The sequence below is a fragment of the Mustelus asterias genome, chromosome 15 (assembly GCF_964213995.1).
Source record: "Mustelus asterias chromosome 15, sMusAst1.hap1.1, whole genome shotgun sequence".
Lineage (NCBI taxonomy): Eukaryota > Metazoa > Chordata > Chondrichthyes > Carcharhiniformes > Triakidae > Mustelus > Mustelus asterias.
The window spans coordinates 101,863,345-101,925,311 of NC_135815.1; the positions used below are offsets into that span (position 1 = coordinate 101,863,345).

Here is a 61,967-nt window from a genome sequence, read left to right on the forward strand (position 1 = left end):
TCAGAGTCTGTACCAAAACAACATGATAAAGAACACTGGTTATATTCAGTTCATCTGTTGGAGCAACTGTGTGGTGTAAACACAGGCATCTATCTAACTGCTGTTCCATCATGTAACTTTACCTAAAGTGCTAAATTGCTGTTTTTTAGGCCTTTAAGTTGTTTGCAACGTATTTTAATGTACAATAAATTTCAGAAATGTTCCTGACCATATTGACAGCTCCAGCAATTTGACTGTTGAGATCTCAGGCTGCTGAGCAGTTCCATCCCACCCAGTTCACCCCCTCCCAGCTCTCTGTGCTGGCGGACACATCATTCCTCAATATGAGGCAAGTGAGGGGCGATGTGTGACCCACTGGAACACTCCCAATTCCGTTTCACAACCGGACACGCAGCGATCTGCATTCACCTCCATTCTTTTCCAAATACCGCTTCATTTCATTGATTCTCAGCTTTTCCACTGAAAATCTGACTGATTTCCAGCTCAGGATGGAGAATTTGGAGTTTGCTCCCCTTTTCCAAGGTGCCACATGCTGACACATTGACGCCTGAATCTGTCTCCAGCACCCTTTCAGGGCAAGTCATTAAACTGTGTGGAGCCTGGGCTAATCTCAGACTTGGCTCAGTTTCAGCATCTCAACTCTGGCTCAGGGATTTTGGGTTTAATCTCACTCCAGAGATTTGAGCCCGAGAGGCTAGTATTTCAGTGCTGCATTAAGCAAGTGCCTTCCTTTGATTGGGATGTTAAACCGAGGCCTGAGTGCATCCTCAGATGTATCCTCAGATGCACTTTCAAAAGACAGAGGCATCATCCCAGTCACCAGATATCCCTCAGCGAGTGCCCCCAAAATCAGATGCTGCTGTTTTTGATCTGGTTATTCTGAGCCAATAGGCTGTCACCTTCTCCTACATCACAACAGTGGCAACAACTGGCGTCACGGCGGCACAGTGGTTAGCGCTGCTGCCTCACAGCTCCAGGGACCCAGGTTCGATTCCCGGCTTGGGCCACTGTCTGTGTGGAGTCTGCACGTTCTCCCCATGTCTTCATGGGTTTCCTCCGAGTGCTCCGGTTTCCTCCTACAGTCCAAAGATGTGTGGATTAGATTGATTGGCCATGTTAAATTGCACCTTAGTGTCAGGGTATTAATGGGGTAAATTTGTGGGATTACAGGGACAGGACCTGGGTGGGATTGTTGTTGGTGCAGGCTCGATGGGCCGAATGGCCTCCTTCTGCACTGTAGGGATTCTTTGAACTCAAAAGTATTTCATTGGTGGTAATGCACTTTCTGGAAGTCCAAAGGTTGTGAAAGGCGGTACAGAAATGCACATTCTTTCTTGCTTCCTGGGACTGTGTTCTCTGCAGGCCCATTAATGAATAACATTGATGGTGAAAAATTCATTCACAGAACTTAGGTGTTGCCAGAGAGTTAAAGTGGTGCATAATATGGAGGGGAAATTGTAGGTGGGGATGTTCCCATATATCTGTTGCCATTATTCTTCTAGAAGTCATGGGTTTGGAAGGTACTGTTGAAGGAGCTTTGGTGAGTTATTTCCGTGCATCTTGTAGATGGCACATACTGCGTCCACTGTGCGCCAGCGATGAAGGGAGTGAATGTTTAAGATGATGAATGGGGTACCAATCAAGCAGCTGCTTTGTCCTGGATGGTGTTGAGCTTCTTGAGTGTTGCTGGAGCTACACTCATCCAGGCAGGCGCAGAGTATTCAATCACACTCCTGACTTGGGTCTTGTAGATGATGGACAGACTTTGGGAGTCAGGAGATGAGTTACTCAACACAGAAATCCAAGCCCCTGACCTGCTCTGATAGCCACAATATTTATATGGCTGAGTCCAGTTCAGTTTTTGTTCAGTGATAACCCCAGGATGTTGATAGTGGTGGATTCAGCGATGGTAATGCCAGTGAATGTCAAAGGGCAATGGTTAGATCCTCTCTTGTTGGAGATGGTCATTGCCTTGTGTGGCGCAAATGTTACTTGTTACTTGTCAGCCCAAGCCTGGATATTGTCCAGGTCTTGCTGCGTTTGAACATGGACTGCTTCAGTATCTGAGGAGTTGTGAATGGTGCTGAAAATTGTGCAATCATCCGCGAACATCCCCACTCCTGACCTTATGATGGAGGGAAGGTCATTGATGAAGCAGCTGAAGATGATTGGGTCTAGGACACTCCCCTGAGGGACTCCTGCAGTGATGTCCTGGAGCTGAGATGATAGATCTCCAACCACCACAACGACCTTCCTCTGTGCCGGGTATGACTCCAACCAGCGGAGAGTTTTACCGCGATTCCCATTGACTCCAGTTTTGCTAGGGTTCCTTGATGCCACACTCGGTCGAATGGTGCCTTGATATCAAGGACAGTCACCCTCACCTCACCTCTGGAGTTCGGCTCTTTTGTTCATCTTTGAACCAAGGCTGTAATGAGGTCCGGAGCTGAGTGACCCTGGCGAAACCCAAACTGGGCGTCACTGAGCAGGTTATTGCTGAGTAAGCACTGCTTGGGTAGCACTGTTGATGACCCCTCCATTAGTTTGCTGGTGATTGAGAGTAGACTGATGGGGCGGTAATTGGCCAGATAGGATTTGTTCTTTTTTTTATGGGCAGGACGTACCTGGGCAATTATCCAATGTCAGTAAATGTCAGTGTTCTGGCTGTGCTGGAAGAAAAGCAGCAACATGAATGATCACCCTCCTTGTTAAAGTATAGTGCTGAGGACAAGGTGAACCTATAAAGAAGAATCGGTAAAAGAGGAACGATTGTTATCTTAACTGCAACTCTAATCTTACTGTGGAGTTAGCTGGTGTCACAGTTGGAAAATAGAATTTATATACAAAACTTTTGGAATTACAGTTACAAAGAAATTAAACTGTTGAATATTATTTTTAAATGAATTTTAATAGGCTGATATTTTGCTGATTATATTGAAAACAGCCAAACCATCAAGCTGAAGGTAATTCAATTGCTTTAGCCTGTAGATAGGAGCAAGCTGGGTTTATACAAAAATAAACAATTCTTGCACCATCTGTTGTGAAAATATTTAACTGTTTGCAGCAGGAATGGCGAGCTGTACAGTAACTTTGTATTCTCACACATCCTCCCACAGATAATGTGACTGAGATTTACAAACTCCCAGGGGAAGACAACTGCTAATCTCATTTGAGACTGTAATTAGAACGCTGGTCTGTTTCGGATTGCCAAATACTAGAAATACATGTCGATCTTTCTGATCAGTAAAACCAAAAGGAGAAATACGTTTGTCAGAGAAATGAGGTGCACATGAAATTATTGTCTTTTATTTTGAAATAAATCATTGTGATGTAGGTTTAAAGTTTAACGTTTATTTATTAGTGTCACAGGTAGGCTTACATTAACACTGCAATGAAGTTACTGTGAAAGGCCTGCCTCGAATGGGGACACGTTAAATGGATTTATATTTTGCCTTTTTAACTATTCAGCAATCTTCACCAATAGAAAACGTTAATTTAAAATATTAAAATTCTGAACTACTTTGTCAAATGTTGAAGACAAAAGTTGCCATAAAACTGAACTGGAACACTTTAGTTACCCCAAACTTCCTGTGGCTTGTTGAGTCAATTCTCCACCTTGCTGCTCTCATGCTCACATGTCCATCTTCATCCTACTGTAATGTTCCAGGGGAGCCCAACGCAAACTGGAAGGATAACCCTTCATCTCCCCATTCGGCACTTTACAGCCTTCTGGACTTGATATTAGGTTCAACAATTTCAGACCATGAACCCTGTCCCCATTTTGATTCTGTTTTTTGCCACGTGCTGGTCTGCATTTTGTTCTTCAGATTTTTGCTTTCAGACAGAGCGAGTGTTACGATGCGGAGGTTGATCCCCTCTTGAGACGTAACGCCGAATCTCCCAAAGAGGAATACCTCACCTGGTAATCTTTACAAGTGTTTGGGAAGGTGTGAACTGTCCTTCAGTAACGTTTAATGGGTAACTAACAGAAATACCCCACACTCACTCTAAAATAAACACTGAACAATTTATTTAACTAACGGGGAACTTTAACTAAACAAGTAACACACTGAATAAAATAAGATTCTACTGGAATGCTGTTCAAAAAATACAATATCCATTCAATAACCAAAAAAAAATAGAATTTAGTCCCTCTCAAAAAAATATACAACCAGGATTTGTGTCTTTCGGAATCTTCTGGAGTTTCTCGGTTGATTTCTCTGTCTGTAAGTTATTTTTGATTTGGTTCGATGGTGCGTTCTCTTAGATATATAAAGCTGGCAGTGTGGAGAGCTGCTCTCTCCCTCTCGAGACTTGAGAGGTGGCAGTTGCTATCTCATGTTTTTCCCTCTTGTATTCTCTTTTATACCTGTGATGACCTATCTATTTTCCTACAGTAGGATTGGTCTGCTGTTGTCAATAACATCAAATTTAAATCTTATAGGTTCTTGGTTACTGAGTGCCTGCTTTAAATTGATTGGGCAAAATTCAAACAACAGCAGGTTGACTTTGTCAAGACGACTGCTTGACTTTTTGATACAAATGTTTCAGTCTGGGACTCTGGATGTAATTTGCATTTTAAACTTCCAAGCATTGAAACAAAACACCAGCTTTTAAAGGGACCACGCAGTGTTTTTTCTCTTTAGCATTTTTACAAGTTTTTACATCTTTACCAACATTAAATTCCAACTTCACAAACTCAATTTTGCAACAGTGGGTGATAGGAGACAGTTCTGTCTTATCCCACAATATATCAAGCTTAATAATTATTGACTGGATCCCATTCTTGGGAATACTGGGAAGATGTAGCGTTCGATGTTGCCCTAGCATCATTTATAATGTGAGCCTAGAATCTCAGCCTATAATGTGAATTGATCAACACTATAATCTCCGGGATGTCACCTGGGGCTTTCTGTAAATAGTCATTGGAATCTCGTTGGTACCAAGGACACAAAAGAATCTTGCTAATGATAATGATGATAAACTTCAACAACACTCGTCACCAACTGCATGGAAATGTGACTGTTTCATAGAATAGAATTAGCCAATGGTACAGTATGGAAGGAGGCCATCCGGCCCATCTGGCGCATTCCAAAAGCAGCCTCGTCTCACTCCCCTGAGCTTTCCGCATATTTTTGCATTTTTTCTTCTTCACATGTTTATCCAGAATCACATAATTGTTACAGCACCGGAGAAGGCCATTCAGTCCATCATGTCTGCACTGGCTCTCTGAATGAATGATTTATCTCGTCCTAATTCCCAAGTCTTCTCTTCACAACCTTGCATTCTACCTTTTCAGATATCAATCTAATTCCCTTCTGATTATCTCGATGAAACTGTCTCCACCACATTCTCAGACAGTGAACTTCAGACCCCTAACCACTCAGTCTGTGAAAAAGCTTTTTCTCATGTTGCTTTCGCTCCTTTTGCTAATTACTTTAACTCTGTGTCCTCACATTCTCGATCCTTACACGAGTGGGAACAATTTCTCTCTATCTACTCTGTCCAGACCCCTCATGATTTTGAATATTTCCATCGAATCTCCTCTCAGTCTTCTCTTCTCCAAGGGAAACAATCCCGATGTCTCCAATCTATCTACGTAATTAAAGTTCCTCATCCTGGAAACATCCTTGTGAATCTTTTCTGCACTCTCTCCAATGCCTTCACATCCTTCCTAAAGATGCTGCCCAGAGCTGGGGACAATTCTCCAGCTGAGGCTGAACTGGTGTCTTATACTCGCTCAACATAACCTCCTTGCTCTTGTACTCTGTGCCCTGATCAATAAAGCCCAGGATACTCTGTGCTTTATTAACCGCCCTCTCAAACTATCCTTCCACCTTCAATGATTTATGTACATATATACCCAGGGCCCTTTACTCCTGGTACAATTTCTTGTAGAATTGTACCCTTCATTTTATATTGTCTCTCCATGTTCTTCCTACCAAAAGGAATCTCTTCACATTTCTCTGAATTGAACTTCATCTGCCAGCTGTCTGTCCACCTAACTATGTCTTTTTGAAGTTCTACACTGTCCTCCTCACAGTGCTTCCAACTTTCATATCATCTGAAAATTCTGAAATTGTGTCCTGCTCACCAAGATCATTAATATACATCAGGAAAAGCAAGGGTCCCAACACTGACCCCTGGGGAACTCCAATACTAGTTTAACTTTATAGGTTTATTTATTAGCGTCACAAGTAGGCTTACATTAACACTGCAATGAAGTGAACAAACCTTCTTCCAGCCGGAAAAACATCCATTAATCATTCCCCCGGCTTCCAGTCACTGAGCTTATTCCGTACCCATGTTGCTAAAGTCCCGTTTATTCCGTGAGCTATAACATTTTTCAAGTTTGTTGTGCGGCAACATCCAATTCTCTTTTGAAAGCTCTGACTGACGGCCCCTGAGGCAGAACCTTCCAGATCTCACACTGTTGTATTAAAGGTTTATCCTCATCTCGCCTCTGGTTCTTTTCCCAATAAATCTGTGGCCTTTGGTCAATAACCTATCAGTCATTTGAAACACTTCCTTTTTATTTACTCAATTTAACCCTTCGTGATTTGAAATATTTCTATCAAATCTCCTCCAGGCCATCTCTGCTTGAAGAAGAACAGCCGCAGCTTGTTCAGTGCACCCATACAACAGTATTAAGCTCATCCCTTCAACCGTTGTGGCAAATTTATTCTGCATTCTTTAAAAAAATTATTTATTAGTATCACAAGTAGGCTTACATTAACACTGCAATGAAGTTACTGTGAAAATCCCCTAGTCGCTACACTCCGCCGCCTGTTCGGGTACACTGAGGGAGAATTTAGCATGGCCAATCCACCTAACCAGCACATCTTTGGACTGTGGGAGGAAACTGGAGCAAACCCATGCAGACACGGAGAGAACATGCAAACTCTTCACAGGCAGTGGCCCAAGCTGGGAATCGAACCCTGGCGCTGTGAGGCAGCAGTGCTAAGCACTGTGCCACTGTGCCACACCTTCTATCTTTCCTAGTGCACTGTCCAGACTTACTCCAGCTGCAGCTGAGCTTGTGTTTTTTACAGGTTTCACACAACTTCCTGGTTTTTGTACTCTGCCTTTATTTATAAACCTAAAGATCACAAATGCTTTCTGAACTGTTCAGTTTATCTGTCCTGCTATCGTTAGAGATTTCTGCTCGGGTTTCTGAACTTGCACCCTTTTAAAATTGTGCCCACATTTGCACCTATTGTTTAATCTTATTCTTCCTGTCAAGAAGTATCAGACTTTCTGCGTTGAATTTCACCTCCCATGTGTTTGGCCTTTATGATGTGGAGATGCCGGTGTTGGACTGGGGTGCTTCTTACTGTGTTTGGTCTTTACAGCAGCTTGTACAGATCCTGCTGAAGTCTGTTACTAACTTGCTCTGTGTTTACTCTCCTCCCAATGAGCGTTTGCAGCAAATTTTAAAAGTGTGCACTGTTCCTCCAAGTTCAAGAATGAATGTATATCAGAAACAAGGGAACCTTGGGGAACTCTGCTGTAGACCGCTGTCTGGTTTGAAAAATCCGTCGTTAGCACAACTCTCTGTTTTCTATCTCTTAGCTGCTCCTGCCCTGTGTATCCCATAGAATTGTAGACTCATAAGTGCACTGAAGAGGGCCCTTTGGCTCTTGTGTCTGTGCTGGCTCTCCTCAGAACCCTGCACATTCGTCCTTATCAGATGAATTTTAATTTTGTTAAGAAACCTAACATTTAGCGCAGTGGGGATATCTGAAAGGATTATCCCTATTTTATATGGGAGTGGGATTAATGGGATCTACCAAAGAGATAGCACATACATAATGGGCTGAACAGCCTTTTCCTGTGCTGTACCATTTTCTGATTCTATTTCAAACAGTTTATCCAGGTTTTTGCAGTAAACAGAATTGTAAATGCTCTTCCTAATTGAAGTTCACTCATAACATTAGCATAAAATACAACTGAAAGATATGATATGTAACATCACACAAACATATCTCTGATCATTTCAATTGTCTGTTTTTATCATTGGGCCTGAGGGATATTTTATACCACTTCATGATACAAAGCAGGGATGATGGGAGAAGCTCTTGTGAATCGGCCAAATTCTCCTAAGGTTGCTTTCTTTCCAGGGTCTGGGAATGAAGGATTAATCTCTGGGACACTGCGACAAAACAACACCCAGGGGAAATCACAGAGATATCAAACAGATTGTTTGGGAGATTTTTGAGATAAGAATCGCTCTGATTGGCAATCAGAGTCTGTCCAATCAGTGTGAGACAACAAGGCTTTGAGAGGATGACCATGTCAGGTGACCAATAGCCGGAGCATGGGGCTGGGAGTTTGGGTTAGGCAAGAATGATAACATCCCTGGAATATGTCCAACCAGAGTTGTCTGCTGAGCCCGGTTATATCATTCTGGTGACAAAGAGTCATCGAGATCGAAACATTGGCCCTGTTCCCTCCCATTTCCACTCCATCTGACGAAGGAGCAGCGCTCCAAAAGCTAATGGTATTTGCTACCAAATAAACCTGTTGGACTTTAACCTGGTGTTGTTAAAACTCTTACTGTGTTCTCTCCCCACAGATGCTGTCAGATCTGCTGAGGTTTTTCAGCATTTTCTGTTTTTGTTTTAGATTCCAGCGTCCGCAGTGTTTTGCTTTTATATCATTCTGGGAGTAGGAGGACAGGATAGAGAGACATTGAACTGAAATAAATATCGACAAGTCAGGGAGATACACCAAGAAATGCCGGAAAACTTCGGCAAAGGGTTAGTGTCAGGGGGCATTGTTAGTATTGGGGGATCGGGGTTAGTGTTGGGGGAATGGGGTTAGTGTCGGGGGACGGGGTTAGTGTTGGGGGCGGGGTTAGTGTTGGGGGGACAGGGTTAGTGTCGGGGACAGGGTTAGTGTTGGGGGGACAGGGTTCGTGTTGGAGGGACAGGGTTAGTGTTGGGGGATCGAGGTTAGTGTTGGGGGGACAGGGTTAGTGTTGGGGGATCGGGGTTAGTGTTGGGGGGACGGGGTTAGTGTTGGGGGGACGGGCTTAGTGTTGGGGGGACGGGATTAGTGTTGGGGGAGCAGGGTTAGTGTTGGGGGATCGGTGTTAGTGTTGGGGGGACAGGGTTAGTGTTGGGGGCACAGGGTTAGTGTTGGGTGCACGGGGTTAGTGTTGGGGGCACGGGGTTAGTGTTGGGGGGACAGGGTTAGTGTTGGGGGGCATTGTTAGTGTTGGGGGGCAGGGTTAGTGTTGGGGGATCGGGGTTAGTGTTGGGGGGACAGGGTTAGTGTTGGGGGACGGGGTTAGTGTTGGGGGGACAGGGTTAGTGTTGGGGGATCGGGGTTAGTGTTGGGGGCACGGGGTTAGTGTTGGGGGACGGGGTTAGTGTTGGGGAGACAGGGTTAGTGTTGGGGAGACAGGGTTAGTGTTGGGGGGGTCGGGGTTAGTGTCGGGGGGACAGGGTTAGTGTTGGGTGGACAGGGTTAGTGTTGGAGGGTTAGTGTTGGGGGAATGGGGTTAGTGTTGGGTGGACAGGGTTAGTGTTGGGGGGTTAGTGTTGGGGGGACGGGGTTAATGTTGGGGGGACAGGGTTAGTGTTGGGGGGACAGGGTTAGTGTTGGGGGTTAGTGTTGGGGAGAGGAGGGTTAGAGTTGGTGGTCAGGGTTAATGTTGGAGGGACAGGGTTAGTGTTGAGGGGTTGGTGTGAGGGGGACAGGGTTAGTGTTGGGAGGACAGGGTTAGTGTTGGGGGGACGGGGTTAGTGTTTGAGGGACGGGGTTAGTGTTGGGGTTAGTGTCGGGGGGTGTTGGGGGTGGGGTGTAAGATGCTGGGGGGGTGGGGTGTGGGGAGAGAGGGACAGTGTCAGTGAGGAGTGTCCAGAGCTGGTGTGTGGACTACACCTCCCAGGATGCTGCGTTATGTTGGCTCGGGCAGAGCGAGGAGGAGTTAGACTGAGAGACTGACTGAGTGTGTTTGGAGGGGGGGAGAGGATTGCTTTCTCCTCCCGGTGGAGCTGCCTGTATTTGGCGAGCGGTGGGAGCTGGATGTTGGTGCCGAGCGTCTCTGGATTTGCGCATTAAAGCCCCAAATCCTGTGAGAGAAGCGAAGCGGGTGAGTGCTGGGGAAGGAGGAGAGATTGCAGAGAGGACTGGAGAGATTGCAGAGATTGTCTAGCTTTGTGTTTGCTATACCGGCTGCATTTCCCCCGGAGCTGTTCCTGGGAAGCTCTCATCCCCCCAGGGTTGGGGTATTTGCTCGGGGTTATTGCTGTTTGGTTGTTTGGGATGGTTTGAGTGATTGCAGCAGAAGCTTTAGCTCACAGAGCGGAGAGAGCAGCTCCGGCTGAGTGGGAGAGGACTGCAGCTTAACAAAGAGAGACCAGAGAGAGAGACACAGAGAGAGACACACAGAGAGACAGAGAGGGAGACAGAGAGACAGACAGAGAGAGAGAGACAGAGACACACAGAGAGAGACAGAGAGAGATAGGGAAAGAGAGAGATAGGGAAAGAGAGAGACAAAGAGAGAAGAGATAGGGAGAGAGACAGAGACAGAGAGGGAGCCAGCACAGTGACAGGCTGCATTAGAAAGGTGATCGATGTGATCCCAGGGCAGTGCTAGCGGCTCACACTTTGTGTTGGGGAATCATTAACAGTCTGTTGGGCAAATTTAAAAATACAATACATGGCCAGACCTGATTAAAATACTGCTGATTCAGGGGGGAGAACCTGGAAGCCATGGAGTTACATTTACATAGCGCCTGGCACAACCAGCCAGTGTCTCAGTTTTACAGCCGCTGGGGAATTGTGGAGTGGAGTCACTCTTGTAGCGTCCGGTTTGTGCACAGTAAGCTCCCACAAGCAACAGTGTGAGAACCACCAGGTAATTAGTCTTGGTAATGTTGAGATGAATGTTGGCAAAAGCTGGTCGCTGTTCTTCTTTGGAATAGTGCCATGGGATCTTTCACATCCGCCAGAACAATCAAGCCTCAGTTTAACATCTCACCTGGAAACGGGCATCTCCAGCAATGCAGCACTTCCTCAGAGCTGCCCTCCAGTCAGCCTGGATTTCTCTACTCAGGCCTGGGAGTGGAAGTTGAACCGGGAACTCTGTGAGTCAGAGACAAGAATGCTGCCAAATCAGCCACATCTGACAGACTAATTTGTTTTAATTCCAATTATTGTTACATGTACTTGAGTCACTGGAATGGGGCCATGAGGCATATCCCCTTGTCTCACACATCATAGCCTGGGAGAGATAACAGAGAGAGACTATTTGCTGCTGACACAAGCTTTGTGTAACAAACCCCATCTTTCAGAACAAACCGTGCCACAGGGTAACCTGGAGACAGCCAAGATCAGGGCATTGGCACCACCCGGGTCTAATCTCTGAACAACATTCTCAACACCCACACTGTCACAGTCCTGACTGTGATACAGAGGAGTGAGCAGTAGGGTGGGGAGGCGGGGGGAGCAACCCTTGAAGTTTACTCATTCAAAGCAGTAATACCAACATCAACCATGCTGCCTATCCAACTAAAAGTTTCTTCACTCGATTGAACAGGCGCCCTCTGGCATTCCTACACAGAGTGCAGAGCAAAATGGAACATATTTTGAGACACCATTTACAATCCTCCATTCTCAACATATGGGAAGCAAGAGGGAAAGTGCTGACTGGTTTGAGGCTAGCATCAATGTGATAGTACCTGTCACGGAAGTCAAGCAGCTCATTTTCATTAATTACATGAGAGATCTGAGCGAGAAGATTCTGAATACACAAAGAGTTGCTCAAAATAAAGTCCAAAATGCAGCTAGGGATTTTGCTTGTGACTACTGGCTACGTCCCTGCCAAAATATCCAGATATTCTGCGCCACCGAGAATGTATGAAGGGATCAAAAAGGCAACACATCAGTCAGCAAAGAAAACAGCCCCATTGGAAACAAAGGGTGTGGAGATCATTACCGACTGCGATAAAGAGTGGGAGAGATGGTGGAAGAGTGGGTTTTAAAGCTGAATCATAGAAACCCTACAGTGCAGAAGGAGGCCATTTGGCCCATCGAGTCTGCACCGACCACAATCCCACCCAGACCCTACCCCCACATATTTACCCACTAATCCCTCTAACCTACGCATCCCAGGACTCTAAGGGGCAATTTTTAACCTGGCCAATCAACCTAACCCGCACATCTTTGGACTGTGGGAGGAAACCGGAGCACCCGGAGGAAACCCACGCAGACACAAGGAGAATGTGCAAACTCCACACAGACAGTGACCCGAGCATCGAACCCGGGACCCTGGAGCTGTGAAGCAGCAGTGCTAACCACTGTGCTACCGTGCCGCCCTTTCATGTTTCTGGAAAATATTTGATATTGATAATTTTACTTAATATCGACACCAGATGGTGGAACACTAACTCGAGTTGTACCCTCGGGAGAACACAGTCACTGAGAAAGCTGGAAACACCAGAGAGAGCCTGCCTGTCATTGCAGAGCAAAGCTATTGACTCACTCACTCCAGCTGCTGATACAACACTGTCTGAACTCAGTAAGCACAGGAAACTGGCACTTCTGAGATTGTCTGCTTGAACTTCTGTGTCTCTGCTGGAGAGAGAGTGCAGAACCCCAGGATGCAAAGACTGTGACCCTGTACAGGAACACAGCTGGCCACAGTGATTGCAACAACTGTAGAGGAATCCCCCTGTTGAGAATTGTAGGAAAAGTATTTGGCCATGTTGTCCTTGCCAGACTGCAGATCCTGACTGCACCGCATCTATCCCGAATCCCAGAGTGGTGCCAGAATTGGAAAATCTATAAACATGATCTTCTCAGCTCAGCAGCTGCAAGGGCAATCCCATGGACAAAGGAGACCACTGTGCATATTCCCTTCATCGAGCTTACTAAGACCATGTGAGCTGAGGCAGTCTATTTAAGCTGCTGGAGAAAATCTACTGCCCACCAAAGCTGTCCAAGCCCTGGTCAGGGGGTTACTTGATATGCCAACGCCACACTGAGGAGCAAATGGACAGACAAACTCATGCCTGTAAAGAGTTTGCTTTGCCCATCAGCATCAGGAGGACAAATGTCATGGTCCAAGATGTTGCCATTCTGCCATCCACCAGCTGGGCTCAAGATGTAACATCATTAGACAACGAACCAAGAACTGTCCTTTGGGCTGAGCACACGTCACACTCTCACACATATATTACCATTGGCTGAATGGTCTGCTGTGCTCGATAGATTGTCTCAATAGTGCTGTTGTAATGCGAGATCCTATATGAGCTGAGGTGCTGCTCACTGTCCTTCATTTATTGATGTGGAAACTCAATGCCCAGAGGTTTTAAAGCTGCTTTCATGTTTCTGGAAAATATTTGATATTGATAATTTTACTTAATATTGACACTTTTAAGGATCCCTAAGGGTGAACCAGCTTCCTAGACATAAAGAGTAGATGCTGGAAGGATCTGACAAAATGTCCATGACCTGAAACATCCACAAAACCAGAAAATCCAGCCCAAAATCAAAATCAATTGGTTGATCCGTCAAATTTTCTGTCCTGCTTGCAACATTCCTGCTATGGGTGGGACTGGAAAATCCTGGCCATTAACTCTGCTTCTCTCTCCACAGATGCTTGCAGATCTGCTGAGTATTTGTGACATTTCCTTTTTATCAGGTAGATTGGTTGGAGACCCAAATAACCTTTCTGCTGCCTTTTCCCATTGGACTGTTGGTGATGTGATAGTGAACACATGTCCATTTCTGTGCATTTCAGGGAAATATAAAATGCAACATTATACAATACAAAGATGGATCTGGGGTAATCTGGCTATGTCTGCTAATTGTATTTGGGTGAATTTATTACAGTGCATACTGTTAAAGAAACAGCAGCATTAGTACTTGATATTCTGGTTATTTTGCGGCAGAAGCAGTGCTGGATTGAGACTTGGTGAGGCCCTAAGCTATATAAAGCTTGGAGGCCCCTTGTTAAAAAGTTACACCAAAAGGTCTCACAAAGGTGCGTACCAAAACAGGACCTTGGGTCGCCACAAAAATATTGGAAACATAATTATGCCTTTTAATTATTTAATAGCAAGGTATTTAAAGTGAAAAATACAAATTATTTTCAAATGAATGCATTTACTGATTACATATTTATCATTTGGCTGGCTTGATCTCTCTCATAGATTTTGGTAATTTTGGTAATTATTTGAGTTGCTCTTCAAGCTGGTGCTTTTTCTGGTATCCGCTCTGAAATGTTCTCTTCATTGTAAACCTTCTGAAATTTTGTGAGGCCCTAAGCTGTAGCTTGTTTAGTTTATGCCTAAATCCGGCACTGGGCAGAAGGGATAATTTGGTTGAAAAGCGGGATGCAGAGTTTGCAGGGACGAGTTGCAACTTGCAGAGGAGGGGGGCGTGGTCTTGAACGTCCTGACGTCTGGGATAGGTGGGCGGGGCTAACGTCATGAGGTCAGACTCCCGATCAGATGGGTGGGGCCAGAACGCTGACGTCATACGCCGACTGATTGGGACGTGACGGAGAAGTGGGCGGGGCCGGCGTCCTGATGTCATACGTCGCCCTGTCTGAACGTGAGGGAGAAGTGGGCGGGATTGATGTCAGACGCCCCATCAGACGGGCGGGGCCAGCGTGCTGACGTCATGCGCCTGCCGTCTTGGGGGTGGCTTTAAACAAAATGGCGGCTCGGGCTGAGGTCGGTGCGGAGCGGTTTTAAATTGAATTTTAATATTGAAGCGTCGAGTGTGGAGACCGCGGGTAAGGATCGGCTTCTCCATTGTTCCGTTTAGCGTCCACGCGTGGAAATGTAATTTTCACCTTAAAACAATCGCCCATTGATCGATCCTGAGGTCCCGCTTTGTGTGAGGAGGGGGCGCCCGCCGCCCATCCCCCCCACCCGCGGGGCCCCCTCAGCCCGGCCCCGAGAGCCGGACCTAACACTGCGGGCCTCGCCTCCGCGACAGGTCCCTGCACGGCCCGACCTGCAGAATCCCGGTTTCTCCTCCTCACTGCTTTACCTCTGGCGGTCTGAGGCCCCAGTGAGTTCGATGCCCCAGTTCTCTCTCTGCAGATTTTTTTTTATTTTATTATTGTCACATGTATTGGTATACAGTGTAAAGTATTGTTTTTTGTGTGCTTTACAGACAAAGCAAATCATTCATAGAGTACATAGGGGAAGGGGAAAGGAGAGGGTGCAGAATATAGTGTTACAGTCATACAAAGATTAATATATGGTAGATCTCTCATGAGGTAGCACAGTGGTTAGTACTGCGGCCTCAGTGTCAGGGATCCGGTTCGATTCCCGGCTTGGGTCATTGTCTGTGTGGAGTCTGCACATTCTCCTGTGACTGCGGGTTTTCTCCGGATGCTCCGGTTTCCTCCCACAGTCCGAAAGACGTGTTGGTTAGATGCATTGGCCATGCTAAATTCTCCCTCAGTGTACCCGAACAGGCGCCAGAGTGTGGTGACGAGGGGATTTTCACAGTAACTTCATTGCAGTGTTAATGTAAGCTTACTGTGACTAATAAATAAATTTTAACTTTACTTCGTGCAGTTGTGGTACTGAGCGTAAGATCTTTGCAAAGGAAAGCAAGATAAAGTATTTCTCATTGGATATCAGCCCCCTCAATCAATCTGCCCTTTGTGTCTTTGGAGTTGTCATATCAAAAGTAACTTGAGGTCATCTAATCTAAAAAATTCAGCCAGCAAGCATTACCTGGTCTGAATTCTGAAAGATGCTAGGTATTTCTCGGATTTATCACATGGACGTAACTACCCTTATTCATTTGGACCTTTTCCCTGACAGAACATGTCTGTAATTCATGAATTTGTGTAATGCATATCATTTTTTTGATTTTATTATTGTCACATGTATTGGTATACAGTGGAAAGTATTGTTTTTTGCGCGCTATACAGATAAAGCAAATCATTCATAGAATACGTAGGGGAAGGGGAAAGGAGAGGGTGCAGAATATAGTGTTACAGTCATACAAAGATCAACTTAATATATGGTAGATCTCTCATGAGGTGGCACGGTGGTTAGTACTGCTGCCTCACTCAACCTTCTCATCTCCAGTGGAAAAATCGGTAATTTGAGAGCTAATGGCACACCAGAAATGAGGAGTAGAAGCAATCTTCATACAAAGGAAAGTGTTTGAATGTAGAAGTCATGTTTTAATTACAAGGATGTATGTGGAATGATGTGAATAATCTGGATTGTTGTTATGACCTAACTGCATCTCTTGTATTAGTCATTAACCATGGAATGTTACAGCACAAGAAACAGTGATTACACACCACATTTTTCATGTTCTTCCCCCACTTGAGGCAGCTTGTCTATTCCCATTTGTCTGCTCAGTCCTCAACCTTTCATATTTTTCCAGGAATTATCTAATTCCTTAGCAAAATTTATTAATTCTGTTTTCATTGAAGTTTATGGCAGGACATTTCAATCTAACCACCTTCCATGAAAGTAAATATTTTTCTAGTTTGATTTTTTGCCCTCTTGTCCACAACTCTTTGACACAATGGAAGCTGTTATTATTTACTTTATCACAGCCATTCACAATCTTCAATGCCTCGCTCAACCTTCTCATCTCCAGTGGAAAAATATCCTAATTTTAATTAATTCTAATTAATAACTAACTCCTAATGCTAGGTGACATCCCAGTGAATCTATGGCGTATCTTTTCCCCTAACATAGCTCAAACTACACTAACAACCCCCAACTCAGGTCTTTGAATCCTTTGAAATGTAGAAAATAGGAACAGGAGTAGGCTATTCGGTCCTCCAAGCCTGCTCTGTCATTCAATATGATCATGGCTGATCCTCTTATCTCAACACCATAGTCTCGCACTCTTCCCATACCCTTTGTTACCTTCTAGAAATCTATCTATGTCCTTCTAACTATATTCAATGACTTGGCCCCCACAGTCTTCTGTGGTTGAGAATTCCACAGGTTCACCACCCTCTGAGTGAAGAAGTTTCTCCCAATCTCAAATTTAAATGGCCGGATGGTATCCGGAGACTGTGACCCCTAGATGCACCCCCTGCCAGAGGAAACAACACCTCTGTATCCAGGCAGTCCAGCCCTGTCAGGATGTTTCAATGAGACCCTCTCTCATTCTTCTAAATTCCAGTGATTTCGGTCCACTTGGCCCAACCTCTCCTCACATAACAATTCTGCCATCCTGGGAATTAGTCCGGTGAATCTTTGCTGCACTCCCTCTATGGCAAATGTATCCTTTCTTGGGTAAGGAGACTGAAACCGCACACACTATTCCAGGTGTGATCGCATCAAGGTCCTGTAAGACATCCTTGCTCCTGTACTCCGGTCCTCTTGCAATGAAGGCCAATATACCATTTGCCGTCACTAACTGCTTGCTGCACCTAGAAATCATAGAAACCTTACAGTGCAGAAGGAGGCCATTCGGCCCATCGAGTCTGCACCGACCACAATCCCACCCAGGCCCTACCCCCACATATTTTACCCGCTAATCCCTCTAACCTACACATCCCAGGACTCTAAGGGGCAATTTTTTTAACCTGGCCAATCAACCTAACCCGCACACCTTTGGACCGTGGGAGGAAACCGGAGCACCCGGAGGAAACCCACGCAGACAGGAGGAGAATGTGCAAACTCCACACAGACAGTGACCCGAGCCGGGAATCGAACCCGGGACCCTGGAGCTGTGAAGCAGCAGTGCTAACCACTGTGCTACCGTGCCGCCCCTACATGCTTACTTTCAGTGACTGGTGCACTCGGACACCCAGGTATCTTTGTACATCAACATTTTTCAATCTATCACTATTTAAATACTCCGCTATTCAATTTCTCCATCTGAAGTGGATAACTTCACATTTATCCACATTATATTGCATCTGCCATGTATCTGCCCACTCACTCAACTTGTTTAAAATCACCTTGAAGTCTCTTAGCATCCTCCATTCAATCTTACTCCTTGTTTTTGCAGTCTGTGTATCCAGATACTCAGACAATGACGTTAGTCTGCCTTTGTAGCCTCCTGGGTACTTATTGTCCAATGTATCCACACACCATGTTTTCACTGCTTCATTTTATAATTGAAGATGTATTTACTTTTCTCATTTAAGAGGTTGCAATCCTGCAAAAAAAGATTTCTTGTTAGTATTGGTACATTGAATTTTATTATGCCCAGTCAAAGAATGGAATAATTCTGAGACTATCTGTTGGTGTTCTTTTAGATAGTGTAATTCATATGGTATATGTGTTGCTCTTTTTATTGTTTCGAATAATCTGTTACAATGCCAAATATGGGCAAACTTTAAAATGTTAATAGCCATCAAATTGTCCAGATCTGGGAGCAATGTTGCTTTCGCTTCCACTTCTGCCTTGAAATGATGATGGAAGATGCTGGAGCATGTTTAATTCTCATGCAGATGATTTATTTTGTACCATTTTAAATGGAGCAGAAGTTATGCAACAAATAACCTAACGGGAGTCTATTCCAGATGATTTTTGAACTCTCTTTCAAGTTACAACTGTAAATTATTGTTTCTAGATTAAATGATTGCTGAAGTCTACATAGTTGAGTAATTCAGTTGCTTAACTGATCATAAAACTCAGTTGAACTTGATGGTGTAGACTCTACTAGATATTCTGTTTCTAGCTGCACAATAAAAACTCTACGATTCTTGAAATGAAACAATAGATAGCTTGGTGTTGTGTAAGTCGGAATTGGAGTGATTTTTGTCCGTTATATGCCTTATTTGGCCGGTATAAAGATGGGGATGCAGATTTCCTCAAATGCAAACACATGAAATTGTGCGAATTTTCAAACCATGATTTTGTACTCAAGATCAGAGCTTTTGAAAAAGCTGACACCCCTTTTTCATGATGTGGAGATGCCGGCGTTGGACTGGGGTAAACACAGTAAGAAGTTCAACAACACCAGGTTAAAGTCCAACAGGTTTATTTGGTAGCAAAAACCACAAGCTTTCGGAACTGGCTGTTCCTTCGTCAGGTGAGTGGGAGTTCTGATCACAATGACTCACATTCCAATCATTATTCATGTAAATTGAGTTAGTGTCTTTGTGCCCTGTTTGTGATCATAACTCCCACCCACCTGACGAAGGAACAGCCAGTTCCGAAAGCTAGTGGCATTTGCTACAAATAAACCTGTTGGACTGTAACCTGGTGTTGTGAGATTTCTTACTGTGTTTACCCCTTTTTCATGGCAGTGAGACCCAAATATGTCGATTTACAAACAGAAATTCATGTTTCCAACATTATTTCAGGTGGCTGACATTATTCCCAAAAAGCACTTTGAACTTCTGGCAGAGACTCACAGTTGACATCTTGTCCAGAAGCAATTAACTTTTCTTCGTTGTCAGTGTTTAGCATCACTATTCTCATGTTTTGAATTTGTTTTTTTAAATGTTTGAAGAGATGCAATGTCTTTATAATACCAAAATATTTCAGTGAAACTATTTTACTCCTTTCTGCTTTTAAATTATTTGATGAATAAATATGTGCTTAAGTGTGAAGTGCTCAATTGTGAATTGTACAGAGTACATAGTTTGCAAATTGAAACATTTAATATCGTAATCCAGCAGTTTGGAGCTACCAGCTTGCAGTTATCCCAGGTTGTCAAGACTCTTCTACTTATAAAAAAACACTTGTTGTAAGCAGGCTTGCTGGGACACCATGCCAAAAGTCTGGGAGCTTTTTTTGGTATAATAATGGCCCATCATTGGCAGATATAATACTGGAATATGGAGCAGTGTGTTTCTCGAAACTCAACAAGGGAGCTCTACACCACATCATTTTTACAGAAGTTCCTTTATTCGGCCAGAAGTAATATAACAATTCTACAGTTGATACTGCTCACCAGTTGGTTAATCAGGAAAGATTTTCAGTTTCTCTGAATAAGTGCTTTAGTAGGCATTCCGTTATATTCTGGCTTGCTGAAGGAATGTTTACTTAACTAATCTGAATTATTTCCACAAATGTTCAATTAGCTGTGAGGTTCACTTTGAAAATTTAAATCAAATGGTCCTATAATTTTGTTAATGTTTTTTCTCCCGAACAAAGCTAATTGAGACCCCATCTAATATATATTCAAAGCTGGAGAGATGGTTTGCAGGGTTTCTGGTGGGGAATCTGCCAGAATTCTGCATCTGAAAGCTATCCTTTTGTCCCAGTTGGAGTGCGTGTAGGAAGATTGTTGAAGTTCAGTTTTAGAGCTTCCACAAAGTGAAGAATCCCCATGGATAATGTTAGTCTAATCATCGACTTGTGCAGTTATAATCTTTCTTGGAATGTATTCAACCTCAAATGTTAGCATTCATTGTGAAGTTGCATGTGACATGGATTAAAGCATGTCTTGCTCGGGTGGTCTTTGCTTCCTGTGAGCCCAGAGAGTGGAGGTTGTTTGTGTTCTAGCCCACCAAGGAAGACATTGAACTGGTTTTGATTCTGTCCTCTTTGGTGTCTATACTTGTGCAGACATTATTGTATAGCAACCTTTCTCTCTCCTGTCTCCTCACCCCTCTCATTCTATATTATAATATCTTTATAGAATCATAGAATCCTACAGTGCAGAAGGAGGCCATTTGGCCCATCGAGTCTGCACCGACCACAATCCCACCCATGCATTTACCCTAGCTAGTCCCCCTGACACTAAAGGGTAATTTAGCATGGCCAATCCATCTAACCCGCACATCTTTGGACTGTGGGAGGAAATTGGAGCACCTGGAGGAAACCCACACAGACACGGGGAGAATGTGCAGACTCCACACAGACAGTGACCCAAGCTGGGAATCGAACCCGGGTTCCCGGCATTGTGAGACAGCAGTGCTAACCACTATGCCACCGTGCCGTGATATAAAGCACAGGCAGCCTTTCAGCCCATCTGAATATGTGTCAGCTCCCTCATTTCCCCACATCCTTTTCCCTAAGCACGAATCCAAATCCCTCCCAAACAGTATTGCTGAATCTTTATCCACCACCATATCAAATAGTGCACTCCAAGTCCCAACCACATATTGTGCTTAAAAAAAATTATTACTTTGTCGCCTCTGGTTCTCAAACCAACCATCCCAAATCAATGCCTGATGTTTACCGACCTTTCAGCTATTTGAAACAGCCCCTCTCTATACCAGTTCCATACGAACTGCTCAAACACCATGGTTAAACATCTTCCCAGCCTTCCCTTCTCTAAAGAGAGCAACCGTTGTTCCTCCTGTCTGTAATCCCTCATTTCTGGAACCATTCTAGTAAATCTTTTCTGAACCCTCTCCAAAACCTTCACTTATTCCTAAAGTACAAGGCCGACAATTGAACAGAACATTCCAGCTGCAACTGAAATAGCATTTTCTGTATGTTTAGTATGACTTCCTGGCTTTTGTTCTCTGCATCTATTCCTAAAGCCTGGGATTTGTATGCTTTATTAACTGCTTTGTTAACATGTCCTGCTGTCTTCACAGCTGTCCTAGGCGTGTTCTCCACACCCGTTTACTACTGGGCCAGGTGAAATTTGGAGCTTTCATCATTCCATTCACTCCACAGCGGGTTGGGCTTTTGTCTATTGACTGGTTGGAACCTCCTAAACACTAACTATTTTGAGCCCTAATCCTACAAGTGGGATTTTGTTCTGCACTTTGCAGAAAGTGGAAATGTAGAACAAAAATGGAAATGAACAAATTTGCTTAAAATCTACATCAATATTTTGGCAAGCACTGTGAGAAAAGTAGATTTACCCTGGATCTATATTTGGATCTGAATCAAAAATGGACAAGCTGATGGATTCCCCAGTGAGTTGTATGACTTCAAGCTTAGGATACACCAGTAGTTGAGCTTCAATCTGGGGAGGCCCAAATTAAATTTCCTGTGTGAGTGATTTCTTTTCATGGGACAAGAGGTGTATTGCAGTGGGTCTTACTAACTCCAATAAGGAGAAAAGAACATGAGCTGGAGTTTCTGACCCTGTTTAGAATTCATTGACGTCTGCAGGAAATAGATAATGTGCATGCACACATTTGACTTGCCGTTCCTGTTTATTGTGAGAAAAGGGCCTTTATGGGAGCAAAAAGAAGACATGAGAAAATGTTGGTCAAAGAGATCAGGTGCCGTATTTGCTGAGGCCATGCCTTTATTTATAGATGTTGTTGTTTTTTCCCCTCATTTTCATTGTCCTCCAGATTTATCTTTTTGGTGTATATTTTATTTTTTTTAAATTTATTTTATTTATGGTTGTAACAAGTAGGCTTACATTAACACTGCAATGAAGTTACTGTGAAAATCCCTAGTTGCCACACTCCGGTGCCTGTTCAGGTACACTGAGGGAAAATTTAGCATGGCCAATGCACCTAACCAGCATGTCTTTCAGACTGTGGAAGGAAACCGGAGCACCTGGAGGAAACCCATGCAGACATGGGAAGTATATCTGAATGATTCTGGTGTATCCTGGGCATGAAGTTAGATTTGAATGAGACTAATACAGGTTTCTGTTTTAATTAATAAACACAGCATTAATTTCAAAGTCTCATTGCCTGTTCTAAAAATGGGACATGCATCAGTTTGAATAATATGCTGGCAGATTTAATATTCAAACACAGTTGATTCTGCTTTCTGGGATTTTAAAATTAATAAGTACTGTGCATGTTGATAGAACCTGAGCGAATACAAATTATAAATTTGCCTAATAAAAATCAATTTAGGTACAGCCTCTCCATGAGAAGGCTTTGCAACAAACAGAACAGACCATTGCACCAGGAACGTGTAGGAACATGTGTGTGTGTGTATATGAGGAATGTGTGTGTGTGTGTGTATATATATATATATATATATATATATGTATCTACACACCAGGAACGTATGTGTATATCAGACACACAGGTCAACTCCTGCATCTGCCAAACCTTTCCTAAAATGAGGGGTACTAATAAGCTTTGTTTCCAACTGTTTGTCTCCTCTTTCCTTTCTCTAGCCTGTGAGCCATTAGCACCAAATGCAGTGCTGATTGTTGTCTTGTTTTTTCATTAGGATTTCCATTAGTTTTGCTGCTTTGATTATGGTTGTCACTATAGCCCTAAGTGTTTAAGCAACAGTGTGTTGGCTGAAGCAGAAATACAAAATGACAGACTTTAACAGCATATATTTTTAACTCTTCAAGAATGTATTCTAGCCCTGACCAGCGTTGTTTCTAATTTATAGATAACAAACCAATATATCTAAAACCAGGTGACACATTGTGAAATTCCATTATTAAAATTGAATATTTACCAATGGTGCTTAACAAACGTCAAATGTGTTATACTAAAGATGCCAATCTCCAACCAGTACACGTAGAAAATGATGGACAATTTGGCAGCCTTGAATCACATTGCATTCTGCCCAGCAACAAGGGAGTTGTGCACATGGCATATGTGTGTGTGCACTGAACTTTAATGTTGGTAAATGTGACCTCTTTCCTGACATTTAAGATTTTCTTTTCAATGATTTCAAAGTTCCCAGCCCAACTTGCAGTGGTGAGCAATTGCCTCCTGAAGTTGATCACGTATCTCCTGCCTTTTGTGTTCAGCTGTTACGTTTTTCCTTCTGCATTAACAGAATCTCAAACCAGTTTGAATTGATGTAAGTGATTGATGTAGCATGGTAAGTGATTTACTCTGTCCTGGTGTGAAATTGTAAATGATTGTCCTTTTGGGTAACAGAGCAAGCTGGAAATGTGATCTTTTTTCTTTGCTCTATTGTCAAAATTCATGTTGAGGTTTGGTTTGGTTATGATTGTTTCCGAGTTGTTAAAGTTTTAGTTGTGTAGGTGGTTTCAGCATTGTAACCTTGCAGCTATATATGTGTAACTCTTGTATTTCCGATTGTAAGTTTGGACAGTAAATCTACAGTGACAGAGTTTTTGGCTTTGGGTCTGGAATGCTATTAATATGTGTACCACCTAATGTACTGGTTTGGTGTCAATTTTGTGTTATGTAGGTGCCGACTGACAAACATGTCGTTTCTTACCATTGCTGTTCATAGCAGAGCTCTTAACTATTGGAGATAATTTCAGAAATATTTTTGTTCTTTGTTATCCATATGACAGTTCATGTTTTTGAAAGGATCATTCTGTAAATGTGTAGTTCATCACAGGAATTTTTCTGAGTGAGATTGACTGTATTAACATTAGCTAGTGGTGAAGTTGCTGTGAATTTAGTGACCATTCCTGGGAGGAAGAAGCACTAAATAAATTATCCAGTTTTTTTTTAATGTACATTCTGGGCTGGTTATTGAAAGCAGAGTTAGAAATGCGCATTGTGTGTAGACTGAATGCTGCCATTAACTCTACAATGCAGAAACAACAGCATGAGATTCAAACACTTCCCATGCCTCTTCATGAATGAAGAAACACATTTAATATTTTTCCTTTCCCACTCCCTCCCGTCTCAGCTGTTGACTTGGTGACTGAACAATTGTTTAACGTTTTCCTTCTAGTATCACATCTACGTGGCCAGTCTTCATGTCAGCGCAGGCATTGTGTGTTTGTGATGTTCATGTGTCTCCAGCAGGTTGGCAGCAGGAGTTGTTTATTGTTTTAAGACCACAAAACATAGGAATGGAATTAGGCCACTCAGCCCATCGAGTCTGCTCTGCCCTTCAATCATGGCTGATATTTTTCTCATCCCCATTCTCCAGCCTTTTCCCCATAACCCATGATCCTTTTATTAATCAAGAACCTATCTATCTCTGTCTTCAAGACACTCAATGACCTGGCCTCTACAGTCTTCTGCGGCAAAGAGCTCCACAGTTTCACCACTTTCTGGCTGAAGAAATTACTCCTCATCTCTGTTTTAAAGGATCGTCCTTTAGCCTGAGGTTGTGCCCTCTGGTTCTAGTTTTTCCTACTAGTGTAAACATCCTCTCCACGTCTACTCTATCCAGGCCTCGCAGTATCCTGTAAGTTTCAATACGATCCCCCCTCATCCTTCTAAACTCCAACGAGTACAGACCCAGAGTACTCAACCGTTCTTCATATGACAAGCTCTTCATTCCAGGGATCATTCTTGTGAACCTCCTCTGGACCCTTTCCAAGGCCAGCACATCCTTCCTTAGATATGGGGCCCAAAACTGCTCACAATACTCCAAGATGGGGTCTGGCCAGAGCCTTATACAGCCTCAGAAGTACATCCCTGCTCTTGTATTCTAGTCCTCTCATGAATGTTAACATTGCATTTGTCTTCCTAACTGCCAACTGAACCTGCACGTTAATCTTAAGAGAATCTTGAACAATGACTCCCAAGTCCCTTTGTGTTTCTGATTTCCTAAGCATTTTCCCATTTAGAAAATAGTCTACGCCTCCATTCCTCCTTCCAAAGTGCATAACCTCACACTTTTCCACATTGTATTCCATCTGCCACTTCTTTGCCCACTCTCCTAACCTGTCCAAGTCCTTCTGCAGCCCCCCTGCTTCCTCAACACTACCTGTCCTTCTACATATTTTCTCTCCTCTTTCCTCCCCTGTCCTCACTTCTCCCCCCCCAATATCAGAGGAACTTGAGTTCAGTCATGGTGTTCCTGCTGCAGCCTGGGTTAAGATTAATTAATTCACCATGGACTGAAATTTAACTGTCTAATCTTCTGGTTTCTAGAGTTACACGCATCTTTGCAAATTTCCATTTTTAGTGGCGGAATATGGATTAATCCATGTTTTACATCCCATTACAGGAGCTGAACCTGTGCAATTAAAATTCACTTCTGTTTGATTTGCGAGTGGTTTAATACTTGACTTTTGTATATAAGAATTAACAGACTAAGAAATTGATTCATAATTTCCACACAAAGCAAAATGTGGACATTCTTTGAATCATTTCTTTTTGTCTTTGCACCTAGTGTCAGCTTATTCACACAGTGAATACAATGAAGGTTGTCCATTCCTAAATGTGCATCCTGTTTCATAATTGAGAGATACTGAGCATGTGTATTCCTGTGTGAAATATTTTAAGTTCTCCAATTATAAATTAAATGCTTTTCCTTTTGACTGATGTGAATGGGTTTGAATCTGTTGATGGTTATCTGCTATTGTTTTAAATAACCAGCCATTACTGCCTTCACCTATCAATACTCTTAAAATAAATGAAGCTAAACATCAATTCACAATGGTAAGACTTCTCCTGAGATTTTTAATGATGCAGTGTTTTAGAAGCACAGACCTATTTAAATTTGAGCACCTTTCCAATAATAAAATTTGCTCCATATTTTCAAGCCCACAAATAAATTCAGTGTTCTTGCTGTTTGTAGTGTTGCTCAGACGTTGTGAGTAAATAATCATTTCGCTTTTCCTTTTTGACAGGTAGTTGGGCAAACACACCTCTTTGCTCTGAATTTTAAAGAAGGTGTCTCCACATAATTCATGCCCTCTATTCATTTAATGGCTGCTGGCTTATGCTTCAATCAACGTGCCCTGCCAATTTAGCATCTGGGCACATAATTGCAGACCATTGTAACCCATTGGCACCAAACATGTATGCAGTATGATTTAAACCAGCTGTCCCCAGGATCACAAACTTACTGCTTATGTATCCATCTTCCTTGTGGATCCTGCTTTTGGTGTACAAAGCATATATGGCTATTTGATAACCATTTGACTTCTCCCTCCTTTTATAACCACCACTCTACCTCCCCGTACACTCTGATCTCATGTCAGCCACATGTGTGCCAGAGACTCCATTTTACTTACAGCTCTGCGATCCTTCTTTATAAAGTATTGGATTTTGGAGCACATCTCTTTATTTTGGGTAGTCGGGTTCTTTTTTGCTTTTTTTAAGTTAAGTACATCAACTGGATTTGATTTATTCTTTATCCTCTCCCCACTCAACCCTTTAATTTCTGTTTATCTTTTTTCTGCTTGCTGTAAGTTGATCTAGAAGCAATTCTGCTGTAATTTGGATTTATTTTAGTTACATATGTTTTCCATATTGTTTTCCCAGATTCAAAGCTGTCCTCCACCTAGCCCCCAGCCCCTGATGCATACTCTGCATCTGTGTGCAGATTGTACAGTCTACATTGGTTTGATGGTTATGAACTGCTTGCTGTATTCTCTATTTGAAGCCATGTGTATGGGTTGATTGAATTTCTGCTTTATAATTACACTTGGTCATTCTTATTAATTCCACTCAATTGTTGCTCCTTTATGGCCTTTTAAATAAAAGACATATTGTTTATTGTGGGCCATAGAGGCCACTATCACCAGCAGGAGGACACAGTTGACGTCTGTGTTTATTAAGTACATAGTTGCATTTAAATTTGAGTGAAGTATTGTTTTTAGCTTAGTGCTTGATAATGGATCATTCTTCTCTTCCCAGCCATTTTAACAAGGGGCAAATTGCATTTTACGTGCCTGCTACGTGTACATTCCTAATATCTTGTTACTCTGTTGTATGGTGTGCTGTCTTTAAAATGTGTTTGACAGTTAGAAGAAATTCTCCTTTTACAGCTGCCATTTGACTTTGGAATATCTGGTAGTTTAAAAAAAAATGGTTGAGGTATTTGAGTTTGAAGTATTTAAGTCATAAAGTGAAAATTCAAACTTCATTCAGTCGTACAGACTTCATGTAAACTCGCTTGCTGCAGTGTCTTAATTTGAGACTTCATCTTAAACTGTGACTCTTAATATTTAACAAGGAGTGTTGGAGCTCTTGGAACAATTAAACTTTGGAAAAGTTCAATTTTTCTTTCTTCTTTGTGGTTTCTTATGTCCACTTCTGACTCATTCAATTTGATTTTGAATGTATCCTTGGCTGGAGTCTTCAGAACCAGACTCACTGATCAATGTTATTTCTGATCTAGAAGTCCACGAGCTCTTTTTGTATTTACCTGCTGGTAATTATAGTGAAGATACCGTGAAGAAAATCAGAAGAGGAACTGTTAGCTAATTATAAGCTTTTTAATTTGCTAGTGTGCCATCTGGGTTGGAAAATAAAGGATAATGTTTCTAATCTGAGTTCTCTAAAACTTGGTGTACTTGACACAAAACTGATGGGAAATCTAATGAGAAAACGGCATTTTGACACCCATTGCCAGGATCAGTGAATTTGCAACTCTGTCTGCAAAATGCATTAAATAAAATTTAATTTGTTTATGGGATGTGGGTGTCGCTGGCTAGGCCAGCATTTATTGCCCATCTCTAATTGCCCATGGGAAGGTGGTGGCGAGCTGCCTTCTTGAAGCACTGCAGTCCCTGAGGTGTAAGTACACCCACAGTGCTGTTAAGGAGAGAGTTCCAGAATTTTGACCCAGCCACAGTGAAGGAACGACCGATATATTTCCAGATCAGGATGGTGAGTGACTTGGAGGGGAACTTGCAAGTGGTGATGTTCCCATGTGTCTGCTGCTCTTGTCCTAGATGGTGGTGGTAGGTTTGGAAAGTTCTGACTAAGGAGCCTTGGTGAGTTCCTGCAGTGCATCTTATAGATGGTACATATTGCTGCCACTCTTGTCAGTGATGGAGTGAATGCTTGTGGGAGGGGTGCCAATCTATTGGAGCTGCTTTGTCCTGGATGGCGTCAGGCTTGAGAGTTGTTGGAGTTGTACTAATCCTGGCATGTGGAGAGAATTCAATCACACTCCTGACTTCTGCATTGTAGATGGTGGGCAGGCTTTGGGGAGTCAGGAACTTGCAGGTGGAACTTACACCTCAAGTTCTCACCATAGGATTCCTATTTTCTGACCTCTTGTAGTCATGGCATGTATATAGCTTGTCCAGTTCAGTTTCTGGTCATTGGTAATCTCCACGATGTTGATTGTGGGAAATTTAGTGATGGTAATGTGATTTAATATCATGGGCGATGTTTAGATTCTCTCTTGTTGATATTCATTGCCTGGCACTTGTATGGTGTGAATGTTACTTGCCACTTGTCAGACCAAGCCTGGATGTTGTCGAGGTCCTGCTGCATTTGGACATGGACTGTTCCACCAAGGTATCGCGAATGGTGCTCAATATTGTGCAGTCATCAGTGAACAAAGAACAAAGAACAAAGAACAATACAGCACAGGAACAGGCCCTTCGGCCCTCCAAGCCCGCGCCGCTCCCCGGTCCAGGATTGAATCCTGAATCCAGGATCCCCGCCCAATTTTCCAGCCTATCTACATACCAATATCCTATCCACCGAGCTGTCCCTCACAGCTACGATGCTTTGTTCATTACAACCTATTAACTTACCCCCACCCCCCCATTCCAGACCATGTGATCTCCAGGGAGAGGCGAAAACCCAGAGTGAAAAACCCCAGGGCCAATATGGGGAAAAAAAATCTGGGAAATTCCTCTCCGACCCCCTGAGGCGATCGAAACGAGTCCAGGAGATCACAATGGCCCCGATCGGAAAATGCTTCCCAACCCTAGTCATTTCCACTTCCACGAACACCATATGAATTCCCTGCCCCCGAGACAGGTTCCCACTTCTGACATCTCCACTTCTGACTTTATGATGGAAGGAAGCGCATTGATGAAGCAGCTGAAGAGGAGCTCCTGCAGTGATGTCCTGGAGCTGAGATGATTGACCTCCAACCACTGTATTCATCTTCCTTTGTGCTAGGTACGACTTTAACCAGCGAAGAGTTTCCCCCGATTCCCATTGACTCCGGTTTTGCTAGGGCTCCTTGATGTCAAGGGCAGTCACTCAGACCTCTCCTCTGGAACGCAGCTCTTTTGTCCATGTTTAAGCCAAGATTGTAATGAGGTCACGAACTGGGTGACCCTGAGCATAGTGAGCAGGTACATAAGCACTATCAAGTGGCACATTAAGCATGTACCACTTGATAATGCTATTGATGACCCGTTCCATCACGATACTGGTGATTGAGAGTAGACTGATGGGATGTTAATTGGCTGGGTTGGATCTGTCGTGTTTCTTGTGTACAGGACACATCTGAGCGATTTTCCACATGCTGGGTAGATGCCAGTGTTGTAGCTCTACTGGAGGCTTGGCTAGGGACATTGCAAGTTCTGGAACACAAGTCTTCAGTACTATTGCTGGAATATTGTCCAGGTCCATTGCCTTTGCAGTATCCAGTGCCTTCAGTCATTTTTTAATATCACGTGAAGTGAATTGAATTGGCTGAAGACTGACATTGTATTGCTGGGGTCCTCCAGAGGAAGCCGAGATGGGTTTTCCACTTCTGGCTGAAGATTGTTACAAAAGCTTCAGCCTTATCTTTTACATTGCTGTGCTGGGCTCCTCCATCATTGACAATGGGGATATTTGTGTAACCGCCTCCTCCAGTGAGTTGTTTAATTATCCACCACTATTCATGGCTGAATGTGGCAGGAATGCAGAACTTTGATCTTGCGCAATGTGGGAATTCAGGGTGTCCTGACTCCTTCACATGCAAGAAGTGTGTTTAACTGCAGCTCCTGGTAGACCGCTTGACGGCTCTGGAGCAACAGTTGGATTAATTTTGGAGCATCTGCGATGCTGAGGAAGTCGTGGATAGCTTATTCAGTGAGTTGGTCACACCGCAGATAAAAATTACTGAGGGAGATAGGGAATGGGTGAGCACCAAGAGGAAGAGTAGGAAGGCAATGCAAGGGTCTCCTCTGGTCATCTCCTCCAAAACAGATGCACCGTTTTGGATACTGTTGGGGGAGATGGCTCACCAGAGGAAGGTGGCAGCAGCCAGGTTCATGGCACCATGGCTGGCTCTGCTTGGATTACAACATGGAACTATGATGTTGTGGCAATTATGGAGACTTGGATAAAAGAAGGGCAGGACTGGCAGCTTAGCATTCCAGGAATTAGATACTTCAGGTGAGATGGAGAGGGTGACAAAAGAGGGTGTTGCTTTACTGATTAGGGAGAATGTCACAGCTATACAGTGATCTCAATTCTATAAGTTTCATGATATTTGTAGAAAAGGATAGAAGTACTCCCAGAGTGAAAGTACTAAACTGGGGGAAGGCTAACTACAACAGTATTAGGCAAAAGCTAGGGAATGTTGACTGGAGCGGCTGTTTGAGGGTAAATCCACATCCGATATGTGGGAGTCTTTTAAACCTCGATTGTTAACAATTCAGGACAAGTATGTCCCTGTAAAAATGAAGGATAAAAATGGCAAGATTTGGAAACCCTGGATGATGAGAGATTGTGAGCTTAGTGAAAAAGGGGGAGGAGCCATACATAAATTTCAGGAAATTGAAAATGGATAAGGCTCTTGAAGAATATAAAGATAGCAGGAAAGAGCTTAAACAGAGACTTAGGAGGGCAAAAAGGGGCCATGAAATGTCCTTGGGAGGCAGGATTAAGGAGAATCCCAAGGCTTTTTATGCATATATAAGGAGGATGAGGGTAGCCAAGGAAAGGGTGGGTCCACTCAAGGACAGTGGAGGGAATTTGTGTGTGAAGCCAGATGAGGTGGGTGAGGTCCTTAATGAGTACTTTGCATCAGTATTCACAAAGGAGAAGGATGCGTGGATGGTGAGTGTAGAAAGGAGGATGGGGAATGGGTGACAGCGAGACAGAGGAAGAGTAGGAAGGCAGTTCAGGGGACATATTGAGATAAAAAGGGAAGAGGTATTGGAGGTTTTGTAGAACGGTAATGTGGACAGGTTGCCGCAGCCAGAAAGGGTCTATCCCAGAATACTGAGAGAGGCGAGGGAAGAAATTGCTGAAGCTTGGCCAAAATCTTTGTATCCTCTTAACCATGGGCGAGGTACTAGAGGATCGGAGAGTAGCTAATATTGTTCCTCTGTTTAAGAAGGGCAGTAGAGACAATCTGGGAAATTACAGGCCTGTGAGCCTTACTTCAGTGGCGGGAAATTATTGGATAAGATTCTTAGGGACTGGATGTATTCCCATCAGGAAGAGAATAGGCTTATTAACAATAGGCAGCATGGTTTTGTGAAGGGGAGATCGTGTCTCACAAACTTGATTGAGTTCTTTGAGGAAGTGACAAGAAAAATTGGGCAGGGCAGTGGATGTTGTATATATGGACTTTAGCAAATCCTTCGGTAAGGTTCCTCACGGCAGGCAGATATAGAAGGTGAAGTCGTATGGGATCTGAGGTGAGCTGGTAAGATGGATACGCTTGGGCATAGAAACAGAGAGTGGAAGGGTACTTTTCTAACTGGAGGTCTGTGACAAGCCGTGTTCCACAGGGGTCAGTGCTGGGGCCCCTATTGTTTGTAATATTTATAAATGATTTGGAGGAAAATATAGGTGGTCTGATTAGTAAATTTGCAGATGATACAAAAATTGGGGGAGTAGCGGAAATTGAGGAGGATTGTCAGAGGATACAACAGGATATAAATCAGCTGGAGACCTGGGCCGAAAGATGGCAGATGGAATTTAACCCGGACAAATGTGCAGAAGGAAAGTATACAGTAAATGGCAGAGCCCTTAGAAATATTAGCAAACGGAGGGATCTAAGTGTGCAGATCCACAGTTCCCTGAGGTGGCAACTCAGGTGGACAAGGTGGTCAAGAAGGTGCAAGGCATGTTGGTCTTCATCGGTCGGAGTGTTGAGTATAGGAATTGGAAAATCATGTTGCAGCTGTATAAGACTTTGGTTAGGCCACGTTTATAGTATTGTGTACAATTCTGGTCGCTACACTACCAGAAGGATGTTAATGCATTGGCAAGGGTGCAGAAGAGATTTACCAGGATGTTGCCTGGTTTGGAGGATATGGACTATGAAGAAAGGTTGAACAAACTTAGATTGTTTTCATTGGAGCGTCGGAGGATGAGGGGGGACCTGATAGAGGTTTGCAAGATTATGACAGGCTTGGATAGTGTTGATAGTCTTTTTCCCAGGGTCGAAGGTTCAATTATTCGGGGGCATGGGTTGAAAGAGAGAGGAGGAAAGTTTAAAAGAGATGTAAGGGGCAAGTCTTTCACACAGAGGGTGGTGAATGTCTGGAACGCGCTGCCGGAGGAGGTGGTGGGAGCAGATTCTATAACAACATTCAAGAGGCATCTGGATAGATACATGAATAGGCAGAGAATAGAGGGACATGGACCACATAGAGGCAAGAAAATATTAGGTTAGAGAGACATCTGTGTTGGCAGACTTTGTGGGCCGAAGGGCCTGTTCCTGTTCTGTATTGTTCTTTGTTCTTGCATTTTAATACCCTATTAAAATTTATAAATAACGTTTTCAAGTACTGAATACCTGAGTAAAATAAGTAATGATATTGCAGTCAGTAAGAAAGGTGTCCACATAATTCATGCCTTATGAGGATAGGCTGAGGGAGCTCGGTCTTTTCTCCTTGGAGAGAGGTAGGATGAGAGGAGATCTAATAGAGGTATATAAGATGTTGAGAGGCATAGATCGGGTGGACTCTCCGAGGCTTTTTCCCAGGGTGGAAATGTCTGCTACGAGAGGACACAGGTTTAAGGTGCTGGGGGGTAGGTACAGGGGAAATGTTAGGGGGAAGTTTTTCACACAGAGGGTGGTGGGCGAGTGGAATCGGCTGCCGTCAGTGGTGGTGGAGGCAAACTCAATAGGGTCTTTTAAGAGACTCCTGGATGAGTACATGGGACTTAATAGGATGGAGGGTTATAGGTAGGCCTAAAAGGTAGGGATATGTTCGGCACAACTTGTGGGGCCGAAGGGCCTGTTTTGTGCTGTAGTTTTTCTATGTTTCTATAACATTAGCAGGTGGGGAAATGGGACAGTCTCAAGTTGTGATGAGATAAAATAGCAGCTAGCTATGATAAATTGAAAATTAAATTTGCTAGATAAGAACATAAGAAATAGGAGCAGGAGTAGGCCAACTAGCCCCTCGAGCCTGCCCCGCCATTCAATAAGATCATGGCTGATCTGAAGTGGATTAGTTCCACTTCAGATCAGATTGTACATTAACAATTGGAGACTTTTAAATGGGAGTTCTTTGTGTACAGACTAGACAATCCCCACTATTAAGATCATTCTGCCAAAGTTGTCGATCGTTAGATGAGTAAAGAAACTAAAGTTCATTTCCAGAAGGCACTTGACAAATCTAGAGCTAATGATAAACACCATTATGGAATGAAGAGAAGTAAATAAAATTATATTGCAAAAGACATATAAAGAAGACTGGCAAGAAAATGGTAAAGAAATATGAGGAAAAGAATAGTTTGAGGTTAGGGCAATGGAAAACACTGAATATTTTGCCTTGGTTTTCAGAGTTTGGGGGATTAATCACTAACCTCTGGGTACAAAAAGAGAAGCCGGGCCTTGAGTTAAGATGAGGAGAAATTAGTCAAATTAAGTGAAAAGGCATCCTCAAAGTGGTTGCTGAATTAGTAAATCAGCAAAAAAGAACTTTCATGTATATAGTCTCTCTTTTGTCCTCAAGACATTGCAGAACATTTGAGTGCGTTCCTTGTTATGTTGGCATGCACAAAAACGAAATGCATTTATCAAGGTCCTCGAAAGAACATGAGATATGTGAATTTGATGATGGTGATGGTTGAGGAAAAAATATTGGTCAGTAAACCGTCTTCAAATAATGGCTTGGGTGCTTTTAACTCCATTTGAGCAGACAAATAGAACCTTGGTTTAATGCTTCAACTGAAAGGTGCTGCCTCTAACAATGTGACAGTTGTTAAGTGCTGCACTGAAGTGGAAATGTAGATTATATGTCCTCAAACTCTCAAGTCTGGCTTGTGGAGAGACAATATTCAAATTACTGAGTCAAGGTGACATTTGGGAGCAGACCAACAAAAGGCCGACACAAAAGGTTAGAATCCTTTTACACAGGTAGCGATGGTCGAACATTCCAGGTCAGTCATATTGGTGGAAGCAGGATTCATAATCTCTTTTTAAAGGAGAAGTGGATAGATGTTTGGAAAATAATTGAAAAGGATATTGAGAAAATGTAAACGGTTACTGGAACGAAGTGGACTATGAGAGCTGGGGTAGGGCCAAATGCCAAATCACTGGCTTTTGAATTGTGGTGGAACTATGCACTCAAACTGGAAAAAAATACCCAGCACTATATATTAGATAGATTGTAGTTCCAAATATGGGTATGAAGAACCCACTTTCAGTTGTGCTGGGATAGATTACAGCAACTGGTGATTAATGGAAGCAGTTTGAGGTGACTAAATTAAAAATATCATAATTGTATATTGTGTAATCATATTGCTGTCTTTGTGTGTTAAATCTGTGGCCTTCTGCTGCCAATGTGTCTAGTGGCACATTTACTGTTGCGTTAAAGCCTTGTGCTGCGCTAAGTATGGCGTTGTTTTCTGTACAGCAGCACTTAATAAATTTCAATGTATTTTTTCTAGACTGGAAGCTGAAACTCCATGTTAACTCTGACTTGTTGTAAATTGGATTTGGGGCAATGAGAGTGTTGTCTGTTAAAGCTCCCAGGCCCTCATGGTAATTGATGATCCCCTGGGACTAGAAGAAAAATAGTTCAGTCTCTGAAGCTGAAAACCTATGGCACTGTTAATGTGGAAATATGAAAACTATTTCCACAGTTCCTAGACTGCATACATGTGTTATAAATTTAACTGGTGCCAAATTTTGGATTAGTAAGAAAGGGTTTTATTGAAAATAAAGTGATTGAAATTTCTACAGGCGCTATCTTTTGGAGTGGTTTTAAAACTGTAATTAAAAATATAGTGAAAGCAGAAGGAAATAATGTACTTTTTAAACAAAACTTCTAACAATGAAACTGGATGTTAGTTTTGAATATTTTGAAGATCTTTCTAATTGCATACTTGACCTGAGAGCACAGTTGCAGTCCTTTAACTTTCTTCGACATATTAGAATTTTTTCTATTTTGAACCGGAAATATGCTGAGTCCATAAACGCAACTTCACTCTGAGAGGCTTCCATAAATATGTCGGCTTTTTATGACATTTTTAGTACAAATTAAATTGTACTATAATGCATTTGTAAAAATGGAGTGCTTCTGCCTCGAGGTTACACTTATTATTTATTAACTATATACTATAAGGCAGCTGTATTTGATATGCACATTTTGTTATTGTTTCTGTAAAGGAAGTTTCCCTATTTTCCACAGTTCAGGAAAATAGTAATTAATGGATGAAGTCTATGGAGGCAAGATGAAGTTTTAATAGGCCGCTTAACCATTTGGATATTATAATTGTACCACAAAAGTGATTTAAAGTAACAACGAATCCTGCTCCTTACCATTAAATTGACTATATAATTAAAAATGGGATTCCATGTACTTTGTAATCCACAAGAAGAGGTTGACAAGAGTGTAGAAGTCGAATGTTTCACATTTTGTGTTTGCTGTAGTGAAAGGCATCTATAATTCCATTGGGGAGGCCTTCTCCACTGCTACAAAGTTTCCTCCAATTGATTCCCTTGCGAATTTGCCGAGTATTGATCTGCCTATACTAGTGACTCCTTATCATTGATGCATGAAACTCAATATGTGCCAAGTATCTGTGTGAATTTTCAAAACTATTATTTATTAGAATTTCCTGTTACGCAATGCAAAAATAATTATAATCTTGCGGTCTGAATTACAGTGAACTGTGTTGTATTTGTTTGCAGGAACTTTGAAAACAAATAATGAAAAAACTGTGTAAAGATTGCAGACTCTGAAGAAAAGTACTAAGTGTGCTGTACCACCTCGCCCAGCTCATGTTTTCTCCTGACCAAGAAAATCTTTCTTCATCCACCAAAGCACCCATTAAGTATGGAGAAATCATTGTGTTAGGGTAAGTGTTTGTGTGTGTTTAAGGTGGGGCGGGTGGGGAATAAAAGGTAATAAAGAACAAAGAAAATTACAGCACAGGAACAGGCCCTTTGGCCCTCCAAGCCTGCACCGACCATGCTGCTCGACTGAACTAAAACCCCCTACCCTTCCGGGGACCATATCCCTCTATTCCCATCCTATTCATGTATTTGTCCAGACGCCCCATAAAATTCACTATCGTATCTGCTTCCACCACCTCCCTAATTACTACCTGATACCTCCCTGCTCCCTAATACCTCCCTGCTAATTACTGGTCATTAGTATTTCTGCCACAAAACTACCTTTTGCTATGCATTTAAACAATTTCTTATTTGTAAATTAGGACTACTGTCCAATCTCTCCTTTAAGACCTTACTTAAAATTCACCACTTTGATCAAGCTTTTCATCACCTGAGCTACTATATCCTTCTTTGACCCGAACCCCTTTTTAGAATGACATCTCTGTAAAGCATGGACTATTTTTCAATGTTACTAACGCAGGTTGTTAATAGATGAGATGATGCATTCTCTATTTGGTTTTGGAGAAGTTCAGCATATTTGCAGATTTATTCTTGTCCTATTACTGCTTTCCTTTTGAAATTGTAATTTGAAACTGGAAAGGTTTCCCATTTTAGAAATACTCTTGATTGATGCGTCCAATTAGAATCTCTTAGTCTGTGATAAATTGTCCTCTGATTCTGCATGTTTCCTGGTTACTAAATCTAAAGAGAAATGGTATATATTTGTTAAAATCTGCTGAACTAGTTACTTTATGAATATTCCCAAAAAATAGTCATTGAATTTATCACAATGAAGACAGTTAGGAGCTTTCCTTTTTAAATGGAGGTTTATTTTTAAAAAAGATTATTTATTAGTGTCACAAGTAGGCTTAAATTAACACTGCAATGAAGTTACTGTAGTCAACAGCACAGGAAGTTGCTATGAAGAAGACTTTCACATGAATTACCAGATCAATTTAAAAGACCAAAGCAGATGCTTGTCCCTATTATTGACATCATCCATATTCTTGGGGAGAAATCTGGTTGCAGTGATCAATAGGATGAAAAGATGGTAGTTCTTTGCAACCGTCCATCCTGTGAGACAATGGTTTGTGCCTTGGTGGTCAATTCTAATATCGCCGGGTGTGACTAAGGAGCCTCATTCTGCCACATTTGATGACATTTGGCTGAAAACATGCAAGATTTGTTAGCCTCTGTTTCCTCCGGACTCTCTGTCCGGCCAGCTAAACTTTCCATTTCTGTCCACCTCTTCCAATGCTGTTCCAGACAATCAGCCTCCATGGTCACTGCCATTGGTGACTGTCTCCCAGCTGTCTATGTCCTGTCCACCATCTTCATATCTCACTCGCAGAAGTCCCTATAGCAGAGGTATGGATATCCAGCAGGTTGTGACCCAGTGGCCAGTTCACTCTTTAGAACGTCTTTGGGTATACGGCTGTCATCTATCTGATGAATTAGGCTGAGCCAATGTTGATGTCGTTGACTTAGCAATGAGTGTATGCTGGTGGCATTCACATGTTCATGACCTCTGAGTTGATGACCATGTCCTGCCGTGGGACGCCATGGACATGTCTGAGACAGTGAAGGTGGAAACTTCTTCTGTCTATCGTATGTTAACCAGGTCTCACCATTGTAGAGGGTGACAGGCTTAGTAGACTCGCAGTTTTGTGTTCTCCAGTCCGGTTGCTGTTGTTCCACATTCTCTTATTCAGGTTAAACATAATGGTTGTGGCTTTTGTGATGGGTGTGTTGATGTTGACTTCAGATTGCTGGTGATTGTGAGACTTGAATATGTGAAATGATCAGTAACCTCCAGCGTCACGTTGTCAATGTCGATTGATGGCAGTAAGGCAACATGAATAAACAGAATAGGTTTTCACACCAAACAGCTGGAATGATCTTGCATCATCGCTTAACTCCTACTTCGGCCTGTGCTTCATCTTCACCCTCGCCCTCCTCTCTCTTCCTTGGTAGCCAGAAGCTTGGAGGAAGAGATGCAGAGGGTTTTACCACAAGCAATTCTTCCTGTGGCAGTTCTCCTTTATCACGGTGCTTTTTTATGTTTGCCATCTCTCACTTTTTCTTATAGTCTCCTGATAGAAGAGAGCAATGGGGCAGGGATCTCCTTGTGGTTGGAAACTTTTTTGTAGCTAAAGATAGGAAAATCCCTCAGTAGTGACACACTCATATCTGGTGTTACACAGCTGAAGTGAGATCATAGCGAATCAGTGTCCTAGTTTCACTCCTGTCTGGAAAATGGTGACATTTATCCTAAAAGCAAATAGTTATTCTTCACTGGCCCATTCTTTTCACTCAACCCAAATGACACAGCCGTTCCCCCTCCTGTCGGTCATTCTCTTCTCCACCCCCCCCCCCCCCCCCACCCCCCCCCCCCTCTCCAAGTGACACAGTCGGTCATCAACAAAAGCGAATCTGAAATGAAGATTCCTATAATGCAGGTATTGGTCCAGCTTCACTTCTTGTCACCACAGATGATGCTTAACCCAATGACTGAGTCACAAATCATACTCTTGCAATGCTGTTATTTTTTATATTTCAGTGTCATGGATAGTGGAAAGAACAATAAATGGCAGAGTTTATACAATAAATGGCAGAGTCATCAGGAGTATAGAAACACAGAGGGACCTAGGTGTGCAAGTCCACAAATCCTTGAAGGTGGCAACACAGGTGGAGAAGGTGGTGAAGAAGGCATATGGTATGCTTGCCTTTATAGGACGGGGTATAGAGTATAAAAGCTGGAGTCTGATGATGCAGCTGTATAGAACGCTGGTTAGGCCACATTTGGAGTACTGCGTCCAGTTCTGGTCGCCGCACTACCAGAAGGACGTGGAGGCGTTAGAGAGAGTGCAGAGAAGGTTTACCAGGATGTTGCCTGGTATGGAGGGTCTTAGCTATGAGGAGAGATTGGGTAGACTGGGGTTGTTCTCCTTGGAAAGACGGAGAATGAGGGGAGATCTAATAGAGGTGTACAAGATTATGAAGGGTATAGATAGGGTGAACAGTGGGAAGCTTTTTCCCAGGTCGGAGGTGACGATCACGAGAGGTCACAGGCTCAAGCTGAGAGGGGCGAAGTATAACTCAGACATCAGAGGGACGTTTTTTACACAGAGGGTGGTGGGGGCCTGGAATGCGCTGCCAAGTAGGGTGGTGGAGGCAGGCACACTGACATCGTTTAAGACTTACCTGGATAGTCACATGAGCAGCCTGGGAATGGAGGGATACAAACGATTGGTCTAGTTGGACCAAGGAGCGGCACAGGCTTGGAGGGCCGAAGGGCCTGTTTCCTGTGCTGTACTGTTCTTTGTTCTTTGTTCTAACTAAACACTTGCTGTTGACTGTACATCAGCTGTGCAAAATTTCTGTTCTGATTTTTGAGATGTGAGGGTTGTGGGTGGACTGATTTCTGATCTTTGCTCTGGAGATAATATAGTACTTGATAGTATTTTCAGTGAAATAACTTGTACATTGATGTTTATGGTAATAGATATTCTGATCAATTGAACCAATTTTGAAAGTTGGTCAAATCATCATGTAAAACAAATGCATTAGATATCAGGATCGTGAGAGTTAATGAAAATTGCTCTTAAAACAGTAGGGAGTTTAATTATTTAAAGTAACCAGAGTTTGGGACTTAGCTAGAATTGTAAATATTTAATTTGGATATTTTCAGTATTGGATTTCCCCGTTTTGTTCTAAGGTACAACGGATCTTTACCAAATGGAGACCGAGGACGAAGAAAAAGCAGATTTGCTTTATTTAAAAGACCAAAGCCAAATGGTGTGAAACCCAGCACAGTGCATGTTACCTGTACCCCTCAGGCAGAGAAGGTATGTCTTTGAACATTGTAATTACCAGTTAATAAGTTTACTGGAACCTTGCTTATCCTGAATCCTTTTTAACGACTGTATGCACTAGAAAGTAAGAAGTCTAAAATACCAGGTTAACGTCCAACAGGTTTATTTGGTAGCAAATACCATTAGCTTTCGGAGCCCCAAGCCCCTTCTTCAGGTGAGTGGGAATTCTGTTCACAAACGGGGCATATAAAGACACAAACTCAATCTACATGAATAATGGTTGGAATGCGAATACTTACAGCTAATCAAGTCTTTAAGATACAAACAATGTGAGTGGAGAGAGCATCAAGACAGGCTAGAGAGATGTGTATTGTCTCCAGACAGGACAGCCAGTGAGACTCTGCAGGTCCAGGCAGGCTGTGGGGATTACAAATAGTGTGACATGAACCCAATATCCCGGCTGAGGCCGTCCTCGTGTGTGCGGAACTTGGCTATCAGTTTCTGCTCAGCGACTCTGCGCCGTCGTGTGTCGTGAAGGCCGCCTTGGAGAACGCTTACCCGAATATCAGAGGCCGAATGCCCGCGACCGCTGAAGTGCTCCCCAACAGGAAGAGAGCAGTCTTGCCTGGTGATTGTCGAGCGGTGTTCATTCATCCGTTGTCGCAGTGTCTGCGTGGTTTCCCCAATGTACCATGCCTCGGGACAACCTTTCCTGCAGCGTATCAGGTAGACAACGTTGGCCGAGTTGCAAGAGTATGTACCGTGTACCTGGTGGATGGTGTTCTCACGTGAGATGATGGCATCTGTGTCGATGATCCGGCATGTCTTGCAGAGGTTGCTGTGGCAGGATTGTGTGGTGTCGTGGTCACTGTTCTCCTGAAGGCTGGGTAGTTTGCTGCGGACAATGGTCTGTTTGAGGTTGTGCGGTTGTTTGAAGGCAAGAAGTGGGGGTGTGGGGATGGCCTTGGTGAGATGTTCGTCGTCTTCAATGACATGTTGAAGGCTCCGGAGGAGATGCCGTAGCTTCTCCGCTCCGGGGAAGTACTAGACGATGAAGGGTACTCTGTCCACCTTGTCCCGTGTTTGTCTTCTGAGGAGGTCGGTGCGGTTTTTCGCTGTGGCGCGTTGGAACTGTTGATCGATGAGTCGAGCGCTTTATCCTGTTCTTATGAGGGCATCTTTCAGCGTCTGGAGGTGTCTGTTGCGATCCTCCTCATCCTGTGTATACGGAGGGCTTGTCCGTAGGGGATGGCTTCTTTTACGTGTTTAGGGTGGAAGCTGGAGAAGTGGAGCATCGTGTGGTTATCCGTGGGCTTGCGGTACAGTGAAGTGCTGAGGTGACCGTCCTTAATGGAGATGCGTGTGTCCAAGAATGCAACCAATTCCGGAGAGTAGTCCATGGTGAGTCTGGTGGGATGGAACTTGTTGATGTCGTCATATAGTTGTTTCAGTGATTGTTCACCATGAGTCCAAAGGAAGAAAAGGTCCCGTGCGGTGAAGAAGTCTTGTTCGAACCTGTGCATGAAGATGTTGGCATATTGAGGTGCGAATTTGGTCCCCATGGCTGTTCTGTGTGTCTGGATGAAGAACTGGTTGTTGAAGGTGAAGATATTGTGGCCCAGGACTAGCTCCCTGCACTAGAAAGACCAGGTGGATTAGAATAAAAACATTAATTCTTTGTACATACGAATTAGGAGTTTGCCCCTTGAACCTGCTCTGCCATTTAATCAGATCATGGCTGATCTGCTTCTGGCCTCTCCTCTTCTTTCCTTCGTACCCCCATACCTTTGACTCCCTCATCAATCATGAATCTTATCTAATTCAGCCTTAAATTTATTCGATGATCCTGCCTCCACAAATACCTGGGGAAGAGTTTCATAGATTCAGCCGTCTGAGGGAAAATAATTCTCCTCAACTTGGCCTTAAGTGTGAGATGCCTTATTTTTAAACCATGTTTATTTCTAGTCTCTCCCACAAAGCATCCACCCTGTCAAGTCCCCTCAGGATCTTATATGTTTCAATAAGATCACCTCTCATTCTTCTACACTCCAGTGGATGCAGGCTAAACCTGTTGAACATTTCATCATAAGATAACCCCTCATCCCAGGAATCAGTTTGAGTGAACCTTCTCTGAACTGCTTCCAATGCATTTATGTCCTTTCTTAAATACGGAGACCAAAATTATACACAGTACTTTAGATGTGATCTCACCAATGCCCTCCACCACTGTAATAAAACATCCCACTTCTATATTCCATTTCCCTTACGGTAAACGACAGCATTCCATTTGCCTTCCTAATCACTTTTAGCTGCATACGAACTTTTGTTGGCCATGTACCAAGACACTCAGGTCCCTCTGTACCTCATAGTTCTGCAATCTGAGAGGTACAGAGGGATCTTTCCATTTAAATGGTATGATGTTTTTCTATTCTCCCTGCTAAAGTGGACAAGTTCACATTTTCCCACGTTATACTCCCATCTGCCAAATTTTTTGCTCACTCACTTAACCTATCTTTATCTCTTTGCAGACTCCTCTTTGTGTCATATGTGGGTGTGGTTGCTTTGCCTTTTGCTGGACTTTTAGTTTAGTGAGCAGGAGAAGGAGGATTTGTGGGAGGTTCAGATAAAAGGCTGTCTCCATCACTGTAGTGTGAGGTGAGGGCAGAGGAGTGGGGGTTGAGTGGGGAAAAGAAGCTGAGTAATAATGGTCCTGGTGTGGCGTTAGCAGAAGAGAACAATGCTTGATGTCATCCAGCCACAACTGGTGATAGAAGGCTGAGCTAGCTGTGTGCCAAACTTGTTCAACCTGCACCTCATGGACAAGGGAACAAAACAAGAGGAGCAGCCAGAATCGGAAAACAACGCACAAGATACATAGGTAAGCTTATGATGGAGCAACTTTGCAGCATCATGGTGAACAGATGGACAAATTCAAGGAAGCTGACTCCTCCAAAATGCAATTTTCAGTGAATTAGAGAGAACATCTTTTTCAGGCATGATGCAAAGGAAAGTGCATAAGCAGAAGTATGAATAGTGAATGCTTCGACAGGCAGTTGGAGGTAGCCTTGTATATAATTGGGACTATTAAAGTAAAGAAGCCACCCATAAGATGGCACGGTTGAGGGCAATAAGAAGACCACCAAAATCGCCAAGCATTGTGGAGGCCGAGGGAAAAATTCAAGAAGGGTACCATGAGAAACTGGATGGGACTGTGGGTGGTAGAGGATTTAACTCGACAAGCAAAAAGGATTGAATAAGGTGAAATGTTTGAAGGAAGTGAGGTAACGGGAGCCACACTGCTACTGCGGTGCTGTGCCTTGGCGTAGTAATGATGATCATCAACACTCCTGACCTTGTGACAAGAGTGAGATTCTTCGATAGTTGAACCGAGGACCCTGCGATGACGCGCACTGAGTGAGATATCTGGGGCTGTGATGATTGGCAGGCTATAACTTCCATCTTCCCGCGTGTCGGGTGCGACTCCAGCTACTGGAAGGTTTACACATTGACCTCAGGTTTCCTAGAATGAATGACCTATTCAGTCACAGGAAACCTTGACATTGAAAGCTATTCTCAGCTGCCTTCCAGCATACAGCTCTTGAGACCTGTTTGGATCAAAGCTCTGTCTAGATATAGAGCCAAGCAGCTCAGGTGGAGCCAAAATAGCCTGCCTTCAGAAGGTATCGCTTGACAGAGCTATTTGTGAATTTTTAAATCATTTTACTGGTGATTGGGATGAGTTTGATTGGATGGTGATTAAATGGGTTAGATTCATGCTGTTTCTTTTAGTTAGGACCACGGAAACAGGATGAAAATTAACTTCTTATTTCATATCAGTCAGTTCCAATACCACATTTGTTGTATTCACATGCATGCCGTTTTCAGTAGTAAAACATTAGTAACAATTTCTAGACTTAGGGCAAAGTCCCTGGAGTAATTACTCTCTCTGGCAGAGAAAAAGCAGATCAGAGCCAGGAAAAATAGATGGGGAGAGGAGGGAATACCAAATTCAAAATCTGAAGATCCAAATGTCACAGAGTAAAGGTCACATCAAGGAATTCAGCGAATTGTTGGGGTGTTGTTTGGCGTCAGCTGTCCGTAGTGAAACATTACCGTGAGAAATTTTGTATATTAAACTTTCTTTACTTCTCACTTTCTGACCTATTGTGCAAATTATGTTGTAAATTTGATTTTTTAACTTTGTTTTTCACTTTGGTTTGAATGCATACTTACAGAAGAACATCTGTCACTTGTTACAGATCAGTGATCAGAGCAATTATTTTCCTGGTTTAATTAGTGCTGCTGACTTGAAAGTAAAAGGAGCTGATGTTTTTTTTGGCATGTTGCACACACTGTGATGCCACATAAATTAAATGTGGGTGGATTTCCAAAGGGAAGAGTGATGTGCTTTTTATAAATGCCAATCAAACCTTTCAGCTTTTCTTGCATCAGTTTTTTTTTTCCAGAGAGAGTGGAAAATGATGCAGTAAGCTGGTGGATTAAATCTCATTCTCCCCTTTTCCACATGCAACTGGCGATGCCAGTGATTCCATGCTGGTTCAATGGGTACATGTTAAATCCTTTGTGCTAATTGGCATGATAGATCTTTAACATCCCTGCACATGCCAAGATGTGGATTAGAACAAAGAACTTACAATTGGCATCAGCATTTCCTAGGCTGAAAAGGGGAATCAGTGCAGTTACCCAGACTGGAGTGTGTGTGAGCATGTCTGATGTTTAAGATCAGCTCTGATGCAATCCCATGATTAAATTGCTGATTGATACTTACTGACTAGGTACAATTATTTTCTCAATGTCTCAGTTCAGTGCACAACAATAATGCCTGAAGCTCAAGTTCAGGAAAGGAACGAGTTGCTTGGGCTGCACTGAAGTAGTATTGGAAACTCTGGACCTTTCATGAAAGGCCAAGCACTTTCACGCGGGTCAAAATGATCCAAATGGAATCCAATCACGAAAGCTCAGTTCAGATTGATTGGCACTGGGGTGTTTGTGCTTCGCTGACGCTGTGTGACCTCAAGAAGAAATTAGGGAGGGGATTTTCTGGCCGCGCTCGCCCCAAAACCGGAAAAATCCCGCCTGAGGTCAGTGGGCCTGCGTGTGTGCCTGTGTCCACCCGCCTGCCACGATTCCCATGGCAGGCAGGATGGGAAAATTTCCCCCTAGATATAGCTCTTGGGGCTAAAGGGATCAAGGGATATGGCAGGAAGGTGGGACCAGGATATTGAATTTGATGATCAGCCATGATCAGAATGAATGTCGGAGCAGGCTCGAAGGGCTGAATGGCCTACTCCTGCTGCTAGTTTCTATATTCCTATGCTTCAGGTTTCCCCCTTGCCCCCCCCAAACAGAAGAAGATTTCATGAACATTTTCAAAAACTCTCCTCAAGTGTAAGGAATGAGCACAAATTAGTGAGGAAGACACTGATGTTTGGCAGTTGTTGACAGGTTGGAGCAAATGGTGATAAAATTGCTACTCGGGGAGATGTTGGAAGTGACGAGGTAGCGATTATGTCCTCGGGCCTGCAGGGGGGTACGAACCCAATATTGGAATGGTTTGGTTTTGTGAATGTTTAGAAATCTAAACTGTCTTTAGAAGTTGCATTGAAATGGAACTATTTTCTGGGAATGTATTCTTTTAGTTTCATGATCTTCCTTTTGTTTAATTTACTCTTTTTTTTATATATAGGCAATAAGCAACAAGGACCAACACAGTATTTCATATACACTGTCACGTGCTCAGACAGTGGTGGTTGAATATACACATGACAACAACACAGATATGTTCCAGGTAACTTGCCTTCCTTTTTAGAAAGCTTCAATTTTTTATTCATGCAAAACAGCACAGGCACTTAAACGTAACTTTGGTCCATAAGTTTAAAAACCTCTGTTAGTGATGAATACCACTCGTGTTGTTATTGCAGAGTAGCAGTGTGAATCAGCTAACTTCACCGGTTGCTTAAATGTTTGAGACACCAGGGTAATCTGAGGTAGACCAGACAATTTTCAAGACCAAAAGTGGTGTCCTCTGGCCCATTCATAGGTTTGTGGGATATACAGCGAACAATGATTTGTTCAGAGTAGCTATTATCCCGCCAGGCGCTTTGATGCACCTGATTTCAACATCAAGCTTGCATAGTGACCAACTCATACCCTATTTGCCAGATTGCCAGTAAGGCCAATCTTCTAACGTGTGGAACAGTAAGAATCCCAACATGTATATTGACCAATGGAGGTTGGCTTGTTGTAGACAGGAAATCATTGCAGGAGTTGCTCAGGGAAGTGTTCTAGGTCCAACCATCTTTAGCTGCTTCATCAATTATCTTCCTTCTATCATAATGTCTGAAGTGGGGACGTTCACTGATGATTGCGCTATATTCAGAAGCTTCCACGGCTCCTCAGACACTGAAGCAGTCCATGTCCAAATGCAGCAAGACCTGGACAATATCCAGGTTTGGGCTGACAAGTGGCAAGTAACGTTGGCGCCATACAAGCCAGGCAGTGATCATCTCCAACAAGAGAGGATCTAACCATCACTCTTTGTAGTCTCACAACACCAGGTTAAAGTCTAGTCTAGTTGAGACTACTTACTGTGGCTACCCCAGTCCACCGCCGGCATCTCCACATCATCACTCTTTGACATTCAATGGCATTACCATAATTGAATCCCTCATTATCAACATCCTGGGGGTTGCCATTGACCAGAAACTGAACTGGACTAGCCAGATAAATACTGTGGTTACCAAAAGCAGCTCAGAGGCTGGGAATCCTGCGGTGAGTAACTTACCTCCTGACTCCCCAAAGCCTGTCCCCCAACTACAAGGCACAAAGTCAGGAGTGTGATGGAATGAGTGTAAAATCAACAACACTCAAAAGGCTCAACATCATCCAGGATAAAGCAGCACACTTGATTAGCATCCCTTCCAACAAACATTCACTCCTTTCACCACCGATGCAGTCGCAGCAATGTGTACCATCTACAAGGTGAACTGCTGAAACTCACCAAGGCTCCTTAGACTGCACCTTCCAAACCTACAACCACTACCACATAGGAGAAGGACAGCAGATACCTGGGAACAACACTGCCTGGAAGTTCTCCTCCAAACCACACACCATCTTGACTTAGAAATATATTGCCTTTCCTTCATTATCGCTGGGTCAAAATTCCTGCCTAACAGCACTGTGGATGTACCTACATGGACTGCAGTGGTTCAAGAAGACTGTTCACCATCAGCTTCTCAAAGACTATAAGGTATGGACAATGAATGCTGGCCTGTCCAGGGAATGCCACTTCCCGTGAACGTGTAATTAAAGAAAAATATTAGTAGATTTCTCAACTAACACATCAAGGAAAGGGAGCTCATTTGACTGCTCCATTTCAAAGGTGAATTTGAGCGCAGGGTGGAGCCTGGAGGTAAGGAAATTCGTATATGCAGCTGCAGATTCAAATATAGCAAACATAGTGTGGCATTGTTAGTCAAGGACAGTATTACGGTGGCTGAAAGGATGTTTGATGAGGACTCGTCTACTGAGGTAGTATGGGCTGAGGTTAGAAACAGGAAAGGAGAGGTCACCCTGTTGGGAGTTTTCGATAGGCCTCCAAAAAGTTCCAGAGATGTAGAGGAAAGGATTGCAAAGATGATTCTGGATAGGAGCGAAAATAACAGGGTAGTTGTTATGGGGGACTTTAACTTTACAAATATTGACTGGAAAAGCTATAGTTCGAGTACTTTAGATAGGTCAATTTTTGTCCAATGTGTGCAGGAGGGTTACCTGACACAGTATGTAGATAGGCCAACACGAGGCGAGGCCACATTGGATTTGGTACTGGGTAATGAACCAGGCCAGGTGTTAGATTTGGAGGTAGGGGAGCACTTTGGTGATAGTGACCACAATTCGGTTACGTTTACTTTAGCGATGGAAAGGGATAGGTATATACCGCAGGGCAAGAGTTTTTAATTTTTAGTTTTTAATTTCCTTTCCCCCTACCACTGGGCGAACGGAAATTATGATGTGATTAGGCGAGATTTAGGATGCATAGGTTGGGGAAGGAAACTGCAGGGGATGGGCACAATTGAAATGTGGAGCTTGTTCAAGGAACAGCTACTGGGTGTCCTTGATAAGTATGTACCTGTCAGGCAGGGAGGAAGTGGTCGAGTGAGGGAACCGTGGTTTACTAAAGAAGTTGAATCCCTTGTGAAGAGGAAGAAGGAGACTTATGTAAAGATGAGACGTGAAGGCTCAGTTAGGGCACTTGAGAGTTACAAGTTAGCCAGGAAGGACCTAAAGAGAGAGCTAAGAAGAGCCAGGAGGGGACATGGGAAGTCTTTGGCAGGTAGGATCAAGGAAAACCCTAAAGCTTTCTATAGGTATGTCAGGAATAAAAGAATGATTAGGGTAAGATTAGGGTAAGGGGCGGCACGGTAGCACAGTGGTTAGCACTGCTGCTTCACAGCTCCAGGGTCCCGGGTTCGATTCCCGGCTCGGGTCACTGTCTGTGTGGAGTTTGCACATTCTCCTCATGTCTGCGTGGGTTTCCTCCGGGTGCTCCGGTTTCCTCCCACAGTCCAAAGATGTGCGGGCTAGGTTGATTGGCCAGGTTAAAAATTGCCCCTTAGAGTCCTAAAATGCGTAGATTAGAGGGATTAGCGGGTAAATATGTGGGGGTAGGGCCTGGGTGGGATTGTGGTCGGTGCAGACTCGATGGGCCGAATGGCCTCCTTCTGCACTGTAGGGTTTCTATGATTTCTATGATTAGGGCCAGTCAAGGACAGTAGTGAGAAGTTGTGCGTGGAGTCCGAAGAGATAGGAGAGGCGCTAAATGAATATTTTTGGTCAGTATTCACACAGGAAAAAGACAATGTTGTCGCGGAGAATACAGAGATACAGGCTATTAGACTAGATGGGATTGAGGTTCATAAGGAGGACGTGTTCGCAATTCTGGAAAGTGTGAAAATAAATAAGTCCCCTAGGCCGGATGGGATTTATCCGAGAATTCTCTGGGAGGCTAGGGAGGAGATTGCAGAGCCTTTGGCTTTGATCTTTATGTTGTCATTGTCTGCAGGAATAGTGCCGGAAGACTGGAGGATAGCAAATATTGTCCCCTTGTTCAAGAAGGGGAGTAGAGACAACCCTGGTAATTATAGACCAGTGAGCATTACTTCTGTTGTGGGCAAAGTTTTGGAAAGGATTATAAGAGATAGGATTTACAGTCATCTAGAAAAGAATAATTTGATTAGGGATAGTCAACACGGTTTTGTGAAGGGTAAGTCGTGCCTCTCAAACCTTATTGAGTTCTTTGAGAAGGTGACCAAAGAGGTGGATATGGGTAAAGCAGTTGATGTGGTGTATATGGATTTCAGTAAAGCGTTTGATAAGGTTCCCCACAGTAAGCTATTGCAGAAAATACGGAGGCATGGGATTGAGGGTGATTTAGTGGTTTGGATCATAAATTGGCTAGCTGTAAGAAGACAGAGGGTGGTGGTTGATGGGAAATATTCATCCTGGAGTTCAGTTACTAGTGGTGTACCGCAAGGATCTGTTTTGGGGCCACTGCTGTTTGTCATTTTTATAAATGACCTGGATGAGGGCGTAGAAGGATGGGTTAGTAAATTTGCGGATGACACTAAAGTCGGTGGAGTTGTGGACAGTGCGGAAGGATGTTACAGGGGGACATAAATAAGCTGCAGAGCTGGGCTGAGAGGTGGCAAATGGAGTTTAATGCAGAAAAGTGTGAGGTGATTCACTTTGGAAGGAGTAACAGGAATACAGAGTACTAGGCTAATGGTAAGATACTTGGTAGTGTGGATGAGCAGAGAGATCTGGGTGTCCATGTGCACAGATCCCTGAAAGTTGGCACCCAGGTTGATAGGGTTGTTAAGAAGGCGTACGGTGTGTTAGCTTTTATTGGTAGAGGGATTGAGTTTCGGAGCCATGAGGTCATGTTGTAGCTGTACAAAACTCTTGTGCGGCTGCATTTGGAGTATTGTGTACAGTTCTTGTCGCCGCATTATAGGAAGGATGTGGAAGCATTGGAAAGGGTGGAGAGGAGATATACCAGGATGTTGCCTGGTATGGTGGGAAGGTCTTATGAGGAAAGGCTGAGGGACTTGAGGCTGTTTTCGTTAGAGAGAAGGTTAAGAGGTGACTTAATAGAGGCATGTAAGATGATCAGAGGATTGGAAAGGGTGGACAGTGAGAGCCTTTTTCCTCGGATGGTGATGGCTAGCACGAGGGGACATAGCTTTAAATTGAGGGGTGATAGATATAGGACAGATGTCAGAAGTAGGTTCTTTACTCAGAGACTAGTAAGGGTGTGGAATGCCCTGCCTGCAGCAGTAGTGGACTTGCCAACATTAAGGGCATTTAAATGGTCATTGGATAAACATATGGATGATATTGGAATAGTGTAGGTTAGATGGGCTTTAGATTGGTTTCACAGGTTGGCGCAACACCGAGGGCCGAAGGGCCTGTACTGCGCTGTAATGTTCTATGTTTTATAGTATCTACATATAGGAAATATGCAAGGGGGTAGGAGGGTAAGTGTCATTCCATCAAAAAAAGTTTGTTATTGAAACTGAAGAAGATATTTGTGTGAGCCGGGCCTAGAGGGCATCCCTTTGCAACACTATCTATTTGGATATGCCTGGTGTTATTAAGTCTGAACTCAACTGCAGGGCCCAGTCCTTATGCAGACAGCAGGAGCATGTCCATGCATTGCACTTCTTTCAAATAAAGCTTTGGGACAACCATTCCATAATTCATTCTCTATGGCAATATTTTGACCAATCAGAGTCCACTTTCCAATTAATCAGCATTCTCTTCTCCTGCAGTATAAATTGTTCCCTTTACACTTGGTATTCTTGAGTATCTGTCCTGATGAGTGCAAAATGAAAAGCTTTGACAACATGTCTTTTTTTCAGCAATATCCAAGTTCTGTACTACCAAACAACAATTTCAAAATAGTTTACCACTCTGATGTTCTACCATCTATTTTACATCTGTATAACTTTATCTTGCCTTATATTTTTGCCTGAAATGTATGGCTCGACAGCATTTGTTTTCAATCTGTAGGCATGTTAAAGAGTAAGTAGCTATCTAATATAGTTTTCAGTTCATAACCTGAGGAACAGTTAATTGCTAATTCTATAGTGTTATTTAGTGCATGTGCGGTGTACATGTTTCAGTTCACTGGAGGCAAGGCAGTATTGGGTGCACTATTTCTGTCAGCACAAGTAGGAGTGAGGTGACTCTCAAATTTATTTCATGCAGCATTGTGTTCCAATCTTAAGCGTGTTGTTCAATCTTTTGTACATCTGTTGTGAAATTGGGTCAAGTTTGATGTTGAAGCTCAGGGTCAGTGGGAATATAGTTCCAATACCCACTTGGCTACAGTTCATGGCGGTTGCAGTACATAAAGGTAGACTTCCTGGAAGTGATCTGTGAAGGATTGCAGCAAGTTGTATCACCGTCTCCCGATGAAGATGTCGGTTTATGAAGTTAGCTAATAGGTTAATCTGAAGTGTTGCTAAATAATGGCTTGATGAGAGAGTTCCTTGCATTGAGCTTTTTCATCCACCAGTAAAATCTCCAAATGGATTGCATTTTATTCAAGAATTGTATTCAGAGGTCTGGCAATCTGTCACAGCCTTTGGGATACACACTTTCACATGGCCTTTCAATCAAAAGTACTTCTAATTCAGTCTCCAGAGAGTAGGTAATCAGTATGCAGTACACACATTGGGTTTGATGCAGCTGCTCATAAGCGCACTTATCAACAATGGGTTCCTTTGACTTCTGCACCGTTAGATGATTGGTTCAGCAAAGCTCCCTCTGAACTCTGCAAAATTCAGAATGTTGTGGAATTGATTACCAATCACACAATTCCAGTTATTTCAGCATAACATCTGTCCTTATCGTCAATTCCAAATCCCCATTGAGCATGGTCTTGACACTGTTATTTTGGCATCTTGGAGTAGATGTGGCAGTGATCTTGGCCGTACCAACCATTAAAATTATCAAGAGAACTTTTACGTTTCCCATTGAGGAGCTCCTGAATTCTAATCTATTCTTCCAGGCGGATGGTCCCAATTGGAATTTCCTAATAGGTCCTCCATTCTTTGCAGAAAATTCCGGATGTGGTCAGCCAAGTAAAACGAGTGTTGCATCTCCACGGGACACGCAGATAGGAGCAGAGCAGGTCACAGCTCTGCTTGGGTCATTGTGTTAGGCAATGGTTTCTCAAGGAAAATTGAGTCAAAGTGAAGAAAGTGGATGGCATTTATCACGGCAAAGGATATAGAAAACAATTGGGTGGTACCTTCCCCTGGGTATTCCGAATGAAATGTAACCTTTCTTTGAGCTGCTGTGTCCTGCTCAATATTTAATTCAATCCTGTTTCATTTTCAGTATTCTTTTGATTTTTAAAAAAAAATATCAATTTAAGTTCTATACGAACCTGTGCTCTAGCCTTCTGACTTGATAGCATACTTCCCCGCTACTCCCAAGTATGATTGTCCCGCACTGATGCCTTTAAGGAGCACTGCCTACTCAACAAGGTTTGAACTCCACCACTCTCTGTACATGCACAGTGCTGATGAAGGGTTATCCAGACTCGAAACATTGGCTCTATTCTCGCCCCACAGATGCTGTCAGACCTGCTGAAATTTTCCAGCATTTTCTGTTTTTGTTTCCGATTCCAGCACCCGCAGTTTTTTGCTTTTAAACTCTCTGTACATGAGCTGTCTAGAAATAGTGTAGGGCCTCCAATCAGTTTCAACACCTGTTAGCAAGTTTGCAAAATAATATTACAAAAGACTGTGGTGATGGAGAGAATTCCATTTAACAAAAACCTTTTGCCTGTTGTTGCCCTTTTTTTTTAGATTGGCCGTTCAACCGAGAGCCCGATTGATTTTGTGGTGACGGACACTGTACCGGGAAGTCAGAGTAATGCTGATACTCAGTCCGCACAGAGCACCATATCCCGGTTTGCGTGTCGGATTATATGTGAAAGGAATCTTCCCTACACTGCCAGGATATATGCAGCTGGATTTGACTCATTTAGGAATATTTTCCTTGGAGTAAGTCAAATGGAAAGCAAACTGTTGACTGTGTTGTGTTTGGGTTTGAAATGCTTTTGCCCCAATGGAGGCTTATGTTTGTTTCCTCCTCTTTCAGGAGAAGGCTGCCAAATGGAAAACCTCTGATGGTCAGATGGATGGCTTAACCACAAATGGGGTCCTTGTTATGCATCCAAGACTTGGTTTTACTGAAGATTCCAAGCCAGGAGTCTGGAGAGAAATATCTGTCTGTGGCAATGTTTTTACCCTGAGAGAAACCAGATCAGCACAACAACGAGGAAGAATGGTAAGATCCCAGGAACAAGCTTGTTAAAATATATTAAGACAATAAGAAAGATTTCTTGAATTGTGAGATCTTTTAACACACAAGTTTCAACCTAATTAAATATTCAATTAAAAAAGCAATAATTTAAACTTGAGCAATCCATGCAATTTTATAACTTTATTTGAAAATCAGGAGAGCCAATCCATTGGGAATTATAGGGATCATTCTGCTTGTATTTAGTTCTAATTACTTTACAAGCTGTTTCAGTAGACACAGCTGTTGTACATTGGAAAGATTGTACACTTATTCACTGTTGAACCAAAATTCATACAAATCTCTATTTGCATGGTTCAGTTTATATGTTACTTAAAGCTGATAATTCGCTACTTGTAGTGTTTGCATGCTTGTGAAATGTTAACTGCTGTTTGTGCATTATTGCATTCCCGATGTTAATTTACCCTATATATTTATCGATGGATTGTAGAATGAGCCTAAATTCAATTGCCATAGTCTTCTTTATTCCTTCATGGGATGTGGACACCGCTGGCTAGGCCTGCATTTGTTGCCCAGCCCTCGTCCTCCCCCCCCCCCCCCCCCCCCCCCGGGGTGGTGGTGGTGAACCACCTTCTTGAGCCGTTGCAGTCCATGTGGTGTGGGTACACCCACAGTGCTATTAGGGAGAGATCGTGTGACAGTGAAGGAATAGCGACATATTTCCAAGTCTGGATGGTGAGTGATTTGAATGGGAACTTTCAGATGGTGGTGTTTCCAGGTATCTGCTGTCCTTGCCCTTGGAGATGGTACAGAGGTCACTGGTTTGGAAAGTGCTGTCAAAGGAGCCTGAATGAGTTGCTGCAGTGCACCTTGTAGGTGGTACATACTCCTGCCACTGTGCGACAGTGGTGGAGGGAGTGAATGTTGAAGATGGGGTGTCGGTCAAGCTTGTTGCTTGGTCCTGGATGGATCTTTTTGCGTGTTGCTGGAGCTTCACTTATTCAGGCTTAGACTTTGATTGATGACCCTTGCAATGCCAGAGTTACTGAGGCAGATAAAGCACTCCATTCTCCCCAGGCCACAATGTTCTCTCATTTCTCCTCTGTCCATTGACCAGCTGGACATCTCTGTGGTGCCACTTAATCTCGTGTCACTACATTCCTCTACATCTAGAAGAAGCCCATTACATGACCTGTATGAAGAGAGAATTTTCCAGTGTGAAGGCCAATGTAGGCCAGTAAAGGTCTTGGTGAAATCAAAAAGCTGCTGGAAAGGGGGTTTGATTCTGTTGCTCATCCAGGCGAGTGGAAAGTATTCCATCAGATTCCTGACTTGCACCTTGTAGATGGTGGGCAAGCTTGAATGTTAAAGGGAGATGGTTGAATTCTCTGTTGTTGAAGATGGTCATTGCGAATGTCACTGGGACTTGCTGTGTCTGTGTAGTTAAGATTGTTAGGATGATAAAAGGAGACACTGTGATCTGGCTCAGCAGTGAACTGGAGAGAGGAAATTCCAAACGAGGTTCCTATTCCAGCATGATATCCAGTCCCAGTTGTTGGAGTTGCACACATGTGGATGTCAGACTTCAACTGAGCTCGGTTACGATTTTCCCATGACAGTCAATTAGTGATCAGAACATATCCTTGAAGGCTTACTGCTGAGTAATGGCTATTGGGCCAGGTATCTGTGGGTGCTTAGATAGAGCCTGTTCGTAAGAATCAGTGCAGAAGAAAGAAACTAAATACAATATTCCATTAAAGCCAGTCACTGCACTTTATATTTTTAAAAGTTATTCCCTCATACAAACTCTGAGTACCTTAAACTAGATCAGTTGTGCACCATTCTCTTACTAAAGCAATGGCAAATTATCTCCTTTGGAGCCCTGTGAAGCACTGTTGTGAACCAGTTGGGAAAGGTGAGGAAATGCAGCTCAACTCTCCTCATATTTTGGTCTCTTTTGCTCCTCCGTCTGCCTCTTCTCCCTCGTAGATCATGGATACAAAGAGCCTAACCCACTTGCTTGGCAGCACACTATTGGGGAACAATTGGTTCCTTAGTGCTGAAGAGGTCCACCATGCTGGATGACTTTTTCAGTCTTTGATTGTCTGAAGGTCACAAACAGAGTTGTTGTAGCGTGCTGTGATGAGCAGGAGTAATTTACCACGATATATTCTGATTCCTTTTTTTTTGCTTCTTAGGTTGAAAATGAAACCAACGTACTACAGGACGGTTCTTTAATCGATCTGTGTGGAGCTACTCTACTGTGGCGCACTGCAGAGGGACTCGCTCACACTCCTACTGTTAAGCATCTGGAAGCCCTTCGTCAGGAAATAAATGCAGCCAGGCCACAATGTCCAGTTGGGTTTAATACACTTGCCTTCCCCAGTATGAAAAGGAAGGATGTGGATGAAAAGCAGCCCTGGGTGTACCTGAACTGTGGACATGTACACGGCTATCATAACTGGGGAAATAAGGATGAGAGAGATGGAAAAGAGAGGGAATGTCCCATGTGCCGATCACTGGGCCCGTACGTTCCCCTGTGGCTGGGGAGTGAGGCTGGATTTTATGTTGATGCAGGACCTCCAACTCATGCGTTCAGCCCCTGTGGACATGTGTGTTCCGAAAAGACTACCACTTACTGGTCTCAAATCCCTCTCCCTCATGGCACTCACACTTTCCATGCAGCCTGTCCTTTCTGCTCCACTCAACTCACTGGGGAACAAGGATATGTTAGACTTATTTTCCAGGGACCTCTTGATTAAGGACGCAATTTTATTAACTGCAGGGGAAAACAGTTAGTAGTAAGACATTTGATATCTTTGAGAATTATAAGCTAGTTTTCTATACTGAATTCCATGGGTTTTGTCTGTTCTGGAACATAACCTGAGTTGTGTAGCTCTTGAGGAAAGAGACCTCATTGTTTTGTGATGTTGCCTACAAGAGCGGTTTTGATATGTTTGCATTTGTTAAACACAAGTATTTTGAAATACAGAAACCTCTTGCCCAAATATTTAAAAAAATCGACTCATGTTGGACCTCTTCGCAAATGCAATACCAATTACAGATTTGAAGGTTGTGTTGTTTTAATAAAATATGGAAGCATTTTTAGCTGATTCAACCTAATTTGTAATGGGCTGAATAAATCTAATACAACTTGATGAGATACTCTATTAGTCATAAAAGCTGCAGTATGATCCAGTAAAATATACCTTGTTTCAACACCATTTGAAAAAAAGAATTGAATCCTAAAATGTAGGAACAAAAGGTTTTATGATTTATTACTTTGCTCTATCATTAAAAAGATATTGCAAAGCCTTTCCCATATCTGTGTAAGGGGAACCAGTAGTTCTTCTGTCTCCTCGTGCAAAATAATTATCTCTGGCTGTCAAAAGAATATCGGCAGAGTTCAATTACCGGGAACACTAAAGGATCTTTGACCAATTGATTACAGTTGAGACCCAAGGTAGATGCAACTTCACAAAGCCTCATGTGTTTTCTTGTTCAGTATCAGCAGGTTGGAGGTAAGAAATGATGCGAATTGGGCACATTGAACATTCTGCAGCTGTTTACTACAAGATAATAACAGGCCACTGTAATTTAATAGCATAAAGCTAGCTCTGTGCAACTGTCTGCGTTTAACATCTCAGTAAAGGCAAGCGATCCACGCCGTTGTGCCAAAATAAAGTCTGACGTGCTACCACGGTGATCAAAGTGTACCACCTTGAATATCATTAATCGTTTACGCAAGTTGACCTGCTTAACTCCTGTCTCCCACCACTAACTGAGGATGTGTGAAGCTGGCTTATTTTACTGTATTGCAGCTTTCAAGTTCTTGTAGGGTCTTTTGTACTAAATTATTGCCTGAAATGTATGTAGCTTTAGGTGTTTGTAGGGGATGCTTAGCATATGTGGAATGCTAACTTATAAAGTCTTGATTTTGTGGAGTAATATATAGGGATGTGCAAAACTGCTCTTTGATTCTGGTCAACTAAATTGTACCCTGAGCAATTATATCTTGTCCCTTTAACTTTTTCGTATTATTGCTGGCTTTAAATTCAGTTAATTGTGTATAATAAACCTTTCTTGTTACAAAACAAATTCTTAAAGAAAAGAAGCTGGATATTGGTGTTAACTGACTAAATACTGATGAGCTCCTCGTTACCATAATTGAGAGTCAAAATAATCTCTCAAAAATGTGAGCTGAGAAATTTGTTTAGTTTGATTTTATTTTGTGTTCTCTACCTTTGGCACCCTCCCCCGTTTCCTCACCCTCTCCGTTTGCATCCGCTGCAAAAAAAAAAGGGACAAGTGTGTAAATGTGGCCACTACATTGCCAGTTCATTGCAATGTAACATTTGATAGTCTAGTGATTGACACTGACAGTGAGTGCATTAAACTGTCTCAGGGTTTAAGATGTGGATTCAGTACTAATTCATGAATTCTATTTGAGCAGATATTTGGTAAGTGATTCTATGTTGCATAAATATATGGATTTAAAAAAACAACATTGCAGTCATGTTTTTGTTCCTGTTGGAATACGAAATGTTGACGTTACTATTCAGTAAGTACATCTGGTTTTGGGACTGAGTTCAACAAGCTGGTGTTCTCTTTCAGTTATTATAATTGGACTCCACAGTGCCAGTCTTGAGATGGCAAACATCAGCTCAAGTCAACCTACATTGCTTCAGTGAATCATCTTGTAGCTGGTTTGACAGCATTCATGAGATAGTGGAAGCGGCTTCAACTGTGTATGACGGGAGTCAATCCATGAAACTAGCTGCACCTGAAACAGTGCTCACCTTGTGAATTGGACATCAAGTTGGAAACATTGGCTGGAATTCTCCGGCCGTTCACGTTCTGCCAGACAGGAAGGAGAATTTGGCGCTTAGCCAAATCTCGGTTCACTGCAGCAGGACGGGAAAATCTCGCTGGCATGAACAGCCAGAGAATCCAGCCCATTGGCTATGTCTCGGAGACAGGGATTGTCTCTGAACACAATTGTCAATAAACTAGGTCAGTGAATCTGTTCAGACCTTGGTCCAGTAAGGTAATAGGCTGTGCGTGATGGCCGTTAATTAAGGAATATGTAGGTAGATTTCCTAGTACCACCATTGGGTATACACAGTATAAGAAGATTGCCGTTCTCTGCAATCTTCCAACAAAATGGAGACTGTCTTAAGTATTAAACAGTTATACTCACTATGTTACAGATACTGCATGTTTTTCACTCTTTGAAAAGTGGACGTTGAATATTTTTGCACAAACAAATGATGGGTGAATATTACTGAAGTGGAATAGGGAGGTTTTACTTGCCATTGGAAGAGTTATAGCTGTGAATTTGAGATGATTTGTTACCTTGCTGGATAATCTGTAGTGACAATTTCAAAAAGTTCCCACCTGGATTTCATGCCACCAAAGTCTTTGCTGAATAAAAGTCCTCATTGTTTTGGTAGTTTTCAGATTGTTTGACAGAATCCTTCCCTCTTCCTGCAACTTCACACTCCTTCCACCTGAGGCAGTAATTTACATGGATTTCCTCAATCTGGTCTGACTCAACCATTTGTTGCTTGTGATGTGGTTTTCACATTGGAGAGACTGCTTTTGCAGATGATTATGTTCTGCCACTGGGTGTGATTTTGACCTCTATCTAGCTGACTGTTTTGACTCCTTGTCTCTCACTCCATTCTCCCCAACTCATCTTTGGCCTTTTACATAGTTTCAAACAAGCTCAACCAGGCTTCATAACACCTCATTTTTCTCCTGGCTATCTGCAAATCTTTGGCCTGAGTAGTGACTTCACCAGGTCAAGATCTTCATCATTTCATTTAAAGCTGTGTTTGATAGCCGCGTGTAGCTAATTGAAATCCCAATATGGACACTTACATTATTGATTAGCACTGTTGCCTCACAGCGCCAGGGGCCCAGGTTCGATTCCCGGCTTGGGTGACTGTCTGTATGGAGTTTGCACATTCTCCCCGTATCTGTGTGGGTTTCCTCCAGGTGCTCCAGTTTCCTCCCACAGTCCAAAAATGTGAGGGTTAGGTTGATTGGCCATGCTAAATTGCTCTTTAGTGTTAGGGGATGTCAGGGGAATTAGTAGGGTAAATATGTGGGGTTACGGGGAAAGGGCCTGGGTGGGATTGTTGTTGGTGCAGGCTTGATGGGCCGAATGGCCGCCTCCTGCACTGTAAGTATTCTATGATATTCTGCTCTGATTTATGATTAGACACTGTTCCAGGGTATATTATCGGCATGGTGTACAAATGTGTACTTCTGCCTTTGTGTGTGTGGGATGGTAAAATTGAAAGACAGAATTCAGAGTGCCAGTATTTTATTATCGTTGTGTGTACTTTGGTTCCTTGATTGTTGCTGACTGGTTATCTGCTGAAATAGTGTGCCATTCAGTGAGAATGCTGGACTTCACCATGGAAGCACTAGCAATGGTGTCGAGAAGCAGAAACACTGTTGTAGTCCATTTAAGAATAAACAGCTCCAGGCCAGGTCCAGCTTAAAAGGAGCAGCTCCAGATGGACGGATCCTGGCACAGGGCATACACTTGGATGAAGAGGAGGGGCAAGTCTGCTGCACCTCCTGTATGTTGTCCTCAGCAATCACTCTGAAGTCAAAGCTGGTACTGCTTGCAACTGCTGAAGAAAAGCCTGGAACTACTTGATGATGTGTCTGATGAATACGTCTGAATTCCAAACTCCAGTGGAACCTTTGCACTGAATGTGGACATTTATTAATTAAATATATATTTACCCGTACAGTGTGTGTGATATCTTTTTTATCACTGTTGCTGGAACCATGCATCTGGCCAGTCAGTAATTGCCTATACCAAGATGTCACAATCTGTTCCAGGAAAATGTACACAATCTGACCAGACCAATATCCAATTTTGTTGTCAGTATCTTGGTTTCCATATTGCTGTAGTTGTACTTGTGAGAGAGATGGCTCTACGTTGCAGCAACTCATTTTCTCTCTACCACATGAAATGTTCTGTCTTTGATTATTTATAAAGTCCTTATTAGTTTTGTTTTTTGGCCAATTGAAGATTCTTTTGGGTCGAAATAAAAGTTACCAAATACCATCTTGCAGACCAACAACCAGAATAACTTGTATTTATATAGTGCTTTTAGTGTAATGAACCATCCCACACTGCTTTACAGATTATTATAAAACAAAGTATAACAAGAGGTTAGGTCAGATGCCCAAAAGCTTGGTCAAAGAGATAGGTTGTAAGGAATGCCTTAAATGAGGAAAACCAGATGGAAGGAGAGGTTCGGGGAGAGAATTCCAGAACTCATGGCCTAGGCATTTGACACAGCCACTAATGGTGGAGTGATTAAAATTGGGGATGCTCCAGAGACCAGAATTGGAGGAGGGCAGAAATCTCAGAGTTGTGGGCTGGAGAGAAGGGGAGGAGGGAGGCCATGGAGGGATTTGAAAGGAAAGATGAGAATTTTTAAAAAATGAAGGTTTTGCTTGGCTGGAAACCAGTGGAAGTCACTGAGCACAGGTGAAAGGGAAATAGGACTTGTGAGTGATTACATGGGTAGCTGAATTTTACTGACCTCATGTTTTGGGAGCCAAAAGAGAAAGTGCTGGAAAATCTCAGCAGGTCTGGCAGCATCTGTAAGGTGAGAAAAGAGCTGATGTTTCAAGACCAGATGACCCTTTGTCAAATGTTTTGGGACGATGGAATGTGGGAGACTATCCAGGACTGCATTAGAATAGTTGTGTCTAAAAGTCATAAAGACATGAATGGCCAGTTGCAATTGTCTGAAGATTTATGGTTTGTAGAACCCCACTAGTATGTTTGTAAAACCTAACGAGTTCTCAATATTCTACACCAATTTCAGAATGCTTTTTTAAAATCATGCACAGTGGTTAGCACTTCTGCCTCACAGCCCCAGGGACACGGGTTTGACTCCACTGTAAACGTTTTGAGGGTTTTGTATAGTAACCAAACCCAATTCAATAACTTTTTATGCAGTTACGTAGAATCCATAGCATCACTATGGTATAGAGAAAGGCCATTCAGCCCATCGGGTCTGCACCGACTCGCCAAGAGCATCCCACCCAGACCTTTCCTTTTGTCCTGCGCATT

The 61,967-nt window shown here is 43.0% G+C and overlaps 1 protein-coding gene across 2 annotated transcripts; it reads left to right on the forward strand.

Annotated features, from left to right (window-relative positions):
• Positions 1-9,920: 9,920 nt before the first annotated feature.
• peli1b (pellino E3 ubiquitin protein ligase 1b) lies at positions 9,921-59,296 on the forward strand. 2 transcript variants are annotated; one of them, XM_078230448.1, is made up of 7 exons: positions 9,921-10,099; positions 36,483-36,649; positions 40,405-40,534; positions 46,209-46,310; positions 53,401-53,598; positions 53,696-53,884; positions 56,056-59,296. In XM_078230448.1, exons 2-7 carry the CDS (start codon positions 36,573-36,575, stop codon positions 56,617-56,619), a joined length of 1,260 nt encoding a protein of 419 aa, XP_078086574.1. In that variant the 5' UTR covers positions 9,921-10,099; positions 36,483-36,572; the 3' UTR covers positions 56,620-59,296. The 2 variants fall into 2 exon arrangements, with proteins under 2 accessions (XP_078086574.1, XP_078086573.1); XM_078230447.1 differs by lacking the exon at positions 9,921-10,099 and adding an exon at positions 14,649-14,752.
• Positions 59,297-61,967: the final 2,671 nt, after the last annotated feature.

Bases quoted from the DNA above. Each gene is read 5' to 3' on its own strand.
- peli1b (XM_078230448.1), top strand. From the start codon at position 36,573: ATGTTTTCTCCTGACCAAGAAAATCTTTCTTCATCCACCAAAGCACCC. The intron at 40,535-46,208 runs GTATGTCTTTGA...TTTTATATATAG, and splicing joins GTACCCCTCAGGCAGAGAAG to GCAATAAGCAACAAGGACCA. The intron at 53,599-53,695 runs GTAAGTCAAATG...CTCCTCTTTCAG, and splicing joins TTAGGAATATTTTCCTTGGA to GAGAAGGCTGCCAAATGGAA.